Raw genomic sequence first — 72,089 nt, forward strand, 5'->3', positions numbered from 1 at the left:
GGAGGAGAGGCCGCCGTCGGCTGGCATGGAGTTCTCCCATTCACACTTGGCTCTCTAGGTTGCTATTGTTCAGTTAAGGTAGGGAGGAGGGTTTTGTTCTTGTGATCTGCCTTGTGTTCTTGTGTTCGTAGATAGGAAAGATGGGGTTGCATCTCCTTCTCCTCTTGTTGCGTGTGGTTGGTTGCAGCCTGATTGTAATTTTCTTGTATCAAGGCCAATAAATCTTTGGCTGTTTCTCATCTCTTTTGGCCACTTTGTGTGTTTCTTTTCCTATGTGATTTGTTCGGGTGACCTCCGGAAATGCATGTGTTTCTGGATGCGACGATGATTGTACTGGCGGTGTCTGAACTTGAAGCCACATCGATGCAGACGTTCTAAATGCTGATCCAGTACATTATTGTGGCGTGATCCACAGCGTTGTCGTTGACATTCAGGTCACCATGGCATGCTGAGGACCAACTCGTTTAACCATTCCACAACAAGGACGGCCAGCTCAAACCACAAGTTCTTTTAGGGAAGCTAGCTCAAACCAACACAAACTAATTTACATCTGGGGAGACAAAAAGAAACGAGTTCAAAACACCATGAGAAACTTCATTCCGAGGGTAGAGTGAAACATGTTTACCTAGCTAAGCTACTATAGTGTTCTTTTTTTTTCTAAACACAGTATAATCACTTCCACTGAACGAACGTCATAGGAAATACTAAGATAAATCCAGGAAAACACGGGCATCAATCCTAGGTCTAGAAATTGAACCCTAATAGGCTGGTTCCACAACAAGGAATCTAACCACCCGAGCACAAGCACCCGAAATGGAACATCGCAAAGTTGTGCTTGTTGACCAAATGAATTGTGCGTTATATGCCGAGGCCAATGGCCCGCTCTCCGTATGCTTCGATACCAAGTAATAATCCACACCCTCATGAAGGTGGGTGCTCTCAGTGCACGAAATAAATCATGCTCGAGCTCCTTGGTTTGGACAAATTTGAGATGAGAGGAATGCACGGGTTTTTCAACAGAAATCTACCCCACCGCCGGGGTCATCTTTGGCATGATCAAGAGATAAGTAAAACTTTGGGTTATTGTGGGAGCAACAAAAACTAGGTCATATCCGGAGATTGACTTTTGTAACTTGGGATGTGTGTGGGAGTAGCTATATTCTCCTCTCTTAATTAATCGATGAGACAAAGCTTACGCCTCTGTTTCGAGAAAAATATGTTTGTATATAGAGATAGTCTTCTATCACTTGTCCTCAAAGTTCTACTGGTTCTAAATGGTCACCATACCAAAACGTAGCTGTCGAGTTTATGACTCGATGATGGCATCATGTCCTTTGTTTTGTTAATCTCAAATCACACGACATAAATTGTCTAAAGATACAAATAATACATCCACTTGAAGTAAAGAAATTTCAAAAAAAAATTGTTTCAAATGTGGACACATGACGAATACTAAGGCATTAATTCAACGCAGCACTGTTTCTCTTCTCTACAATGTTTAACGACCCCAACGAGTTCCGAAGAATTACAACGAGTTAATAAAAACTAAAAAAGCAGCTCCTAAACGTGGACATGACGAATACTAAGCAGAATTCAACGCCTGTATATGCTTCTCTACTCAAAAGCCCACTGGTTCTCCCTGCGGATCTCTGCCTCCTCCTCCGGTGTAAAGTCATTCTTGATGTTGAAGGTCTTGCGGATCTCCTCGGGAGTCTTGCCCTTGATCATGTCGGCAACAGTCTGGCAAGTAAGGTCCAGCAATCCCTTGATGTCAAGGTAATTTGCAGCCAGGATGAGGTCGAAGAGGATGGCCTGGTCGACCTTGATGAACTCAGCGTCCCAGCTCTTCATGTCCTCGGTGGGGGCTGGCGCCGCGGCTGCCGCAGAAGCGGAGGAGCTGGCGTCTGCGGCTGCGCCGGAGTCGGCCGGCTTGGGGCTGGCTTGGACATGCTTATTGCAGTACTCAATGACCATGGAGAGGGTCTTCGAGTTGACGTTGGGGAGCGGGATGGCGTTGTCGGCGCACTCGTCCTCGATCATGTGGCGGATGGTCTGGGACTCCATGGCGACCGCCTCGTCGACCTCGAACTCCTCGCCCTCCAAGCTCTTGAGCGTGATCTTCTTCTCTCCCTCCGCGGCCGCCATCGATCCGAGGATTGGGAGGCGAACGCGATACGATCGAAACCCTAGCGAAACCTAGCGAGAAACGCTGCGGCGTAAGACAGAACGAAAGATGGGAGCTCGGTTGCGTCTTGGGCTGGGGCTGGGAACCGGCCGGGGCTATTTATATCGTAAACTCGGGCCGTATTCATCAAGGAGTCGGACTCGGGCCGTATTCATATTCATCTTCATCAAGGAGTCCCTCGTCATTGCGTCAGGTCTCGTCAACGTGTCTGCTAGTGAATTTGTTTGGAGATTCTATATAGGCGAACGTTACGTAGCGTCTAGTACTCGTAGGTGGTGATGGAGAATATTCCGGTTTAGAACGGCCCAGTTCATAAGGTTAACCGGGCCAAAAACCGCGCACAAGGAATGAACCCTTGTTGACCACATGATCAGTGGCGGAGGTAGGAACAAATTTTATGTGTGGGAAAATTTGTGAGGAAAAAATATTTTTATTTTTAGAAAATGTAGGTAATATTATATGCACATGTAATAGGAAAGATGTGGTATACGTACTAGTTACTACTGTAGTATACATATGCCTAGTATATGCGGCAAACTTTAGGTATGGCGGACACCAAAGTAGCATATCAGCAATGGAGTCGCGTCAAGCTCGGGTGAGGAGGTGATTCGTCATTCTTTTATTCGGTGGCTGTTGTGATGGTGCCGGAGGCAGATGACGAGCGTTGGTGTAAACCTCAGATATGTTCTACCATCTTTTCAGTTTTGTCATGTCGGTCTTTATATAACTTGTACTTTGTTCTTTATGATATAAATGAAACACGTATTGCCACGCAAAAAAAAGCTATGTCGGACACCAAAGCTTGCCAAATAACTGACTCCGCCACTTCGAAATAAGGATGCCATATGGTATTTGATCTTGCCCCTGCTCCCTTTTTCATGGAGAAGGAAAGATGAATTTCTCCATCCATTGAAACTAGTTCGCGATTGACCAGGCTCGAATGTGCATCCACGAAACAAGGCTACAATCACACAAAAACACACACCTTGATCCGGGCTTGGCACTCCGACATCTCCATTCGCATACGTGCGACAACATTTGGTGCCTCCGCTCCATTTCAACTGGAACTTTCGATCCATTACTTGGATTTTTTTTTTGAAAATTCTCATTCTAAGAAGTGCTCTGTTTAATTACAGCGATAATACCGAGCGGTTGGTACTTGATACTTCCGGGTTATTCGATCCTCGTAGAAAAGGTTCTACATTGTTGCGTTCAGGACCACTCTTCTTGCCTTCGTCCGCACTTCCGAGTGTTGAATATTGCCCTGGCCACTCAGACTTCTTTGTACCATATGGATAGTTACTCTAGTTTTCTATCCATGCTTCTGAGCCTTGGTTACTTTTTCCATAACAGATAGATATTGAACTCTCTTTTTTTTTGCAGGGGTAAAGGAGTTTTGTATTACTCAAGAGCCGAGAAAGTCTTCCCTACCCAGTCTAGGGATATTACATGGACCGGAGCCAATCCAAACCACAGTGCGGTCCTCCGTCCAACCAAAGTTTGCTAAGACATGACTAACATTATTTTGCTCTCTACTAATATGAGTAATACTACACTCTCTTTCACCCAGAAGTCTCTTGATCTCCGTGACCACCATCGAGTACTGCGAACGATCTTGGTCCTGTGACGAAATCATCTGGACTGCTTGCTTGCTATCACACTCCAGAATAATTGGTAGATTAGTCCACTGATGTGCAAGAGCCAAGCCCTCCATACAGCCCGCCAGCTCTGCGTGAAGTGCATCAGGGCAGGACCAAAGTGATCTGCTGCAGGCAGAGATAATGATTGAGCCGTCATGCCTGCGAAGGACCATACCTGAACCTGCTCGGCCATCCTTGCTAGAAAATGACCCATAGATGTTCAGTTTCGTCCAATGATCTGGGGGTGGCTTCCACTTGGCTGGTTCTATCCTTGCTGGTCGCACATGCGATAAGGAACAAACAGTACTATCGTCCTACAGCCATCTTTCCTTTAGCCCAATCACCGCTTGGAAATTGCTGGATGCCTAGCCAGGAAGTGGCGTAGTTTTGCAAGAACCTTCTGGACACTTCCATGGGCGGTGGCTGCTTATCACGTGTAATTTCATTACGCACATACCAGCAACGCCACATGACCAACAACATCCTCATGCGGTCAGCGTCGTCCAGATTAGCAATGAGATCCAGTAGCCACTCTGGCCCAGTATTTCGCACCGTCCTGACATCAGGGATCTGCCAAACTTGCGACATGGTTCGCCACAACTCGACCGCACGTGGACACCTGCAAAACACATGGAATGTGTCCTCTCGCTCGAGACCACACAGTGGGCATATGTCAGTTTTTTCAATATGACGCTCTAGCTTATTCGCCCATGTAGCAAGAGAATTTGTTGCCACACGCCAGCCAAATACACGCACATTAGGAGGAGCAGGGCATCTCCATAATAATGCCCAGACGGCACGTCCCCCGTTCGATGTCCTGCTCGCCGCGACTGAAGAAGGACGAAGTTTGTCCTCAAGCGCCAGCCGGTACGTGCTCCGCACGGTGAAGATACCAGTGCGTTGGGATCCCCAAGCAAGCACGTCCTCCCCCAGACTTGGTGAAGCCTTGATCTTCAGGATTTCTTGGACATCTACCGATAGGAAGTACTGCTGCAGTAGGTCACCACGCCATGCACTGTGAGGCAATTATATCTTTCGTTGTATCAAGGCAATTAAGTCTTTGTTTTGTAACTTTTGTTCGGGTGACCTCCGGAACTGCATTGTGTTTCTGAACTTGAGGGTATCTTGATGCAGATGCTCCAAATGCAGGAACAGTTGCTGATCCAGTACATTATTGTAGCGTCATCTACGGCGTTGTCCGTGACATTCAGGTTACGGTGGCTTGCTCAGCACCAACTCATCTATCCTCTATCCATTCCACAGCATACACGGCCATCTCAAACCAAAACAAGCTACTAGTTCACATCTCGCTTAATTCATAAAAAGTTCATCATCTATACCTCGCTTAATCCATAAAAAATCATTATGTATAAAAAGATGTTCATACCCCCCGAAGGGCCGGACGGCCAGACGGCCACGTCGCCCACATAATACGTATTGGGTTGAGCCCACAAAGCAACTGGTTTTCTCCCAGGAATCGCTAGCATACCCCCAAGCCAACGTGCACGTTCTAGAAAAACTAACGTGTGATGCGCTAGTTTGCATTAAAAAAACCGTGTGATACCGCTAGTTTGGTGCAGGTGAGGTACCATATTTCAGTTTTTTATTTTCTCATTTCCTCCTTTTTATGAAAATTTCAAAATGTTTAAATATATAGATATATAGAAAAAAGTGTTTTACTAATTCTTCTAAAATGTTCACAGTGTATGTATCTAAGGTTATCATGTATTAAAATTTTTCATCCTTCATTTTCAAAAAATATTAATCATGTACTAAAAATGGTCATCATGTATTAAGAATTATTCATCATGAATTTCAAATTTTTTCATCATGTATCTAAACAAATGCTCATGGGGTGTTTCAAAGCCATTCACCGTGCATTAAAAAACTATTTGTCATATATTTCTGAAAATATTGTGTATTTCAAAAGAAAATCTTCATAGTGTATTATAAAAATGATAATCATATATTCCATAGAAAATAATCATGTATTATCAGCATGTTAATCTTGTATAAAACTATGTTCATCATGTATTAAAAATTGTCATCTTGTATTTTAAAAATACACCCAGGAAAGAAAAAGAAAAATAAAACTAAACTAAAAATATTATTAAATAATAAAATGAAAAGAGAAAAATGAAAAAAGGCAAAATCAAAAAATACGATGAACATTTTTCATACACAGTGGCGGTTTTGAAAACACATGATGTATATTTTTTTAAATATGCCAAGAACATTTTATTAAATGCATGACGGAGATTTTTTTAAAAACACTAGCAAACAATTTTTTATGCACAATGAACATTCTTTTAAGCAAGTGATGAAAATATATAGAATACACTATTTAAAAAAACTTCGAATAATTATTTTGTGCACGATGAACATTTTTTAATACATGATGGCAGTTAAAAAATACATAATGAACATATTTTAAAAAGCGTTGAATACTTTTTTAAATACATGATTAACAATTTTTAAAAATATAGTGATATTTGTTAATATACAAGAAAAACACTAAGAAGCAAACAAAACTGGGGTAGAAAAAGAAAACAACAAAGCAAAAAAGAAACAAATGAAATGGCCCACGTGTGTACGATAGTGCTTCATATATGTCGCAGTAAGCGAGATATAGCACTGGCTCACGCATGATGGGATTAAGCAACTACCTAGGCGATGGGCTTCATAGGTCCATGCTTGTAACTGATAGGGGCCAAAGGCTATGTGGAATTTTGTTTTCTTTTGCAACCCGCATTTGAAAGATGCCCACAAAGGCAAACTACAATGTGCGTGCTACATTGGTCGAGAACAGAGAGGAAGAAGACAACATGCCTCTACAGGCGATGGAGCCCAAGCGTGGAGATGGAACAACCGGCTGCGTGCGTAAGAGGGTGCTCACTGCTTAGGAACGACGGTGCACATCAACCGGCTTACAATGCCTTCCTCCCCCGATCGATTGACCATTTTCTACTTCATTGATTTGCAGCCCCATCTCTCCTCGCACTGATCATTCATCCTCTCACTCTCGTCACCATCATCATATTGCTTCAATAAGGTCCCAACTGCTAGGGATATGGATGCACGAAGAACAATACTTCTCAGAGAGAGAGAGAGAGAGAGAGGAGCACGCGCGCACAGTAACTCTACTCCACAGAATGTTGTCAGGGCCCTTAGTCCGCTTCTATATGAACACCAACAGAGAGAACAATACCCATGTGTTGTTGTAGGTGTATCACAGGTTCCTCTGATGCTAAAAGGGCCAGACTGTATCCCACGTATGGCCAGGATAGTGAGATCCCTACGCGTGACAAAATGGACATAACTGACCTCAAGCGCAACTATTTCACAAACTAAACCATAGGCTAAACAAATTCACCCAACTAACCCTTTTGTGTAGCGCCCGACAGGTCGGCACTGCACTACACTGAGTAGCGCCTGACTGACATACGCTGCAATCTTGGCCAATGTGGCACCTCGAGGCTAGACCGGGCCCGACTCCTGGTTGTGCAACGCCTAGGTGAAAGGAGCTACACTACCCTGTGCAGCACCTAGGTGAAAGGAGTTGCACTACCTTATATTAAAACTGTTCTAACTTTTAATCCGTGCATCCGATGAAAACATGTCTTATATGATTGTTGTGCATTTTTTCGTGTTCTACGCAAAGGTGGTATTTTCATCTATGTTAGAATCAATTTGCTTGATGAAAACTCGATTGCAAAAGTGCATCATAATATAACTGACAAAATCTATTAAAACTTACAAACTTGGCATGATAATAGCCATTGACCTATAGCTCTTATGCATTTGCATTCTACATGAGTTATGCCATGCCTATGCTTTCCATGTTAATCATCTTTAACATGTTCATTTGTTGCATCTAAGTGACTAACATGATATAAATGAACTTCTGTTCTAGAAAGTTGCATTTTGTAAGATCCATCGTAATTAATCTTGACATCCTATGAATATGATCTAATTATGTAAGCTGGAAAATTTTATGTCTACTTTAAGTCCATGTCATTTTCATACCCACTAAATATTTGCATCACTATGTTTTGAAATACTGAAGTACCTAAGGCAATGTTCTGCTAGATTGACACTTGTTAATTTCACCAAGTCACTCGATGTCAACAGAACTTTGCATTTTGTAAAATACATAGTAAATCAACCATGCTTCATATAGAATAACTTTATATATGAATTTTGAGCATCTCCATGTCTAACTTCAGTATATCCAACATGTGGAAATGTTAAAAACATTTAACCTGATGTTATGTTGCACTAAAGTAGGCATTAATGTTGTTGACATATTTGTCGCATATCTTACATAATCATATCTTGAGTTTTACAAAACCCTTTGGCATGAACTTGATATGTTTTTTATTCAGAATTTTTTGAAGACTGGCTTAGTTTTCTTGATAACTAAACTCTGTTTTTCATTAGGCTTGTAAGATAAGCCTGCTGACTTCCAGCTAGTAGCACTGACATCTAGTTTTCTTGTCAACTATATTTTGTCATCCTGGTTAGCACGAGGCCGTCCTGGGCTATCAAGTTCAAATCGACTCACTTTGTACCGACCTTATATATATAGCATGGAGATGTTATATCCAACATGTGGAAATGTTAAAAACATTTAACCTGATGTTATGTTGCACTAAAGTAGGCATTAATGTTGTTGACATATTTGTCGCATATCTTACATAATCATATCTTGAGTTTTACAAAACCCTTTGGCATGAACTTGATATGTTTTTTATTCAGAATTTTTTGAAGACCGGCTTAGTTTTCTTGATAACTAAACTCTGTTTTTCATTAGGCTTGTAAGATAAGCCTGCTGACTTCCAGCTAGTAGCACTGACATCTAGTTTTCTTGTCAACTATATTTTGTCATCCTGCTTAGCACGAGGCCGTCCTGGGCTATAAAGTAGACATGGAGATGCTCAAAATTCATATATAAAGTTATTTTATATGAAGCATGGTTGACTTACTATGCATTTTACAAAACGCAAAGTTCCGTTGACATCCAAGGACTTGGTGAAATTAACAAAAATGTCAATCTGGCAGAACATTGCCTTAGGTACTTTAGTGTCTCAAAACATAGTGAGGCAAATATTTGGTGGGTATGAAAATGACATGGACTTAAAGTAGATAGAAAATTTTCCAACTTACATAATTAGATCATGCATATTCATATGATGTCAGGATTAATTACTATGGATCCTACAAAATGCAACTTTTTGTAATAGAAGTTCATTTATATCATGTTAGTCACTTAGATGCAAGAAATGAACATGTTAAAGATGATTAACATGGAAAGCATAGGCATGGCATTAAAGTACACATTATGTAGTACAAAACTCATGTTGGATGCAAATGCATAAGAGCTATAGGTCAATGACTATCATCATGCCAAGTTTGTAGGTTTTAACAGATTCTGTCAGTTATATTATGATGCACTCATGCAAATTGACCCTAACATAGATGAAAATGCCACCATTGCATAGAACACATAATAATGCACAACATTCATATAAGGAAGTTTACATCGGATATATGGATTAAAAGTTACAACAATTTTAATAAGGTAGTGCATCTCCTTTCACCTTGGCGCTGCACAACCAAGAGTGGGGCCCAGGGTGGCATGCTGACCAGGAGTGTAGCGCCTGTCAGTCAGGTGCTACTCAGTGTAGTGTAGCGCCAACATGTCGGGCGCTACACAAAAGGGTTAGCTGGGTGAATTCATTTCGCCTACGGTTCAGTTTGTGAAATAGTTGCGCTTCGAGGTCAATTTTGTCCATCTTACCCCTACGCTTACACTGTCTTACAACTTTTTGTAGATCCCCATGGTTGTCCTGGACGAGAAACTTCACCTAATTCCTAGCTATGCAAACACCATCGTCACAATGGGTCTTGTGTAGCTACTACATGTGTCCATAACCATAGATAATCGGATGCACCAATTTGGTCCTCTAGTGCAGGTCATGGGATGTGGGTGAGTATGATACCTATAAAGCCTCGGTTGGCGGACGGACACCTAGTAGGCGAAGCGTGAGGCCCAGACCTTTGATCCTCAACTATGGGTGATGACGGTTGGATTTCAGCATGGCCGGTGTATCACATGAGAAGATGGGATCGCCATGGCTAATGTGTTGGTGTTACCCTGACACGATTCCCATCGAGGTGTGCCATCTTACAAGGCGGGGGGGCGGGGGGGCACAATGGGCATTGGTGATCAGCTTTCCCCCCACTTGAGCATTGGAGATAATAGGATGGACTCTTGAACACGTGGGTGGGTTGATCTCCTTGGTTTGACCACGGTAACTGATGAGTATATTATTTACACTCGTTCAACCATTATTTAAACCTCATAACCCCGGATATTCCAGGAAAATCACTCTGATCTTATTACTCGTGACTAATAAATGCAAAAGATTGCAAACCCCTATATTTATTTTTTCCCACCACAAATGCACCATTTGAGGGAAGGAAATGAAGTTATATAGAGAAATATGAAGTGTGGAGATCAAGCCAAATCAACTAGATGCGTAAGAGAGGAAACAAAGGAGAAGACGAGTTCTGGTACAAGCAGCGCTTGTACCAGAGCTCAAACTTAGAGCCGCGAAACAAGGCTACATCCACAAAAAAAACATCCACCATGATTCGGGGTTGCCGCCCCGATGTCCCTCGTTCGCATATGAGCCACAACATTCAGTGCCTATGACCCTTTTCAACCGAAACTTTTGATCCATGACTTAGCTCTTTTTTTCTACAAATTCCCGTTCTAAGAAAAGCTCTGTTTACAATGATAAAACTGAGCTATTGATACTCGGAACTTTCGAGTCATTCTATTCTCGTATAAAAGGTTCTACAGTGTTGTGTTTAGAACCACACCTCTTTCTTTCGTCAGTACTTTCAAGTGTTTGACATTGCCCTAGCCGTTCAAATGTATTTGTATTGTCTTGATAGTTTTGCTAGTTTTCTATCCATGCTTCCAAGACTTAGTTGCTTTTTCAATAACAATTAGATTTTGAACTCTCTCCATTTATTTTCTACCAGTAAACCTTTGTGGTTGCAATCATTTCATACCACCACAAGTCATTCTATCCACTCATTTCAGCTCTTGCAAGTCATCCGAGCGCCGCCATTTTCACGCCTTCACATTGATCCCATGGATGCAAACGATATTTATGTCGACATCAGCTATATGATCTCATACTTTCCCACACATATCTAGCTATTCCACTCTCCAACATAAAACTACCACCTCGGCCTTCTAACCTATCGTTCAAAACTTCTTCAAATACCTCACAGACTGGGCCACCCGCTTGATGCCTATAGGTGCAAGGTTAACATCATTCTTCTCCGTCCTCTGATTAACTCACCACCTAATTCATGTTGCGCTTTCGCCTACAAACAAAACCTCAAAGCCTGCAATTCGAAGAGCTTTTTTTTGGAATATCAGGGAAACTTGCATTGGGACCCAGTGTCTTACAATATGGAAAATGTTTGCAAACCCCAAACTTTTGATGGTCTAAGTATTAAAACTTGCAGCCATAGACCCACCCACACGTACATTCCATCTGTTTCAGAAACCAAAGGTTGTGCGGCCCAGAGGGGCATTGTATCTGCAACAGAGAGAATATATGTGTTGGTGGGTCTCCAGCTTTGGGGGCATGCCATCCTCCTTGCCTTGACCATCTCTCCTGTTGGCAGACTCAGTCTACTTGTTACACATGTTGGGCTCCCAAGCGTGGGAGTTGTTGCAAGCAGTAAGCTTTTTGTTAGTGGGGAACCAAGGTATTAATCCGTGAAGGTAGAAAGAACATGCAATAGTTGTGTGTCCTGCAATACAAATAAAACTATGCTTGTGTTCCCAACAATTCTAACAAGGGCATCAATCCCTACTACTCTTGCTAATTGAAGAAGACTATTGAAAGACAAAGTGTGATAAATATTTTTGGTATTTTCGGAATAAAACAAAACTGAAAATAAAGTAGCATGTAAATGTTATTGAAAGATGATTCTTATGGTAGAAATTGGATCCGAGTTCATAGGTTCACCAGGTGTAACTCTCCAATGCATCAAAAGTGTGGTAGGTGACTTTTTCATGGGTATAAGTGCGAGATGGAATACTCATGTTCATGAAATATAAGTAAATATTATGAGAATGTATATAGGCAGTACGTCCATAATACTAAAGACCGAGACCTTGACATGCATATTTAGCTAAATAGTCCGAGATACTTTGCACCATCTAGACATTAAGTATAAACGCAGACAATTACATTTAGAACGATGACATACTGTTATGATTAGGGGATTATTCATCCTCCACTAACCATTAACCCTTAATGGCCAAAATTCAAACAAGTCTTTTATATTTTACTATCACTATGGTAGATTACTTGCAAGACTTGAACTAAACTAAAGCACACCTCTTTAACTACCGGCGACCGCTCTAAATTAACTGGCCAAGGGAATACAAGCAACCAGAAAGAATCATGCATCTATATATCAAACATGAATCATAAAAAACTGAACATATAGAGTCCACATGATCTACATCTCCATCATAAACTCATTGGATAAACTACAATCATGTAGTGAAGCTCATGTAGCTATTTTATTGAACATAAAAAATACATCTACGAGGAGAGATTAGAACATTGGTTGCCGCCATGAACCCGTAGTCCAAGGGGTGAACTAGTCACAACTCATCTTGGAGGATGAAGATCAAGGTTTATGATTATGTTGATGAAATCCCCCTCCGAAAAAGTTCCGGATCAGGGCTCAAAACGAAATTCGCCTGAAAAGCGTGATGTGACGGCGACAAAAAAACTTGATAATTCAGACGTGAGTTTTGGGGTATATATAAGCCAGGTTAACGGAGGCCAGCTGGGGACCCATAGGAAGTAGGCGCCCCTATGCCCTCTAACCCTAAGGGAACCTAGGGCTTGTGGGCCTACTAAGTGTGGGTCTAGGTCCCTTGGGGTCCTTCTGTTCATCAAACTCCCGCAACTATTTTTTGTTGATGTTTTGACACTTTTCTAGGTATTTTCCTGAAAATACAGAAAAACAACACAAAATAGGAACTCGCACTAGGAACTAGATTAATATGTTAGTCAATAAAAACTATGCTCAAAGTGTTTATAATTGAAAGGATTATATCATGAAACATACAAAAATTATCGATACGTTTGAGACATATCAGTTGTCACACATAATTAATGTGGGGACAGGTATCGCAGGCACATGTAGCCACCCCGTGTATGCTCCACAACCGTCATGGCCGATCAAGTAGTGTACTACTATGGTCCAATTCTTTTGGCCAATTCTCCCAGAATCTCAAGAATTGGACCTTCCCCTAGATTCTCCAAGAATCTTTAACCAAATTTTTTTTAAATCTTGCTACATCAAAGCCTGAATACCGAGGCATGCACGCCATTGCACGGAAAGCCTGGCCATTGTGGTCAAGCGGGCTCAGAATCAATCTGAAGAGTCGAGACGTACGATGCAGCAGCACGACGAGTGGTAGCTAGTACACCCCGCATTTCTGCTGGTTTTGTCGTGGAATTGTCACGGCAGATGTCCTCTTGCAAGGACTTGATCGTGGAGCCATCGCAAGTAGGAAGCTTAAAGGGGTTAATCGGGACAAAGGACACGTGAGGTTTATACTAGTTCAGCCCCTTACGGTGAAGGAAGGCCTACGTCTAGTTAGGTTTGTTATTGCTTGAGGTTTTGATGGCCAGGGAGCGAGATACGCTACGCCCGGTTCTCGATTGGTTGTTTCGTGTCCTTAAGCCGCCGGCGGATCGTCCCCTTATATACACGGGTTGACGCCCTGCGGCCTACAGAGTCCCGGCCGGCTCATAAACAGTGTCCGGCTCGGTGACTAGTTACCTTTACCTTATGTTACAAGTCATGCCATCATGGCGGTTTGTCACTACGGGCCTTAAGCCCTATGAACCGTCATCCTTATGCTAGGTCTTGGGCTTCTTTCATGATGAGTCTTCTTTACATAGCCCGGCCCCTCACAGCCTGTTTACTCAAATAGTTATATCCCCAACATTAGGCCCCAGATTGATTTGGATCGGTTCATGTCAATCTTAAAAATACCTTAAACATACATCTTCCTGTCTTCTGCCAGCGCAAAGGTCATAGCCCGCAGTGACGTCATCTTCTAGATTCATGATAACCCGCCGTGACATCATCTTGCACTGACTTCGTATTTTATTCCGCCATATCCTCAACGGATCCCTGCCTTTACTGACCGTCCCGAAAACCGAGGCGTCGGGGCCGCTGGATAATAATGTTCAATCTCCTCGTTTCTCGCGCCATCTTAATCGGCCCTTCCTTATAAATAGGCACGACCTAGGTCCTTTCCCATTCTCCTTCTTCAGTCGTCTTCCTCCTCACACCTCCTTTCTTCCCTGCTCAAGCTCTGCCGCCGCCGCCGTCGAACCCCTCGTCTTCATCGACTCAGGCCGCTGCATCACCCTGATTCGGACCAGAAAACGACGGCGACCCTCCGCAGCTCGTCCGCATCTGTGAGTTCTTTTTATCCCCTTTCTCATATCTACATTGGCACTGTTTTTTAGATCGTCGACGTTCACTGCCGCCCGATGTAAACCTCCTTTAGCTCTCACCTCTAATCCCTTGCTCAGATCGTAAAAATAACATAGAACTGCCGCGGAGGATGTTTTGTACTTATTCTATATGAAAACAGATCTCATTTCCTTGTTTTTGGAAGCCCTCCTCGAGTATATGAACTTCCTGTACTACTTTAGGTCTAGAATTTTTTCCTTTCCAGGGCATCGTTTGATCCAAAAAAATGATTGCAACTTGTGAAACCTGTTTGTTCCACACTTAACCAAAAACTGCGTCTGTTGACTCTTTTTCAGCCATAGTAGTCCATGTGTCCGGTTTAAGATAATACTAGCTGTCAGCACTGCCTGCTTTTGGCGACTTAAGACAATTTTAATCATCTTTAATACCTGCAGCTGTTTAAACATTATCACATAATTACCTGTATGTCATTGGGCCCCTACTTAAGCCGCCATCTCAGACAACCCAATAATGCTTATTCTCCGGGTTATAATAAACCGAAAAATTTCCTTTATCTTGTTGTAGGCTTCATTTTACCCAATGGCACCCAAAGCTGTTAAACCTCCGATTACCTGCAACTGGGTCCCATCCATTGTTACAGAGAGCAAACTGTCAGAGTTTGTAAAATCTGGCCATCTGCCCAAGAAGGACATCATGTCTTATCGTACTCCTGACCCGTCTGAAGAGAAACCTCAACCCAAGGAAGGGGAGGTGATCATTTTTACCGATCACATGAGCCGGGGATTTGCTCCTCCCGGTTCAAAATTCTTTAGAGACGTTTTGCACTTCTTTGACTTAAGACCCCAAGACATCGGGCCCAACTCCATGTCAAATATCTGCAACTTTCAAGTTTTTTGTGAGGTCTACCTTAGAGAAGAACCCAGCCTACTTCTGTTCAGGGAATTGTTCTATTTGAACCGGCAGAATGAACGGGCCAACGGGCCCAGTCTGGAGCTTGGTGGCATATCAATTCAAAGGCAGAGAGACTGTCTGTTCCCTTATGCTGAGTTGCCGAGTCATCCCAAGGACTGGAACCAGACATGGTTCTACTTCCAAGATACCTCTCCGGCTGGCGAAAATCCACTGCCCGGCTTCCGCACATTGCGCCTTGAGCCTACTCACCCGCTGCCGGATAAGTTGTCAGCTATTGAACGCCTGTCACTCACCCCCAAAATCAAGAAGATTAAAGCTCTTTTAGGGAACGGCTTAGAAGGCATTGACCTGGTCCGAGTCTGGGTCGCTTGGAGGATAATTCCGTTAAGCCGCCGCCCCGGCTTAATGTGTAATTATTCAGGCGAGAAGGATGACCCTCAGCGTCATAGCTCTGATGACTTACCAGATGACGTAATGGAAGCTACAACTCAATCCTTGTTGAAGGAGGGCACAGTGAATAGTAATGCCTTCGGCTTACTCCCTTTTTGCCAGAAGAACCCGGCCCCTGCAGTAAGTTTCCGGCCGTCGGGTTATGTTTTATCATGTTAGGCTGTATTCTTACGTATAACCAGTTATAACCTTTTACAGGCAAATGATAACTTCTGGAACATGCCATATGATCATGAAGCGGCCAAGAAAGCCAGGGCGGCCAAGAGAGCCAAAAAGAGAACCACCAAGCCCACCACCTCAAGGAAAAGGATGCCAAGCGCCTCTGAACTTTTTCAGCTTGATGATACTGATGATAACGAGGAAGAGGTAACCTTTGAATTTTCCTTTCTCCTTTATTTCTACCTTACTGATGCTAACCTTCTTTCAGGAAGACACAGGAAACAGCCAACCCGTCGAAGAAGAGGTAATTGTAATCTCCTCCGACTCCGAGCTTCAGCCGCGTCAGAAAATTCGAAGAGTAACCCGAAAAGTAAGATTTTCACATCCTTTGGCTTACCAAGATCCTGACTTTCTTTTGAAGCGGCAGATTTATGAGAGCCGGAGGCAGACCCGGACCAGCAAAGACGCGGAACTCTCCTCCGGCTTACCTGATGTGACTAGGAAACGCCAGGCTGAGGTTATCTCCGATTTACACCTTCTTTTTCCTTTAGCGGGTTTCATTTGTTAACCTCTCAATTATTCTGACTCCAACTATCAGGATATTTCACTTTCCTCCAGTGAGTCTATGCAGTCCAACATGCCAGCCTTCAAAACTGCTCCCGGGTAATATAAACTTGTTATACCTTATGCCTTATTTTACTCATATTTGTTGTATTTAACATGTCTACCTTTTCCACAGTGTGCAAGTAAAGCCCAGCAAAAGAGCAAAAAAGAATAAGCCGCCCCAAGAGCCGGTTGTGACTGAACCAGAGCTGGGCACAGCTGCTCCTGATGCCTCTGCTCATGAGCCGCCGCCTCAACCATCTCATGATGTTCCTATATCTTCCTCTGACCCGCCTGCTGAGCAAACCTTCAACAATTCTGGTAACCCGGAGGCTCCTAGCCCCGCCAAGGCAAATGATCAGGAAGTTGAGATTCTCAAGACTCAGTTTGTTGAGCCGGCACAGCCATCTATACTTGCCAAGTGTTCTAAAGAGGAATTGGTAGAACGCCGAAAGGCCAAGCTGGACGTCACTGACTATACTCATTTGAGTATTGGAGAGATCGTCTCCGGCTATATCAATCAAGTACAAAGCAGCCGTGACCTGGAAATTGACATGGTGAAGCAGATACAGCAAAAATCTGAGGTATGACTTATGCTAGCTTACTTTCAATCATACTTACTGTACCAGCCCCCAAGTCTATTGCTTATGAATAAATATGCTGTAGACTTAGAAAAATTGTTAGAGCTGCCTACCCGGCTTAAAGAAAAATATTTGAACCGGATGTAACACAATACCTTTAACTTGCGATATACATTAGCCCCCAAGTGCCAAAAGTCTTTGCTTGGAAGGTATTTGGGACTTAATATCCAGGACCGGCTTAATAATTTAGAAAACTTCGGTATACATTAGCCCCCAAGTGTCAAGTATCTTTGCTTGCAAAGCGCTTGGGACTTAATATTACTTACCATAATTTTGACTGCTATCCGGCGCAATGCAGACCACCATAAGTAAATTTGAATCGGAGATTGCTGACTTGAAGAATCGCCTGGCAGCCCAAGAAAGTGAAATTGAAAAAGCCAACTCCAAAGTTGAATTCAGCGTCTCCGAACAAGAGAAGCTGAAGAAAAATTTTGAATCGGAGAAGAAAATTTGGGCTGATGAAAAGGCCGCACTGGCGACCCGGGCCAAGACAGCAGAGGCATCACTTGCGGAAGCTACGGCCGAACTGTCCGACTTAAAGCGCCAGATATCTCGAATGGTCTCAGCAATCTTTGGTGAGTGACTTACTCAAACCTTAAACACTGCAAAACTCCTTGAATGACCATTTCAGTTGTCTCCTCTGTCTCACCTTATGCTTAATAACGCAGGCCCCAGGAGCACAAATCTCAAGCAGAACATGGTGATCAAGCTGAAGGCGGTTTATACTCTGGTGGAACAACTCTACACCGGGTCACAACGTGCTCTGGCCATTGTGGCTTTATCAAATGATGTTCCCTATCTCCTGCAAGATGTGCTGAAGCGGCTTGCTGTGCTACTTCAACGAATCCAAGAGTTAAGACGAGCATTTGCAAGAGCCGGGGCTATAGACGCATTGAGCCGGGCCAAGGCGTGGCTTCCAGAACTAGACCCCGCTGATATTGCTCTTGGGTATCCAAGTTTAAAGGAAGACAGCACCGCGTTTAATGATAAGGACTTCACCGCCTGCGTGAAGGATATACGTCCGGTGGCTACGCTTATTGGGAACAATACTGACCTCACCAAGTGTCAGCCGGGTTATGACAAGGAGAATCGGAGAATCCCCACGCCGCATTATGACGATGTCAGCTTGATCCCTCCAACCCGTAAGCACACCTTTACTCCTGAAGTCGACCCAACCGGTTTAATAGATGATGAAGCTGAGTTTGAAGCCTTGAGTGGCATTGACTGGGCCTCATCATCCTTCCAGGACAACACAGCCGGCGAAGAGACGGAGAAGGATAACCCGGAGGCTTGAGTTTTGCTATGCCTTTGTGCATGCTTATGGCCCTTGATAGTTGCATAAGCCGCCGCCACTATTCTCTTTGTAGCTTGTATGAATCTGTTATGTCTTTTGCAAAAATACCTTGCATTGCCCTGTGATGATTACAGCTGCCTTTCCGGCTTATATAAACCAACCCCCGAGGGTAAGTTTAACTCCTGAAAATTGGCACATACAAGTTCACCTAGTACTTAACAACCTGATGTACCCAATATTAACCCTGGAAGATTATAATGTATTGTATTTTCAAGAAGGTCACAAGATATGCAATGTTGACACTTGTAGAATATGATGAACAAAATTCAAGGGTCTCTGATTCGAATACGATCAGTGAACCGTTCCAAAGGGGTTGAGCTAAGATTCGGATACGATCTGTTAGCCCCCAGTGGCTGTGGTGATGCCGATCAAGTGGGTATCGACAGCTATGTTCTCTTTGGTTCGAATACGACCTATGTTTGAACAGGAAGCCCCCAAGTGACCATAAGAGTTGTTTAATGACGCTGATTCGAATATGATCCACGTCAGACCCAAAAGGGGTTAAGCTATGATTCAAATATGATCAAGAAGCCCCCGAGTGGGTTTGGCAGTATGCCGATCAAGTGGGTACCGACAGCTATGTTCTCTTTGGTTTGAATACGACCTATGTTTGAACAGGAAGCCCCCAAGTGATCACGGCTAGATTCAGATATGATCATAAACCGGACCAAAGGAAAGCCGGATTCAGATATGATCCGCTTCTCCTTGGTTATCTCCACCACCTAACAAAGAAAACACATAAACCTTTTTAGGAGTGGTAAAAAAGGACAGAGGTCCTGCTTTATTGATTTATGTAATATACATAGTATAAGTGTATACACATTAGAGCCGATGGCTCAAGTATAATAAGGCCGAAGATGAGCGATATTCCACGGCCGACGGGTCTCCTCCTCCGACTTACGTGAGTCTTTGTGTTCCCGAATGTCGATAAGGTAGTATGACCCGTTGTTGAGATTCTTGCTGACCACAAAAGGTCCTTCCCAAGGAGGGGATAGCTTATGCATGTCAGATTGATCCTGGATGAGTCGGAGCACTAAGTCGCCTTCCTGAAAGGTTCTGGACTTAACCCGGCGGCTGTGGTAACGGCGCAGGTCTTGCTGGTAAATCGCTGAGCGGGCTATTGCCAAGTCTCGCTCTTCATCCAACAGGTCAAGTGCTGAAGGAAATATGCCCTAGAGGCAATAATATTGTTATTATTTTATTTCCTTATATCATGATAAATGTTTATTATTCATGCTAGAATTGTATTATCCGGAAACATAATACTTGTGTGAATACATAGACAAACCAAACGTCACTAGTATGCCTCTACTTGACTAGCTCGTTAATCGAAGATGGTTATGTTTCCTAACCATAGACATGTGTTGTCATTTGATTAATGGGATCACATCATTAGGAGAATGATGTGATTGACATGACCCATTCCATTAGCTTAGCACCCGATCGTTTAGTATGTTGCTATTGCTTTCTTCATGACTTATACATGTTCCTATGACTATGAGATTATGCAACTCCCGTTTACCGGAGGAACACTTTGTGTGCTACCAAACGTCACAACATAACTGGGTGATTATAAAGGAGCTCTACAGGTGTCTCCAAAGGTACATGTTGGGTTGGCATATTTCGAGATTAGGATTTGTCACTCCAATTGTCGGAGAGGTATCTCTGGGCCCTCTCGGTAATGCACATCACATAAGCCTTGCAAGCATTGCAACTAATGAGTTAGTTGTGAGATGATGTATTACGAAACGAGTAAAGAGACTTGCCGGTAACGAGATTGAACTAGGTATTGAGATACCGACGATCGAATCTCGGGCAAGTAACATACCGATGACAAAGGGAACAACGTATGTTGTGATGCGGTCTGACCGATAAAGATCTTCGTAGAATATGTAGGAGCCAATATGAGCATCCAGGTTCCGCTATTGGTTATTGACCGGAGACGTGTCTCAGTCATGTCTACATTGTTCACGAACCCGTAGGGTCCGCACGCTTAAGGTTTCGATGACAGTTATATTATGAGTTTATGCATTTTGATGTACCGAAGTTTGTTCGGAGACCCGGATGTGATCACGGACATGAAGAGGAGTCTCGAAATGGTCGATACATAAAGATTGATATATTGGAAGCCTATATTTGGATATCGGAAGTGTTCCGGGTGAAATCGGGATTTTACCGGAGTACCGGGAGGCTACCGGAACCCCCCGGGAGGTATATGGGCCTTAGTGGGCTTTAGTGGAAGAGAGGAGAGGTGGCCAGGGCTGGGCCGCGCGCCCCTCCCCCCTAGTCCGAATAGGACAAGGAGAGGGGGGCGGAGCCCCCCCTTCCTTCTCTCTCTCCTCTTTCCCCTTCCCGAATCCTATTCCAACTAGGAAAGGGGGGGGGGAATCCTACTCCCGGTGGGAGTAGGACTCCTCCTGGCGCGCCCTCCTCCTGGCCGGCTGCACCCCCCCCTTGATCCTTTATATACGGGGCCAGGGGGCACCTCTAGAGACACAAGTTGATCCACGTGATCATATTCTTAGCCGTGAGCGGTGCCCCCTTCCACCATAATCCTCGATAATATTGTAGCGGTGCTTAGGCGAAGCCCTGCGACGGTAGTACATCAAGATCGTCACCACGCCTTCGTGCTGACGGAACTCTTCCCCGACACTTTGCTGGATCGGAGTTCGGGGATCGTCATCGAGCTGAACGTGTGCTAGAACTCGGAGGTGCCGTAGTTTCGGTGCTTGATCGGTCGGGCCATGAAGACGTACGACTACATCAACCGCGTTGTGCTAACGCTTCCGCTGTCGGTCTACAAGGGTACGTAGATCACACTCTCCCCTTGCGTGTGCGTAGGAATTTTTTTGAAATTACTACGTTCCCCAACAAGTGCATCTTGCCGAGCTTTTTCATTGTCTTCCTCAACATAAGCCGCCACACGGGGTGAATCATGACGGATGTCACTTGGCAGGACCGCCTCTGCTCCATACACCATAAAGAAAGGCGTGTAACCTATAGATCTGTTAGGTGTAGTATTGACGCTCCAAAGTACAGAAGGTAACTCCTCCACCCAACAACCCGGTGTCCGCTGTAAGGGGACCAAAAGCCGGGGCTTGATACCTTTCAAGATTTCTTGATTAGCTCGTTCTGCTGCACAGACAGACTCGGCGTAAGCCGCATCGCCTTCTTCACACTCCAGGGCACAGTGATGGTACCCTTGTAGCCCGGCATCTTGAGTTGTAGATAAACATAGCACGGCCGTGCCATGAACTTGGCATAGGCTGGCCGCCCGAACAAAGCGTGATATGGACTCTTGATTTTGACCACTTCAAAAGTTAATTTTTCCGCCCTAGAATCATGCTCGTCTCCGAAGGCCACCTCTAGCTCAATCTTACCCACAGGATACACCGACTTACCGGGCACCACTCCATGGAAGACGGTGTTGGAAGTCTTTAAATTCTTGTCAGTTAAGCCCTTGCGCCGAAAGGTCTCGTAATAGAGGATGTTGATGCTGCTACCTCCATCCATGAGCACCTTAGTAAATTTATAACCACCAACCTGCGGTGCCACCACTAGGGCCAGTTGACCCGGATTATCAACCCGGGGAGGGTGATCCTCCCTGCTCCAGACAATAGGCTGTTCCGACCACCTCAAGTAACGCGGGACTGCCGGTTCAACAGAATTCACAGCCCTCTTATGAACTTTCTGATCACGTTTACACAAACTTGTGGTGAACACGTGATACTGCCCGCTGTTTAACTGTTTTGGATGGCTCTGATAACCCGACTGCTGCTGCTGACCTCCCTGACCAGACTGCTATTGATTATAACCACCCTGGTTTCCCTGAAAACCGGATCCTGAACCACCGCCCGGGCCATGAAAGCCGCCGGCTCCTGAGCCGCCGCCTGGGCCTTGATTGCCATCAAACGTATTAGAATTCTTAAAAGCTTTCATGATTGTACAATCCTTCCACAAATGAGTCGCTGGTCGTTCCCGGGTGCCGTGTTTCGGGAGGGCTCATTGAGAAGTTGCTCAAGAGACGGACCTGACCCACCAAAACGGGGTGGCTTCCCTTCGCGCTTCTGGTTATTACCCTGTGCATTGGCCACAAATTCCGGGTTACCATCCGCCTTACGCTTATTTCCTCCTTGACTCGCTGGGTTATGCTGCTGACCCTTTCCATTACCGTTCTTCTTTCCCTTCCCTGTCGCGGGATCCTTGGTACTATCAAAATCGGCATACTTGACTAAAGCCACCATCAGCGTCCCCATATCGTTGCAATCACGCTTAAGGTGCCCCAGCTTCTGTCTCAGAGGCTCAAAGCGGCAATTCTTCTCCAGCATGAGAACTGCTGAGCTGGCATCCATCTTGTCAGATGAATGTATTATATCCTTGACCCGGCGCACCCAATGAGTCGTAGATTCACCTTCTTCCTGTTTATAATTTGTCAGATCCACAATTGACATGGACTGCTTGCAAGTATCCTTGAAGTTCTGGATGAAACGGGCCTTTAACTCTACCCATGAGCTAATGGAATTGGGTGGCAAACCCTTTAACCAAGAACGGGTCGTTCCGTCCAACATCATGGTGAAATATTTAGCCATCGCTTCATCACTCACCTCCAGCAGCTCCATAGCCATCTCGTAACTTTCAATCCACGCCCCAGGCTGTAAATCGGCCATATAATTCGGCACCTTCCGAGGTCCCTTGAAATCCTTGGGCAGACGTACATTGCGTAGAGCCGGTACCAGACAAGGAACTCCTTCGGTTCTAGTAGCCACTCCCGCCTCAACGGAAGCCGTCGGGTAAGCCGGTGAGTTCTGTTGAGCTACTAGCTGGGCCGCTAGCTGAGCCGCCCGTTCGTCCTCCTGACGTATCCGATCCTGAACCGGGTTATACTCGCCGGGCTGGTTCCGGCGCTGAGCGTTACTTGACAAGGCCTCTGACTCCATGTGTCTACTGTAACTCGGGCTCTGATTTTGACGAGGCGGAGCTAACCAGGGCGGAGGAGTCGAGTGAATCCTATCCCGGCTGTAGGAGTAGGTTTCTTGCTGGGCCAGGGCTGTTTGGACAAGTTCTCTGATCTTCCGGGTTTCCACCGCTGTCGGATCATCCCCATCTACTGGGAGAGCCGCCAAACGTGCTGACGCTGCGATTAAATTCTCCATGGGGTTGGAGAAGTGACCCTGTGGTATTGGTACATAACTGGGTGGTGCCATATTGCTGTGAGGAGGTGCCATCCCCTGAGGCTGGACTGGACCTCCCGCTCTGGATGTAATGAGCTGATTCGCACCTGGCGGGTTACTTGGGCCGGCCCCGGGTGTAGCAAAGAGATTCCGAGGATCATAATTCTGAGGTAAACGGGACTGAGTTTTCTGATGTCTCCTCCTCATTACCTCATTAGACGCGTTTAAACTCAATGTGAGCTGCAAGGCCTCTGCCTGGAGTTGCTGCGCCCGTACGTCCAAAGCCGCCCGCTCTGTTGCTAATCTAGTGTCTTCAGCTGCTAAGGTTTCCTTGGCCCGGGCGATCTCATCACGAACCTGTGCCACCTCTGCCTCATGCTCAGATTGGTTCGCAGGGATGACTGTAACAGTTAACAAAGCCGTAAGCTTATCCATGAGATCCATCAGCACCTGAGCCGGTGAGCGCACGGGGCCTCCTGCCCCGGCTGCTCCTTGTTGGGGAACGTTGCAGAAAACAAATTTTTCCTACGGTTTCACCAAGATCCATCTATGAGTTCATCTAGCAACGAGTGATCGGATGCATCTACATACCTTTGTAGATCGCGAGCGGAAGCGTTCAAAGAACGGGGATAAGGGAGTCGTACTCGACGTGATCCAAATCACCGATGACCGAGCGCCGAACGGACGGCACCTCCGCGTTCAACACACGTACGGAGTGGATGACGTCTCCTCCTTCTTGATCCAGCAAGGGGGAAGGAGAGGTTGATGATGATCCAGCAGCACGACGGCGTGGTGGTGGATGCAGCAAAACTTCGGCAGGGCTTCGCCAAGCAACCATGGGAGGAGGAAGAGGTGTAGCAGGGGGAGGGAGGCGCCAAAGCTCAGGGGTGTGGCTGCCCTCTCCCTCCCCCCTTTATATAGGCCCCCTGGGGGGGCGCCGGCCCTTGGGAGATCCAATCTCCAAGGGGGGCGGCGGCCAAGGGGGGTGGAGTGCCCCCCAAGGCAAGTGGGGCGCCCCCCCCACCCTAGGGTTCCAACCCTAGGCGCAGGGGGTGGGCCTAGGGGGGCGCACCAGACCACTAAGGGCTGGTTCCCCTCCCCACTTCAGCCCATGGGGCCCTCCGGGATGGGTGGCCCCACCCGTTGGACCCCCGGGACACTTCCGGTGGTCCCGGTACAATACCGGGTGACCTCGAAACTTTCCCGATGGCCGAAACAGCACTTCCTATATATAATTCTTTACCTCCGGACCATTCCGAAACTCCTCGTGACGTCCGGGATCTCATCCGGGACTCCGAACAACATTCGGTTTGCTGCATACTCATGTTCATACAACCCTAGCGTCACCGAACCTTAAGTGTGTAGACCCTACGGGTTCGGGAGACATGCAGACATGACCGAGACGGCTCTCCGGTCAATAACCAACAGCGGGATCTGGATACCCATGTTGGCTCCCACATACTCCTCGATGATCTCATCGGATGAACCACGATGTCGAGGATTCAAGCAACCCCGTATACAATTCCCTTTGTCAATCGGTACGTTACTTGTCCGAGACTCGATCGTCGGTATCCCAATACCTCGTTCAGTCTCGTTACCGGCAAGTCACTTTACTCATACCGTAATGCATGATCCCGTGACCAAAAACTTGGTCACTTTGAGCTCATTATGATGATGCATTACCAAGTGGGCCCAGAGATACCTCTCCGTCATACGGAGTAACAAATCCCAGTCTTGATCCATGTCAACCCAACAGACACTTTCGGAGATACCCGTAGTATACCTTTATAGTCACCCAGTTACGTTGTGACGTTTGGTACACCCAAAGCACTCCTACGGCATTCGGGAGTTACACGATCTCATGGTCTAAGGAAAGGATACTTGACATTGGAAAAACTAGCAAACGAACTATACGATCTTGTGCTATGTTTAGGATTGGGTCTTGTCCATCACATCATTCTCCTAATGATGTGATCTCGTTATCAATGACATCCAATGTCCATAGTCAGGAAACCATGACTATCTGTTGATCAACGAGCTAGTCAACTAGAGGCTCACTAGGGACATGTTGGTGTCTATTATTCACACATGTATTATGATTTCCGGATAACACAATTATAGCATGAATAAAGACAATTATCATGAACAAGGAAATATAATAATAATGCTTTTATTATTGCCTCTAGGGCATATTTCCAACACTCCTAACCCGGACGTTATCGCTGCTGAAGCCGTAGAATTTTGGCCGGGTTGAGTACCAGCCATGAAGACTCCTGCCCAGTTTGGCGACTCTGAGGGGTCCGGAATAGTGCTGCCGTCGGAACAGCCCCCCAGCACACCATCTTGAACCTGATACAGCGAATCTCTTGAGCCGACGGACGAATCGCCGTCAGAGAGGACGGCCGGCTCACCATCACCTTCAGATCCTTCAGGAAGTTCACCTCCGTGGATGCAACCCACAAAGGCACGCTTCACGACGGGTTGAGCTCGGGCGGGTTTCGCACGCCGAGCCGTCTCGACGAGGTCGTTGCAGCTGTCCGACTCAGGGCCCGGCTCATCGATCCGGCCGATGAAGACGTGAATTCCGCCGAAGGGGACCCGGTACCCGTACTCAATTGAGCCGGCATCGAGGCCCCAGCCTTCGTTGTCGATGTAGATCTTGCCGCGACGACTCTTGGTCATCCGGCCAACTGCATATCCCTTGAGCCCTTCGAAGCTGCCCTTCAAGAACTCAAATCCACCGTGCGCTGGCCCCACGGTGGGCGCCAACTGTCGTGGAATTGTCACGGAAGATGTCCTCTTGCAAGGACTTGATCGTGGAGCCATCGCAAGTAGGAAGCTTAAAGGGGTTAATCGGGACAAAGGACACGCGAGGTTTATACTAGTTCAGCCCCTTATGGTGAAGGAAGGCCTACGTCTAGTTAGGTTTGGTATTGCCTGAGATTTCGATGGCTAGGGAGCGAGATACGCTACGCCCGGTTCTCGATTGGTTGTTTCGTGTCCTTAAGCCGCCGGCGGGTCGTCCCCTTATATACACGGGTTGACGCCCTGCGGCCTACAGAGTCCCGGCCGGCTCATAAACACTGTCTGGCTCGGTGACTAGTTACCTTTAACTTATGTTACAAGTCATGCCATCATGGCGGTTTGTCACTACGGGCCTTAAGCCCTATGAACCATCATCCTTATGCTGGGTCTTGGGCTTCTTTCATGATGAGTCTTCTTTACATAGCCCGGCCCCTCACAGCCGGTTTACTCAAATAGTTATATCCCCAACAGGTTTAGTCATATACAGGCCATGCGGTCTTCAGAGCAACATCGGCTGGAAGCATCAGAGCACAGTGAAACAGAAAATATGTTGGAAGCATCAGAGCACACCTCACCACGTTACCCGTGGTTACTTGAACGCCTTAAAAACATGGACACTTCAAATATGTTGCATGGAACCTTGAGTTCACCTCAAACATTTGACATTGGACCTAAAAATCATCAAGGGGGGCATTTTGATGGTGCGACGTTAAGTGGTTGAAATGAACTCATAACAATACTAGACCACTCTTGGCCTGCATGGATTGCCGTGAAGGTCCACATGTATATTGGACAGTTCTCAAGCCTCTCCTTCATTTGGGCCTGAAATATGTGAGTGACAAAGAAGAAGAAAAAAATCAAAAAAATAAGCCCACCCACTCACCAACGCATTTCAACCAGGAGGATAAAAAATGATCTCTCCCCAACCCACTCCCATAGTTGACAAAAGCCACTTCGCATTACACCTAAAAATTATTGAGAGCGGCATTTTGATGATGCGTTGCAAAGCGTTGAAAGGAGGTTGCCTAAACACTCGATTGAAAATCTCGTTGGATCATCTCGAACAACGTCCACCAATTGTTTTGTGATACTGGGAGCACCCCCCCCCCCCCCCCCCCCCCCCGCAAAACATTTCGTAGTGGTCATTGAAATCATACCTTGTGAAGTGCTTGCTGGGAACCCATGGTAAGACCAAACTTGCTTCATGTTGATCATATCTCCTGGTTCTTGGCCAGCATTTAGTAAAGCTTGATGCCACCAAGAGTTTCCCCAAACACTTCACATTGGCATTTCAATGCCTCGTGAAGTGCTTGTAGGGAACCCATGGTAAGACCAAACATACTTCATGTTGATCATCTCTTCTAATTCTTTCCTGGCCCTTGAGTAAAGCTTGGCATCACCAAGAGTTCCCCCAAGCACTTCACAGTGGCATTTGGAACAACGCCTCATGAAGTGCTTGCAGGGAACCCATGGCAATACCAAACATGTCTTGTATTGATCAACTCTTTGGGTTCTCGGGCAACATTGAGTAAAGCTTGGTGGCACCAAGAGTTCCCCCAACCACTTCACAATGGTGCATTTTGAAATAATTCCTCGTGAAGTGCTTGCAAGGAACCCACAGTAAGACCAAACATGGTTCACCACTAGCGCAACTCTTGTGGTTTGCGCTGGTATCTAGTAAATTCTTGATTGCACCGAGAGTTCCCCCAAACACTTCACATAAGCTCTCAGAAAGGTGCTTCGTAAAGTGTTTCAAGGGAACTCCTGGTAATACCAAACGTGATTTGGAGTACATCTCTTGTGGTTTATGACCTGCAATATCTGCTAAGTGCTTGGTTGCACCAAGAGTTCCTCCAAATACTTCACATGAAACCTTAAAAAGGTGCTTTGTAAAGTGCTTGAAGAGAACTCCCAGTAATACCAAACGTGGTTTTCAGCTCATTGGTGCATCTCTCTTATGGTATGTGGTCAAATGCTTAGTAACACCGAGAGTTCCCCCAAACACTTCAGGGAAGTTCTTGCAAAAGACGCATCCTGAAGTGCTTGAAGAGAACTCCTGACGAGGCCAAGCTCGATTAATCCCCACACACCCATCATAACGTATATGAACCTACCACTATAATTTCTAAAGCACAAACACTCTCAAATCCTATCGATGTTGTTGGTTGCCACCCAGAGTTCCCCTAAACACTTCAGTATACAATGCTCTATATCCCGGCATTGCGCACTAATAAAACAGTGCCAATACAAGCTGTAGTTAGCTAGCAACTGAAGTGATTTGAGGAGAACTCCAGGTGACAACCAACCAAAGTAGCTAGCTAGAACTCTTGTTCATCTGCCATGGACCAGACTTCATTGATTTGTTTAATCCGCACCTGCTGATGAGCGTGTAGGCGGCTGCTATTTATAAGTCTAGACCAAAAACTGAAGAGCTAGTAGCAAGTCCGTTGCTTCCTGTAGACTGCGGCGCGCAATGGAGAAAATACATGGTCTTGATGCTGGATCGATGAACCTGGCAATGCACCTAGCCGCGATGCAGCCTAGGTTAGAACGAACTAGCTGCTAGAGCCAAGGGAATCTGGTGAGATGTGCCTTTTCTGCATCGGGCAATAGCTCATGGAGTAAAGATGCGTGTCCAGCCTGCAAATTCCTTATCTCCTGCAGCTAGCTAATCTAGAGATCAGCGTCGTCGGCGACATCTCGCTTGGTTTTCTGTCCACGGACATTTTTGTCAGCACATCAATGCAAAGGGGGTGCAGTGCAGGGATCACGTTATAATTATGATTATCATCCCATGCAACTGGTGCAAAGCTTGAGCCAACCAGTTGCACGGACAGTGACCACTGGCCAAACACGCGACCTAGGATCCCCGGGAATCTTTGCTAATAGAGGCTAATAATTTGGTGCAGGAAAATGCTCCATACATCTCATGGGTAGATGGTTTCGTTGCATTAGTGCTGTTGTGCAGTATCTTGAATCTTGATAAAATCAGCAGCTCATAACGAAGTTAGGTAGAAGAAAATCATAGAGGAGTGATCAGTAACGACTTAGGTGGAAGAAGAGAAAATGTAGTATTTTTTTCGTGTGAATATTTCATACTGCTATGCAGCTGAGGCCAAGGGTAATATACGCCACTAATTAATTGGAAATCACAGTGGTTACTTACAGTTTATTAAACAGTGGGTTCAGTACCTTGATGACCTACTAATGTACTGCACTAGTTTTTTTTTGGCGGGGAATGTACTGCACGAGTTGAAAAACATTTCACAGACAGTTTACTACTCCCTCCGTCCCAAAATATGAGCGTTTTTGACACTAGTAGTGTAGTGTAGGGACGAAGGGAGTAGTACTTTTCACAGACATTGGCTTTGAAATGTGCCATAAATCAATCTGTTTAAACAAAGTAGAGAGCGTGGAGATGATCTTGTATTGGTGACTTGTGAACTGATCGTGGGATCATCTCTTGCACATAAACGAAGTAGTATTTCGCTTACCTTTTGAGTGTCGGTAGCCGGTGGAACGTGTATGTTCGTCAGTGTTTATTGAACTAAAAGCCAGCTAGTTGTTGATCTTGTTAGTACGCAAATAATAATAGCAGGACACATTTGGTAACCCTGATGCCGGAGCACATGGACCTAATCTGGTATTTTCCATCAGAAAACCTGTCTGCTCTAGTCCAATGGGCTAGCCAGTTGTCTCATTGTGCATGCGTGACTGTATAACCGGTGGTGGAGTATATGGGCAGGCGGCATAAAGAGAGGAGAAAGAAAAGGCAACACACTATGTGAGGTGCCACCACAGGATCGATTACTGATATTCCCAAATCCGAAAGGCCATACAACAGAGCGAAAAGCTAGCTACAAGAAGGTGTCCAGGTTCAATGCACTCGATCAATCCGCATCGTTCAAAGTTCAGAGACCCAGATGATGGCTAGTTTCAAAGCTGGTGAGACGATTAGAGCTCCTGAGCCTCTCAAAAAGGGCATGGAGATGGTGATCTTTGGAGAGGCGAGATGATGACGACTCGGCGGGAGCTTTTCTTCTTCTTCCTCAAGCGGTATTAATTAGGAAGAGGAGAGGCCGTCGGCGTCTGGCATGGAGTTCCCCCATTCACACTTCTTGACTCTCTAGTTCGTCCTCGTTCGTTCAGGTATGGAGGGTTTTGTTCCTGCAATTCCCTTGTATTGTTCCTCGTGGAGATGGGGTTGCTCTTCTTTCTGCGCGTGTTGTTGCTGCAGCTTGATTGTATGTTTGTTGTATCAGGGCATCTCGTCTCGTTTGGACACTTCGTGTGTTTCTTTCGCCATGTGTTTTGTTTGGATGACCTCTGGAAATGCATGCATGCGTGTGTTTTTCTCGATGCGATGATGATTGTAGTTGCGGTGTCTGAACTTCAGAGCATCACAGGAATGTACTCTTATCCACAACGTTGTCGGTGATATTCAAGCTGCAATGGCAAATGCTGAAGGGCAGCGGCGTGCGGGAACAACCCGATCCGATCTGGATCAGGGCAGGGGAGTGATTCGTTTTTGGAAGGAGGGGTGTTTTGAGAAAAAGACCAATCTAACGTCGTTTACTGTGAATCGTTACGCCACATCATCAAATAAGGACCCACATGTCATAATTGTCATCAAAATGCTCTAAGCCATGAATTAGTGTTTTTATGCAAAAAAAAATAGGCCAAGAATCAGTGTTTTTTGTCTCAAATTCGTAAACCGGTGTTTACTGCAAATCTAAGTGTCAATGTGGTGGTTTTCTACAATTTACTCTGATTCACATGACATGGTTAGCTCAGCACCAACTCGATAACCCATTCCACAGCAAACACGACCAGCTCAAACCAACAAGGCATGTCATAAGCTAATTCCGTTTATTCCAGGAGGGGCAGAGTGAAACAGGTTCAGCTAACCAAGCTACTACAGTGTTTCAACAGAATTTCTTCTCATGCCCGAGGCAGATGCCCACGGCATAACATATTCTGCATCGCACGACCAGCTTCTCTCCATAGGAACACGCCCGTCCAAGCTACGCAAACGACATCGTCACAACGAGTTTCACATTGCAAAAGAAAAATAGCTACGCAAAGTACTACATGTCCACAACCACATATAAGGGCATGTACAATGCATAGCTTCAAGGTAATGTCTCGCATGTCATGTAGGATCGGATATGACGTAAAGTAAGTTCGGATAGGAAAGCGGGATCCTCTCCAGGAGGCGGGTGCTTGAAGAGAAAAAGTGTGGTCCAGTGACAAAAACTGAAAATGTTGGAATGAAAAGTAGAAATGCATGTGTACTAAAGCCTTTATTTTCTATTTTTTAATGAGGCCCACTAGTGGTAGCTTGCATTGAGAAGAAAAAATAAATATAGATATCTCAAATTACTTTTTGTTATGGAGCATATGTATCCATATGCCATTGTGCATGCCCTAATAACCTTAATCAACATGTCCATAAGTAACCACTGCATAGACAGATAGATAACCTATACACACACCACGAGCCAACGACGGATCTCAGTCTAGCAGACCTCCGTCTGGAACTTGAGGTAGATGCCCAGTCTTAACAACTCCGGGTAGAGCAGCTTGCGCCGTACGAGACGGCGATCCTGAAGATGTTCTCCGATCCGATGAGCCAGCACCAGCAGAACCTGCAGTAGGGGCCCCGGATCTTCCGCCCGCCCGCGACGGGCGCATGATGATGCTCAGCGTGAAGGGCCGCTCGTGGAGGTTGGCGGCCGTGCCGTGGGCCAGCAGGCAGTCGTGCTCCATCTCCCTCTTGCTGTCCGCAACCGGCTGCCTCGAGCGGGTGCACCGGCCCGACCTTGTCCTCTGACATATGGATCAGCCTCTGGTAGAAGGCGGGGCCCGTGAAGATTGTTCCGCAACTCCGCCGGCGAGTCCGGTCCGAGGTTGCGGAGCAAGGGCGAGCGTCGTAGACGAAGTAGTCGAAATAGTCGAACACGTGAAAGTAAATGACACATAGAGATATGGAGCAGACCAGCTTTATTAATCAATGATCAGGGATTAGAATGATAGCTCCTCGTTGCTTTATATAGGGACTAGGGGGTCAAGGGATAAGTACCCACTTAACGTAAAGTGGGGGAAACGGGAGGGGCTAGCCCGTGCGATACGCACGAGGTCGCCGCCACGCCCTCGGTGGCCCCGGTTTCCCAACACTCCCCCTTGGGTAATTATCCGTATATCCATGCCTCAAAACTCCGAAAAACCCAGTGGGAAAAAAATATGGAGAAAGAGCACATAGTATACGTTATTGTATTGCACGAATTGCCTCGTCAAAAACCTCGTGTGAGAAACATCAGGAAAACTCACTCAAGGGAAAAAGAGTACAATCCACTCAACCATCAAGTTGAGTACTCGATCATCAGGATTGAGATTTTAGCGACGAGTTTGTGAAGTTTCTCCCCCTGAGCCTTGCATCTCTCTAAGTCTCATCATACCGATTCCACGCACACACCTCTCTAAGGTTGATGCCGGTAATGATTTAGTGAACATATCAGCAAGATTGTCACAGGACTTAATATGCAAAACTCTCACCTTGTTCAGCTGTTGCAGCTCATGTGCATAGAAGAACTTGGGACTAATATGCTTTGTGAGGTTACTTTTCACATAACCCATCTGGACTTGTGCAACACAAGCAGCATTATCTTCATAGATAATGGTAGGGGTTTGTACGGTGTTCAGCCCACATGTCTGCTGAATGTGGCCGATCATCCGCCGAAGCGAAACACACTCTTTTGACGCTTCGAATAGTGCCATGATTTCTGAGTGGTTCGTGGAAGTCGACACAAGTGTTTGCTTGGACGATTTCCAGGAAAACGCAGTTCCACCACAAAGGAAAACATATCCAGTCTGCGATTTGCAATCATACGGGTCCGATAGGTACCCAGCATCGGCATAGCCTATAATAGATAGGTCTTGATTCCTCTTATAAAACAGGCCAAGATCTTTGGTCCCTTGCAGGTAACGGAAGATGTCCTTGACACCTTTCCAATGCCTCTTGGTAGGTTCAGAACTGTACCTCGCAAGCAAACTGACGGCGAACGCAATGTTTGGCTGTGTACAGTTTGCGAGATACATGAGTGCTCCAACTGCACTCAGGTAAGGAAATTCTGGTCCCAGAGTTTCCTCCCCCTCTTCCTTTGGCCTGAACGGGTCCTTGTCTGGCTGTAAAGATCTTTCGACCATCGGGGTCTTAGAAGGATATGCCTTATCAAATCCAAATCTTTCCAACACCTTCTGGGTGTAGGCCGACTGGTGCACTAGAATCCCATCAGGGGAATGTTCAAGTTGCAGACCTAGACAGAACTTGGTTTTACCCAAATCCTTCATCTCGAATTCCGACATCAGGTAGGAACTCGCTTCCTCAATATCCTCAGGCGTACCGATTATGTTTAAATCGTCCACGTACACCGAGATTATAGAGAATCCATCTTGGGATCGCCGTATAAAAACACATGGGCAATCTTTATTGCTCGTGTAGCCCTTCTCATGAAGGAAATCGCTTAAGCGATTGTACCACATTCTACCAGACTGTCTGAGTCCGTACAGTGCCTTTTGAAGTTGAACACTGTATAGACCCCTGTTTGCTCTATCATGGTTCGGAACAGGGATACCTTCTGGAACCTTCATGTATATGTTCGAATCCAAGTTACCATACAGGTAAGCAGTGACAACATCCATTAGTTTCATTTTCAAGCCCATGTTTACTGCCATCGAGATCAAGTATCTAAAGGTAACTCCATCCATGACCGGGGAATAAGTCTCCTCAAAATCGACACCTGGTCGTTGGGTGAACCCTTGAGCGACGAGCCTTGCTTTGTACCGCACTACCTTATTATTTTCATCTCTCTTACGAACAAAAACCCACCTATGGCCAACAGGGCGAATGTGGGGAGGGGTTCGACAAACTGGTCCGAACACCTTCCTTTTGTTGAGAGATAATAATTCGGCAGTAATTGCCTGCCGCCAATCTTTCCAATCCGACCTTTTCTTGCAATCAGCGAGCATGTTAGGCTCAGGGTCAAGATCTATGATTGAGGCAATTTTCGTAGAAAAGTTAATGTCGACAACCACCGTTGCTCGGCTCAGGGACTCCCCCGTATAAATATAATTTATGGCCATTTCGTCATGGAGTGCATCCGGCACAAGCACTTGCTCTACCAAATTTCCCATTATGGGAGCAAGGTCCTTTAGATTTCCCGCGCCGATGTGTGCGCTCACATCTCCGCTGGGTGTTTCCCCTATGGGAAAGTTTAAGTCCGGAATTTCGTGCACTGAATTTTCTGTACTTGTGCCAGGTCTCGATTGGCTCCCCGTTTCAATTTGGGGTACTTTGGCGACAGGCTGCGATAAATCTCTCTTATCCTTTTTCGTCAGGCGTCCCCGAGTACTTGGGATTTGAGAAGCCGGATTTCTCGTCCTTTTAGGCCTTTGGACGGGAGCTGGTATACCATCATTTTTCTTCGGTATTTCAACCCTTTCCGGTGCATTGCGCACATGCACATGCAATTTTGTTACAGTCTTTAAGTCACTAAAGTGGTCAGGCAGTTGATTTGCTAATGACTGCAAATCTATTATCTTTTGGACTTCTCTCTCAGTCTCAGCAGTGCGCGGGTCATGAGCATGGATCCCCGTGGCTTGCCACGTGATTTCTCGACTTTTAGCATCAAGAGGTTGATTCTCTCCCCCTAAAGTCGGGAAAAAATCCTTGTCAAAAATGCAATCAGCAAAACGGGCCGTGTGACAGTCACCTGTCATGGGGTCCAGATACCTGATTATGGACACAGTCTGATAACCAACGTATATCCCCGACTTATGGAGCGGGCCCATCGCCGATCGCTGAGGGGGTGGTATTGGTACATATACCTGGCAACCGAACCTACGAAGGTGGGAAATTTTCAGTGCCGACCCTTGCGCAAGCTGAACATGAGAGTGGACGTTGTAGGCCGACGGTCTAAAGTTGATGAGATTGGCCGCGTGTAACACTGCGTGGCCCCAACATGAAGTTGGTAAATTACAACCCTGAAGGAGCGGTCGGGCAATGAATTTAATTCTTTTAATCAATGCCTCGGCAAGTCCATTTTGTGTATGAACATGCGGTACCGAGTGCTCAACTTTGATTCCCATTGCCATGCAATAATCATCGAACACCTTTGAAGTAAATTCTCCGGCGTTGTCCATTCGAATAGACTTTATACGATAATCCGGGAAATTATTCCTCATTTGTATGATCTGTGAGATCAATTTTGCAAAGGCATGGTTCCGTGTTGACAGCAGGCGAACATTGGACCATTTAGAGGAAGCATCAATGAGCACCATGAAGTACCGAAATGGCCCCGTGAGGGGCTGAATTGGACCGCATATGTCCCCTTGGATACGTTCCAAGAACGCGGGGATTTCATCCCTCACCTTGAGGGGCGATGGCCTAATGACTAACTTCCCCTTAGCGCATGCGGAGCACATGAAATCATCGGGATTCGGGAAGTTCTTCACGTTAACATTATGACCATGCGAGTTGTTTATTATATTTCTCATCATCCTAAGTCCGGGGTGGCCTAACCTATCGTGCCAGAGGCAGAAGAGTTCAGAGCTTCTAAATACGGTCTTGAGGGTAGTGTACACGGGCGGTGCTACTATCTTAGTGTAGTATAGCCCTGTGTCAAACGAAGGAAGCCTTTCGATAACATGTTTACCACCTGCATCCCGCTTTGTGCTGAGTAGGCTGTTGGAAATATGCCCTAGAGGCAATAATAAATTAGTTATTATTATATTTCCTTGTTCATGATAATCGTTTATTATCCATGCTATAATTGTATTGATAGGAAACTCAGATACATGTGTGGATACATAGACAACACCATGTCCCTGGTGAGCCTCTAGTTGACTAGCTCGTTGATTAATAGATGGTTACGGTTTCCTGACCATGGACATTGGATGTTGTTGATAACGGGATCACATCATTAGGAGAATGATGTGATGGACAAGACCTAATCCTAAGCCTAGCACAAAGATCGTGTAGTTCGTATGCTAAAGCTTTTCTAATGTCAAGTATAATTTCCTTAGACCATGAGATTGTGCAACTCCCGGATACCGTAGGAATGCTTTGGGTGTATCAAACGTCACAATGTAACTGGGTGACTATAAAGGTGCACTACAGGTATCTCCGAAAGTGTCTGTTGGGTTGGCACGAATCGAGACTGGGATTTGTCACTCCGTGTAAACGGAGAGGTATCTCTGGGCCCACTCGGTAGGACATCATCATATGCGCAATGTGACCAAAGAGTTGATCACGGGATGATGTGTTACGGAATGAGTAAAGAAACTTACAGGTAACGAGATTGAACTAGGTATTGGATACCGACGATCGAATCTCGGGCAAGTAACATACCGCTAGACAAAGGGAATTGTATACGGGATTGATTAAGTCCTTGACATCGTGGTTCATCCGATGAGAACATCGTGGAACATGTGGGAGCCATCATGGGTATCCAGATCCCGCTGTTGGTTATTGACCGGAGAACGTCTCGGTCATGTCTGCATGTCTCCCGAACCCGTAGGGTCTACACACTTAAGGTTCGGTGACGCTAGGGTTGTAGAGATATTAGTATGCGGTAACCCGAATGTTGTTCGGAGTCCCGGATGAGATCCCGGACGTCACGAGGAGTTCCGGAATGGTCCGTAGGTAAAGAATTATATATAGGAAGTGCTATTTCGGCCATCGGGACAAGTTTCGGGGTCATCGGTATTGTACCGGGACCACCGGAAGGGTCCCGGGGGCCCACCGGGTGGGGCCACCTGCCCCGGGGGGCCACATGGGCTGTAGGGGGTGTGCCTTGGCCTATATGGGCCAAGGGCACCAGCCCCAAGAGGCCCATGCGCCAAGAGATGGGAAAAAGAGGAGAGTCCTAAAAGGGGAAGGCACCTCCGAGGTGCCTTGGGGAGGATGGACTCCTCCCCACCCTTGGCCGCACCCTTCCTTGGAGGAAGGGGCAAGGGCTGCGCCTCCCCCTCTCCCTTGGCCCTATATATAGTGGGGAAAAGGAGGAGCAAACCAATCTAAGGCCTGGCGCCTCCCTCTCCCTGCCGTGACACATCTTCTTCCTCCCGCAGCGCTTAGCGAAGCCCTGTTGGAATCCCGCTACTTCCACCACGCCGTCGTGCTGCTGGATCTCCATCAACCTCTCCCTCTCTCCTTGCTGGATCAAGGCATGGGAGACGTCACCGGGCTGTACGTGTGTTGAACGCGGAGGTGCCGTCCGTTCTGCACTTGATCATCGGTGATTTGAATCATGATGAGTACGACTCCATCAACCCCGTTCACTTGAACGCTTCCGCTTAGCGATCTACAAGGGTATGTAGATGCACTCTCCTTCCCCTCGTTGCTAGTCTCTCCATAGATAGATCTTGGTGATACGTAGGAAAATTTTGAATTTCTGCTACGTTCCCCAACATAGGCACTCCTTGCCGTTTTCATCATCGGTCTCAGCATGGAAACCATTAGCGCGGATGTCTCTAAAGCTTAAAAGAGTACGAGTCGACTCCGGGTACAACAACTCATCATTAATGATCAAAGTTGTTCCCATAGGGAGTATAATAGTGGCTCGTCCGGAGCCAACTATGTGAGAACCGCAGCCGGCGATTGTCATAATACTTCCCAGAGATTTTTTAATAGACTCAAAGTACTTAGTTTCTCGTAAAATGGTATGAGTGGTGGCGCTATCGGCAAGGCACATTTCCTCCATTTGGGCGCCACACGCGTTCTAAAATATGACATCTAATTAATGTAATGAGGAAGAAAATACATTAAAAATAAATGCACACATCTCAGAACATAACATGCTATCATGTATAAATAATGGAATACATGAATGAAATAAATGTCATCCAATCGCCAAAGTAAAGAATAAGTTTATGCTCTTATAGAGCTTACAACCAAATCGAATTTATTCAATTTTATTGTATCAAATCACGGAATCATGATAACCAAAGAGGTATGCTAAGTGGACTCGGTGAAGAAGCCATTCACTTCAGCCGCAATCTCCATACTAGTGAGCTGATCCTCCTTAGAAATCATCTTGGAGGCAGCATCAATGTCTAGTGGCGGCGCCGCCGCTGAGGCGACCATGTGGTCAACCTCCATGGCGACGTGGGCGTCGGTAGAGACCGCCAAAGCTGCCGCGATGGGCACCACGGGGGTCGTCTCTATGGGTGCAGCAGGGGGTGTAGCGATCATCACGGGTGCCGCCATGGGCGCCGGTGGTGCTGCCTCCTGAACCAAGGCGGGGTGCGTCTCACGCGCCTTCCGAGCCTTGTATGCTTCGACGACCTCCGGTGGTGCGCGGCACTGGCGGGAGAAATGCTCCACCGAGCCACAACGGAAGCAGTCCTGAGGCCTCTGCCCCCCCTTGCCCGGCTTTTGCTGCTTAGCCGGGGCGGAGGGCTGAGGGCCCTTCTTCTTGCCCTTGCGGCCCCTCTTCTTCTGTTGAGGCTTGCGGACTTTGAGAGCATTCACCTCCTGGCGAGAACTCCCCCCAAGTGGTTGCGTGGCAAAGTTCTTTTTCAGAACCTCGTCCCGCGCCTCTGCCACCTGGAGGACGTCAATCAACTCTGAATACCTCGTGTAGTTGCCCTGGCGGTAGTTCCGTGCGGACAGGACCGCGTCAGGGTGGAAAGTGGATAGGGTTTTCTCAATCTTCTGAGTGTCGGTAATCTGAGTACCACACATCTGAAGAGTCGTACAAATCCGGTGCAGAGCCGAATTGTACTCCCCAACCGTCTTGAAGTCCGCAAACCTCAGACGGATCCACTCTGCCTCTGCACGTGGCTTCACAGTGTACTTCAGTCGCTCAAACCGCTGCTTAAGAGCGGTCCAAAGGCCAGAAGCACTGCGCTCAGCCATATACTCATCTTTCAGAGTAGGTGACGGGTGATGACGGAGAAAGTGCAGAGCCTGCGCATTCTCAGTTTCGAACTTGGGATCAGTGGCGGCCAGCTGGGCCCCCTTACCGATCGCCCTCAGGAGGGTTTTGCCCTGGAGAAAAATCTCACAGTCCGAAGCCCATGACAGGTAGTTCATCCCCGTCTGGGCCAACTCAGCAAACTCCTTGTGGACAATTCCGGCCATCTGCGATTTATGCAAAAATCATGAGATTACAGCTAGTAATCTTTTGCACAAAGCGATGTTGATAAACTTATTCAATAAAAGGACGTTCCAATATTTAAAACATGCTATTATATGACTTACTAAATGATTAAGAGTGCTAAACAATTAATCTACAGTAGTAAAATCATACAATAATATCATGTTACAATGGATAGCATGTTAAGCGCATCTAGTATGTGAAAACTAGCCCCAAAAAAATGAATTCCCGAGGCATTTTAAAGCCCAAATACGCATATTTCAGCGAAAACAGACAGTTCCAGGGGCTTCTACGCGAAATATTACAGCAGGAATAAAACTTGCGTAAAATCTGGAAACTACGGGGGCTAAATCGCAAAAATCGCGCGCTGCAGCCGTCGTGCCCCCCTTTTTTTATATGGAGGAATCCACGGCCGCGGCCCATCCGGCCCAACAGCCAGCGGGCCGGCCCAGCCGCCAGCGGCCTGACGCATAGCGACGCTACGGTTTCCCCTAGCGCCCGCATCGGGGTGCGACGGCGGCGCGCACGCGGGCGCGGCCGGGGCTGGCCAGGCACGTGCGGCTCGCCGGAGCGGCGACCAGGGCCGGGCACGGCCGGGGCTGGCTAGGGGCGCGCGGCTCGCCGGAGCGGCGACCAGGGCCGGGGGCGGCCGGGGCTGGCCAGGCGCGCGCGGCTCACCGGAGCGGCGACCAGTGGCCATGGCGCGGTGCGGCTGGCGCGGCCACGGCGCGGTGCGGCTGGCGCGGTCACGGCGCGGCGGTGGCGGCTGCCAGGCCGGCCAGCGGGGCGGGCGGCAGCACGCTGCAGGGGCGGCGACGAGCCGGCCAGCGGGACAGCTGCGGCGGCGGTGTCAGCAGGACACGACGTGGCGCGTGCGACCAGCAGGGTCGCGGCCAGCGCGGCGTCATCCGGACGCCAGCCTCGGGATGCGATCTTCGTCGCGTTCATCCGGAACTCTGACGGCGCATGGCACATCTGGTGCTTTTGCGGCGGTACCGCGACCATCTGGATCGCGATGCGTACCGACTCCCTATAGTGCAGTCAACAAGTTCCTCTTGATCCAAGAACATCGACATTGGTCGGCGACGTATTCGTCCGCTCGGTTCTTGGGAGGAAAATCCACACCATAGGTAGATTAAATCCAAAAAATAAACTAATCGCAAAAACAGAATTGCAGTAACGAGAGGAATCCATTTTTGCAAAAAGGGGGATTGGATCTTATACCTCCGCGGGATCGACGAAAGCCTGCGTGATGCAGGCTTGACGGAGAGTTGATGGAGCGAAGCGTGCTGATAACGTGTTCCGCAACTCCGCCGGCGAGTCCGGTCCGAGGTTGCGGAGCGAGGGCGAGCGTCGTAGACGAAGTAGTCGAAGTAGTCGAACACGCGAAAGTAAATGACACAGAGAGATATGGAGGAGACCAGCTTTATTAATCAATGATCAGGGATTACAATGATAGCTCCTCGTTGCTTTATATAGGGACTAGGGGGTCAAGGGATAAGTATCCACTTAATGTAAAGTGGGGGAAACGGGAGGGGCTAGCCCGTGCGATACGCACGACGCCGCCGCCACGCCCTCGGTGGCCCCGGTTTCCCAACAAAGATCAGTGATTGCATCCTTTTGCCGGTTCGGCCGTTGAGAACACTTTCACCGAGAACTAGGTGGTACCCTAGTGGCAAGGGTTGGTGCACCCTGCGACCAGGGTTCGACTCCTGTCGGGAGCGTATTTCTGACGCTTCAACGCGGGCTTCTTCTATTAAAAAAAGGATTTTTATTTCTGTTGGGTCAATGCCTTTGACCGTTAGCTGACGAGTGGGGCCGCGTATACGTGGACGCATGCAAGACCACGGTAGTGGGGTAGCACGTGTCAATGGACATGCCCCGAAACATTCCATCATATAAAGAGGGCAACCACCTCCATTGCCCCTACCATTTTTCTCCAAATCCCCTCCCTGCCGCATCGTATTCCTCTCCCCCACCGGCGTCGTCTCGCTCTCCTCCACTGCTTCCACCGCACCGTCTCGCTCTCCCCCACCGCATCCTCTTCCTCACCTTCATCACCTTCATCTGTCAGATGGCCGACGCTCGTGGCGACGTCGGCACAGCGGCCGGAGATGTGGTGGAGCTGCAGGGTCAGGGTGCGGTGATCGCGGATGTCGGCGGTGTCCACGGCGGTGCGGGGAAACTCGCAACCGCTGCGGATGTGGCGGGCTCCGCCTCATCGCTGCTGAAGGTGACGGCGTCGAGTGACGCAGTCCATCCCGATGCCCCCATTGCGCCGCCTGCCGTGGAGGAGCAGGTATTTGCACTTGCTTAGCTTGTAGAGTTAGTTCGATTGTGATTCATACAATAGTTCAGATGGCTAGAGTAGTTGGTTTGACGGATGGGCCGGATTTTTTGTATGGGTTGGGGGGTGGGGGGTTTTTGGACTAGGGTTTGTTGGATAAATTCGTTGCAAAAATGCTAGCTAGATGTTGTGAACTATGATTTTAGGTGCTGCAATGATTGGGGTTTTTAGATTTTTTTAGATTTGGATAAATTCATTGCAAAATGCTAGATGTTGTGAATAGATTGGATTTTTTAATGCTATGATGCTTATTAGATTTGTTTTTAGTGCTCACAAATTGGGGTTTTTAATGCTACTCAAGTTATTTGATTCAAGTTATATTAGCTCTGTTGTTCACAATATGTCCATAATATGTAGTTATATTAGCTCTAATGTTCAATGTGTTTGCATGACAATGGAAAATGCAAATAGGATCATAGTATATTAGCCCTATGATCAAGTGTGCATATCTAAATTTCAATATGTAGTTATATTAGCTCTGTTGTTCAATGTGTGTGCATGATAATGGAAAATGCAAATATGATCATAGTATATTAGCCCTATGATCAATGTGTCATCTGTGCATATCTAAATTTTCAATTGGCTTATGTATTTACTAGTGATGGATGTAATTGTATATTCAGGAGGACGATGGTTGGGGGAAGAGGAGGAAGATAGACTATACTTTCGACGACCCGTACGATCCAGCGTATGGTGACGACGAAGAGTATGAGGTAAGCCTACTTGAAATTTAGATTGTTCATTTAGTTCGTTTGACATAGTGTATTCCCATGAATATGTAATATACTAATGTAATTCATTCATGTGTGCAGTATGTCTCTGGGGAAGATGTGGATGTGGACCATGGCAACTTCGCCTCCTTCAAAGAGAAGGAAGAGGAGAAGATCAGGGTCAAGGGCCTGGATTACTACTACAAGAGCAAAACCAAAACTTGGCGCTGCCCCTACTGCACCACCAAGCCAAAGCCAAAGTCCGGCCGCTTTGTTCACCTTCTAGCTCATGTAGAAGATGCGGCCATCCATGGCGAGGACTACAAGATCATGGGGCAGCATGCTACCCTAGCCAAAGTCATGTCTCCCCTTCCCTAATGTTATGATGTGTTTTAAGTACTTTAGGTTGTTTGCTGAACTATGTGGGTGAACTATGTTTGTGAACAGGATGTGGGTTACCTTTTGGTGGTTGGATGAATTTTATATGCATGTGGCTATCCATGTTGAGTATTTTTGTGTTTTTAAATTTATCTGTTATGATTTGTTTCAGTGTTTTGAAAGTTCAAGTGCTGCAATGATCACACATATGATGTAATCCATCATTTTATCAAGGGTTCCCTTTTATCAAATATTCCAATAACAGAGCAAAAAACAACATCTTAATGAAGATGTATTATCAACTATCTATGTTTGTGTAGGAGATCATGTGTGCAAAATTTGAGGTGATTTAGAGGAGGTCAAAGAAATTTGAATTTGAGAAATGTGCTCCAAATAAGCTCCCAAGCTAGGGTAAACAGCCCATTTGTAATCAAGTTTTTTTGGACCTACTCTAAATGAGTCAAATGTTTTTATTAACACATATTCAATCTATATAGTGTAGACTCGAAGTCTCACTATTTTTTGAATTAATCTTCATATTTTTTGAAATAAAGGTTTGGTGATTTTTTTTTCAAAAACAGAAGGTAACCCTACCTCATCTCCTTGAACTCTATGAAATCTTGTAGGTCATAGCTCATATGTGTGAAGGTTTTCTCATGAAAATGACCATAGGACAAGTTTATGATTTTTGGTTGGTAGCATGTCACATAAGACAACATTAAGATAAAAACTATAGGCCAAGTTTATTATTTTTGAATTAATCTTCATACTTTTACATTTTCTTTTGAAAACATATGCTTTAATATAAAAACTATTAAGAACACGCTTTGAAATATGAAAATGGAAAACTAACTTCGGATCCTTCTTATTCACTTTGAAATAAAGGTTTAGTGATTTTTTTGATTTTTTTTATTTTTCAAAATCAGAAGGTAACACTACCTCCTCTCCTTGAACTCTATGAAATCATGTAGGTGATAACTCATATGTGTGAAGGTTTTCTCATGAAAATGATCATAGAGCAATTTTATGATTTTTGGGTGCTAACATGTCACATAAGACAACATTGTGCGTAGGTTTTATATTTCTTTTGTTTTTTTTAAATTAATGGTGCTCATTTGACCTCGATCATGCCAGCTAGGTTTCTTTCATGAAAATGACCATAGACCAAGTTTAGTATTTTTCCTGATTAGCGTGTCTTATAAAACGACGAACGGTGAAAGTTTCATATTTTTTCGATTTTTTAAAAATTAGTTATGCTCAGTCAAAGCCTTCAAAACCCCGTTGACCAGCTCAAAACCCCTCTAAACCCCGAGGGGTTTCACCTAACCCTAGCTCCCAACGTCAGCCGTCCGATCATACCCTCGCGCCAAGCGACAGCCCTCAGATCTGGCCTTCTAGAAGGAACTAGGTGGGTTGGCTGTGTACAGGCTCCGCGCCGTTGGATCACAAGGACGGCTCCGCATCGTTGGATCATGGGGCGATCCGCGAGAGGCGATCCTATTCGTTGTGCTCGGCTGCTCGCCCACCACTGACTCCGTGAAAAAAAACTTTATTGGGCCCAAAAGGAAACCAAGCTCTGGTTGGGCCGTCGAATTGACGTTTTTTTGCATCGTTTGCTCTGTTTATTGTGAACGTGCTGGCTATGTATTTTTGCATCGTTTTTTGCATCTTTTTCCCTGTTTTTGTGAACGTGCTGGCTTTGTATTTTTGCATCATTTGAAATCAATTGACATTGCGTAGCAAATGACCAATTTTCAAGGGTCAAGGTCAAATTTATTTTTATCATGCAAAATGGCCACAAACTATTAAAAAATTGTTTCCTTTTGTTCCTTTTGAAAACGGGTTACTTCACATTTGACCCCGTTATTGCCACGACCAAATAACACGTAGCACTACGGCTATTTAAGCCACCCCTGCCTCTGCCATCCCACATCCATCTGCCCTTCTTGCTCTTCGACCCCTTCTCCGTCTTCTACACATCCCTCAGCCATGCAGTACACCGGACCAACCTACCGCTTCCCACCCACCGTGCTGGAGAGGCTCTACCTTACCGGCGTGTACGTTGATCGCACACTACGTGTGTGGGCGATATCAAGGCTGAGGGCGGCAAGGAAATTCACCAAGTTCTTCCTCGCGTCCGGCTACCACCACCTCCCGAGGGGATCTCCAACGATGTTCCGCGTCGAGGAGGTCATCCAAAACCGGGTGGTGGTTGCTCTCCTTTCCCACTTCACCAACACATTCGACGCCTTCTACCTCCTCGGCTGGGTGTTTTGGTGTGGCTCCGAGTTCATCGCTTTCACCACCCACAACAGGTTCACGGAGTACAACAACATCTTCCCCACCGCGACGCGCATGCACACTCTTCCGTACCCCATCGACAATGCCCCGGAGGAGTAGTGAAAAGGGCGCCCGAAGGAGGAGTGAGGTGGAGAAGGCGGCGGCTAGGGTTCTAAACCCTCTATCTTTTTTAGTCTATGTTATGTTAAGTTGTAATTGAACTATGTTGGAGTTGCTATGGGCTTGTTGGCCCTTTTCTTAAATTCTATTATTAAGTTTTCTATCTATTCTTTTATTAAGTTCTTCCTAGTTTGAGCTATGTGATCGTGCTATGGACTTGTTGGCCCTATCTACATATTGGGACTACATATTTGTTGATTATTTTCTTAGAGAGCTCGGCTTGTTAGTAGGGTTCCCTTGTTAGTAACCACCTAGTGCATGCAAGCAAGCTTTGTTAGTAGGCATGAATGAGTACAACTAAGCAAGGTAGTGGCTCTTTTTTTACACAAGCCACAAATATGTAGCCACCTAGCTAGAAGAGAGGAACCAGCGGCAGTGACCGTCGCTGCATCTGTGGCGGCTGGCGTGCAAGAAAGCTACTCGGTCAGTGCATCGTGGCGGACGCATCGGTGCATGCAGGCTCGGTCGGCGCATCGTGGGATCGTGGCATCGGCGCATCGTGGGATCGTGGTATCGGCGCATGCAGGCTCGATCGACGCATGCAGGCAGGGTTTGCTGGGTGCATGCATAGCAGGCTTCTGTCCTGGCGGCGCGCGCAGACGTTTAATGCAAGGGACAGCCCAACGAAACCATGGCCCAACGGTCGAACACCGACACCACCCAACACGGCCCACTTGTCAGGTCGAACGGACGACACAGTCCAGCATGGCCCCACTAGTCAGAGTTAACGGTCAAGCCTTTGACCCGACAGCAACGTCCGTTGTGCCCAATTATTAGTGTTTCTGGAAGGGACTGGGGAAATTTGAGCAAAAGTTAAGAGCGCGGGGATGAATGAGTAGAGCTAAGGAACCAGGGACACAGATGTAAAAATCCCTTAAAAAATGGTCTGGGTGCTAGTACCATGTCTCTCCTTTTTTAGAACACTTTTACCTCCCCATCTTGCAAACCCGAATCCCGCAATACAACAAGATGCGTCAGTTTTGAACACTTAATAAAGCAATAACATGTTATAGGAATGTAGCATGAACTGAACTGGTAAACTGAACTCAAAACGTATGTCCAGCATAACTATGCAGTATCATGTTACATAGGCAGTGGAAGTACAAATGTCTCATTTTAATAGAACACTTACATAGTAGTACTAAAGAAAAAGTGATGTAGATATGAGAACACCTGGCGAGATTGAAGAAAATAATGGAGTATATCTGATTATTTTATCCTTAGAGCTAGAGTTGTTGATGTAATCAAACCATGTATTACATGGTAAGATCAAAAATGGCATTGATCGATAGTGGAATCCCCTTCCATCCCGTGTCGCTCCCGCGACCGACTCGAAGGGGAAACCCTAACCACCGGAATAGCTGACCCCGTCCCCTCCCTCTGCTTGCCACAACCGGCTCACACTGATGGGCAAAGACTAGTCAGCGTCGGGGCCTCTCTTCCCCTTCCTGATGGCGGGCGGGAAGGGCTGGTGAGATCAGGTGCCATTGTGCTAGTAGAGAGCATGGTGGCGCTGCTGCGGACAATGGCAACGGTCCATGGTTTTTGGGGTCTGTGTGTGGATCGCCCAAAGACGTTGTGGTGGCCACGGTCGGGTGGTATCTTCTACCCAACAGTGGGTGGTGAGCGCATATGTGGGGGTGCACACCGTTGGTCGCATGGGTGGCAGACCGGTGTCGCACGTTGAGCTTGCTCTCGGGGCCTCCTCATCGATCCTTGGAGTTGATCTGGAGAAGGTCGTATCCTCCGTCAGTCCTCTTCCTGCCCTGTTGGATCGCGAGGCGATATTCAGTTGGTCAGATCCGATGGCTGGGTGGAGTTGGTGGCGTTGGGGGCTATGGATTGGGGGAATCCCTTGGCCAGCTGCAGCAACAATGATACAAGTGACACTCCGGGTGTCATTCCCCTTCCCGTAGGCGGCATCGAAATCCCGCCCCTACCCTTCACCTCCGAGTCCCGGGTGAAACCCCAAAATCCCAAGATTGTGTGGAGACAAGGCATCGTTGCAATTCTGGAAGGTGCCACGTCCATCTTGGGACTATGGAGTATTGGTCGAGGCTTCATAGTTGGAGGTTGACTACCTAGATCTTCATAGGTGCTCCCGCTCGGCTGCTTGTTGTTGACGTTGATCCTTGCTAGATGTGGTGGCGATGTACAGGTTGTTGCTTAGAGAGGTGAGGTAGCTGTGTTGGCCATCGTCTCCCCAACAACCTATTGATCCTAGTCATATGAGCTTGGGGGTGAGCGGTTCTGCATGCCAATGGTGCGACATCGTCCGATCCAGAGTAAGAGTGCAGGGGGCATCCTTCAGAGGCAAATATAAATGGCGGACAACTATGGCTTGTCTCATGGGAGTAAACGGAGCATGGGTTTCCTCCGTCGGCGGGCTTCTACCTTGTCTTGGTCATGTCAACTGAAGGATCTTGGTTTGTCGAGGGCCTCAATGCCCGAACTTGTTCTTGGTGCACTCGAAGCTCGGTAGTGGCTCATTCCGTATCATGTATCTTTGCCCTTTTTTACTTTCTATTGTAATGGTTTTTGTATGTTCGGTTGTGGCTTTATCTATAAAGCGGGGCAAATGCCTTTTTTTGGAGAACAATTGTCATTATTATTTGAGTTATGCTTTAGAGACCGGGACTTCTACACTGAAAAGAGTGTCATCAAATCTGTTGAAATGACACCATGTGAGATAAGGTATGGCAAGACAAACGATTTTGTACTTTCTTACAATTTGGTAATGTAAGACATATGTAAAATGTTTACATGTCTATCCCAAATCAATTAAGTGCTACTTTGTAGGTTATTCTAGAATATTGGGTAGTGCACCATGGCAAAATGTTTTCCACTAAGAACAATGTGTTTTCGAAGAAAATGTTTCTTGCAAAAGAATAAGTGGGAAGATAGTGCAGCTTGACGATATTAGAGAATCTTCGTCATTGGATCAAATGAAAGAAATGTAGGAAGTGGTTCCAAAAGTTTCCCCCTACAACTGATATTAAAATCTCCTCAATAACAAAGGGGAGATCATTACAACCAAGCATCTCCACGAAATCAGTAAGGAAGTCATCCTTGTCTCTGGAGTGAGAAAATGCACAAACATTGTCTATGTTCCATTTGAACCATGTCCTCTTATCCATAAGAGTCATTCTAGTCATGTAGTTACTTGCTACACAGGTATCATCTTCAAACAAAGTGTCACTAACCCCATAATTAAGTAACCCAAAGCAACAACAGCTAGTTGCCAAAGCCATACAAGGGTAAAATGGCCACTAACCCCAGCCACTTCGGCGGCAGTTAAAGCATTTTATCTCTTGATTTGTATAAATTCCATGTTTTACTCATAGATAGTTTCTTTAAGAAATCTTCTCTTCTATTCCCCTAAATTCATAGTGTTAAAAAAACCAGCCATTTAAACTTTTTTGTAAGTAGCATTGCTGGTGCTACAATGTAATTTTGGTTAATAGTGAAATCACAAGTGGAAATCTTTTTTTGGCTTAGGTATAAATAAGGAAGATAATATCACTCTCTCATCTCTTGGATCATCACCCTATTCGGAATTAGAATCAGAAATTAAATTTGTAATAGCATTAGGGTGAAAGCTATTTAACTTTGCTCGGTATTACATTTTTTGCTCTGTTTCCCAATCTAGTAGTAAACAAATCACTTCTAGATTTTTAGGTCCTTAATAATAGAAATAGAGTACTATATTTATTAAGTAGCTAGGAACATTATTCATAACAACTTGTATAGACTTTTCTCTAGATTTTTCTTCATTGCTCTCTCAATAGCTTTATCCATATTTTTCCCTTCATCCGTTTTTTGTCCATACCACTCCTTCTTGATGCTTCATCCAGAGAAGCTATGTGCTTGGTATTTTTACTCTTGCAATAACATCACATAGATTCATTTTACTATCATCATTTCCCACCCTAATATCTTGTATAGGAGCTTGGAAAAAAACCTTAGTCACTTCGGCATTGGAGAGCTTTTTCTAACCAATATCTCTCCCTATGGTGTACCAAATATAATGGAATTGAGACACACATGAATTCCATTCTCTTTATTAGCGTCACTTCGTATTTATGAGATTCTGTAGCATACATTTTATTTATCAACTTCTTAATTGATTTCATTAATCCTTTGTGTACTAACACTCAACATATAGTTGGACTTTACATGACATGTTGAGATTGAAACTATCAACAAAAAGAAAGGGTTGTGGTTGATTGGATGCAAGCGCCATCATGCATGCATTGTCACGAAGGGCCCATATTTATATTGGCCAGTTCTCTAGACACTCCTTCATTTGGGTCTAAAACATGTGAGTGACAAAGAAAAATAAACAAACCAAAATAGGAGCGCATCCACTCACTAGCGCATTTCGTCAAAGAGGTATGCATAGATGCTTCCAAATGGTATCCTCCCACCCCTTACCTATTAGAAAAAAAAACTCTCACATTAAACCTAAAGATCATTGAGAGCATATTTTGATGATGCCATGTAAAGTTGATGAAAGGACATGTCAATACCTAAATGTGCTTTTGAAGCAAAATTGTGTTGGGTCAGCTGAAACAACATCCATCAATTGCTTTGTGATACCGAGAGTTGCCCCCAAACACTTCACAGTGGTCTTTCGAATAATGCCTCGTCAAGTGCTTACAGGGAGCCCATGATAAGACAACACTGGCTTTATATTGATCATATATCCTGGTTCTTTGTCGGCATTGAGTAAAGCTTCGCATCACCAAGAGTTCCCCCAAACACTTCACAGTGGCATTTCTAGTAGAAAAAAGTCCATTTTACTCCCCTGAAGAAAATGGGTTGTTCGCATAACCCCTTGAAAAAAAATTGGTTCACTTAACCCCCTGATCTATCCAATACCGTTCATAAATAGTCTTGGGCAGATTTTCTCGGGTGGTTTGCTGAGGTGGACATTGTCAAAGTGGTTTGTTGACCAACGGGGCCCTGTGGTTAGGTGAAGAGCGCAGCCGATTCATGCCGATGGTGCTGTCGTTCTTCGTCCGCGCGGCTAGCGCCCCGCCCTCATGCTGAAATCTTGTCCAAGAGGTTCGCCCCGCCCAGCTATACATTCCTGGAAAATGAATTTCTTCGGGTCACTGCAAATCACCGTCACCCATGTCTTCTTCCTTGCCTCAAGCATCGACCACTGCCACCTCGATCTCTTCGTCCGGTGACCCCCGATTCTCCTCCTATTCTTCTCGAGCACCATCATGCTCCCCTGAAGCTAATCATCCCGTCCATCTGGAGCAGCGCGTCCCCAAGGAACTCTTCCTGCATGGCCAAGCTCTGGCGGCCACTGTAGTTATTTGTCCGCGCGGCCAGCGCCTCCTCCTCGATGTGAAACCTTGTCCGAGAGATTCGCCTTGATCCACTAAACATTCCTGCCAAAGGAATTAGTTTGAATCGTTGTAAATCGCCCTTACCCATGTCTTCTTCCCCTCCCCCGACATCAAGCGCCACTTCCTTGATCTTATCCTCTAGTGACCCCTCCTTCTCCTCTTCTGGTTCCCAGGCACCATGGCGCTTGTGACGCCCCCGATTCAATCGTACACTAATCATACACGCAAACGTGTACGATCAAGATCAGGGACTCATGGGAAGATATCACAACACAACTCTACAAATAAAATAAGTCATACAAGCATCATAATACAAGCCAGGGGCCTCGAAGGCTCGAATACAAGAGCTTGATCATAGACGAGTCAGCGGAAGCAACAATATCTGAGTACAGACATAAGTTAAAAAAGTTTGCCTTAAGAAGGCTAGCACAAACTGGGATACAGATCGAAAGAGGCGCATGCCTCCTGCCTGGGATCCTCCTAAACTACTCCTGGTCGTCGTCAGTGGGCTGCACGTAGTAGTAGGCACCTCCCGAGTAGTAGTAGTCGTCGTCGACGGTGGCGGCTGGCTCCTGGGCTCCAACGTCTGGTTGCAGCAATCGGGTATAGGAAAGGGGAAAAGGGGGAGAAAAGAAACCGTGAGTACTCATCCAAAGTACTCGCAAGCAAGGAGCTACACTACATATGCATGTATGCATTGGTATCAACTGGAATAAGGCTATCATATGTGGACTGAACTGCAGAAAGCCGGAATAAGAGGGGGATAGCTAGTCCTTTTGAAGACTACGCTTCTGGTAACCTCCATATTGCAGCAGGAGAAGAGAGTAGATGGTAAGTTCACCAAGTAGCATCGCATAGCATAATCCTAACCGATGATCCTCCCCTCGTCGCCCTGTGAGAGAGCGATCAACGGTTGTATCTGGCACTTGGAAGGGTGTGTTTTATTAAGTATCCGGTTCTAGTTGTCATAAGGTCAAGGTACAATTCCGGGTCGTCCTTTTACCGAGGGACACGGCTATTCGAATCGATCAACTTCCCTGCAGGGGTGCACCACATAACCCAACACGCTCGATCCCATTTGGCCGGACACACTTTTTTGGATCATGCCCGGCCTCGGAAGATCAACACGTCGCAGCCCTACCTAGGCACAACAGAGAGGTCAGCACGCCGGTCTAAATCCTATGGCGCAGGGGTCTGGGCCCATCGCCCATTGCACACCTGCACGTTGCGTACGCGGCCGGTGAGCAGACCTAGCAACCTCCATTAGAAAGGAAGTTGCGTTACGCGGTCCAACCAGGCGCGCGCCACTCGGTCGCTGACGTCACGAAGGCTTCGGCTGATACCACGACGTCGAGTGCCCATAACTGTCCCCGCGTAGATGGTTAGTGCGTATAGGCCAGTAGCCAGACTCAGATCAAATACCAAGATCTCGTTATGTGTGTTATTTCGAAATAACCACGGACGCCGACCAGGGCCAGGCCCACCTCTCTCCTAGGTGGTCTCAACCTGCCCTATCGCTCCGCCACAAAGTAATCGTCGGGGGTCTTCGGGAACTCAGGCCCACCTCTACCGGGATGGAGCCACCTGCCCCTTCAGCCCCCAACATCGGAATCACTCGTGGGTACTCCTACGAGCCGACCCGACTTTAATCACCACAAGAATCATATATTATGTATAAGTATATACCCGTGACCACCTCCCAAGTCATCACTGCCCGATAGTATAGCATGGTAGACAGACAAGAATGTAGGGCCACTGATGGTAAACAAGCATCCTATACTAAGCATTTAGGATTGCAGGTAAGGTATCAACAGTTGTAGCAACAATGACAGGCTATGCATCAGGATAGGATTAACGGAAAGCAGTAACATGCTACACTACTCTAATGCAAGCAGTATAGAGAGTAGAGTAGGCGATATCTGGTGATCAAGGGGGGGGGCTTGCCTGGTTGCTCTGGCAAGAGAGAGGGGTCGTCAACACCGTAGTCGTACTGGGTAGCAGCGGCGTCGGTCTCGATGTCTAGCCAGAGAAGAGGGGGAAGAAACAATAAATATAATGCAAACAAATGCATGACGATGCATGACATGACAAAGCGCGATGCTAGGTGTGCCCTATCGCGGTACGAGGTGGTACCGGCGAAGGGGGAAAACATCCGGGAGAGTATTCCTGGTGTTTCGCGTTTTCGGACAGATGAACCGAAGGGGGAAAGTTGCGTGTTTGGTATGCTAGGGATACGTGGCGGATGAACGGGCTGCGTATCCGGGTTCGTCTCGTCGTTCTGAGCAACTTTCATGTTGAAAATAATTTAATCCGAGTTACGGATTAAAAGATATGATTTTCTAAAGATTTAACTAATTTATGGAATTTAATTAATTATTTAATTTAATTCGATATTTGGATTTATGACATCAACATGATGTCATGCTGACGTCAGCAGTCAACAGGGGTTGACTGGGTCAACTGACGCGTGGGTCCAGTGGGACCCACCTGTCATACTCTGTTAGGTTAATTAGGGTTTAGCTAATTGATTAGGCTAATCTAATCAGGATTAATTTGTTTAATTAGTTGATTAGTTTAATTAATCAAAATTAATTAAGTTAATTCATTCTTTAATTAATTATTATTATTTTTATTATTATTTTTTTGTAAACGTTCTGTGGGGCATGGGCCCCCCATGTCATAGGGCCAGGGGCCTTAACGGGTTCTGGCGCTCGGGTGCAGGGGCGGGCGCCAGGCGCGGTTCGGGCACGCCCGAGCGGGCGCTGCAGGCCGGCAAGATCAGTGGCCAGGACAGCCGCGGTGATGGCTGCGGGCGGTGCGTAGAGGAGGCGGGGATGGCCGGAGCGGCGCACGGAGAGGGAAGGCGAGGCCGGAGCGAGCGGCACGGCCAGGGCGAGGCTCAGGGCAGCGGCGGCAGCAGCATGCAGCAGCGGCAACAGTTGCATGGGAGGCGCGGGGAGAGGCAGAGCGGCGTGGGGAAGGGGGCGGCCGTGCGCGTGGCGGCGGCCAAGGACGGAGGAGGGCGGCGGCTGCGCGGTGGGGGGGCAGAGCCGCGCCGGAGTAGCAGCGAACGGGGGAGGGGGGGGGAGAGGCGCACGAGGCACGCGGCGGGGAGGCCAGCGGAGCGCGCGACAGGGGCGAGCGAGGCGCAGGAAGAGGCCACGAGCGGCTGGGCGAAGCGGGGCGACACGGTCGCGGCTGTGGGCGCGCGGGAGCGTGAATGGGAGCGGGGTGAGCGCGTGCGGGAGGACGCGTGGACACGACAGTGCAGACAGGGCGAACGGGGGCGGTGCGTGCGCGCGGCGATGGGAAGCGCGCGCTGCGGGTGAAGGCAGAGAAGGAGGAGGGCCTCACAGGGGGTGTAGGGCACGCGGCAATGGGGACGAGGAGGGTGACGGGGACGATTCGGCGAGGCGACGACGACGGGGAAGCGCCCTGGCGACGGCATCCAACGGTGACGGGGTGGCGACGGCGAGCGACGGAGCGCGGCAGGCGACGAGTGCCTCCTCCCTCGATCCCGATCCAGTTGGGGGAGAGTGGGAGATATTTTTGGGGAGTGGGGGAGTGTCGGTGGGTTGACTGGGGGGGGGGGGGGGGGTGGGGGGGGGTGGGGGGGGGGGGGGGGGGGGTTGGGGGGGGGGGGGATGGGCCGGCCAGGTGGGTGGCCCAATGGCGTGCTGGGCCGAAGCCCAGTGGGGGTGTGTTTCCTTTTTTTATTAGTTTTCTGTTTTTATATATTTTTTATTTCTCTTTTTCCTTTTCTGTTTGAATTCAATTTAAAACATTTATGCATCTTTTTTAAAAATGTGTTTACTTCACCATAATTACTAGTGCAATATTTGGCGCCCACCGAACATTTTTGGTTTCAACTTTTAAAAACTTTTGTTGTTTGCCATTTTCTGAATTGATTTTTGAATCGGTTTGAACTAACGAAAGTTTAGCAACAGTAATCACCGATGACATGGCATCGTTAGAAGAGTTTTACTGTAGCCTAATTATCCGGGCGTTACAAATCTCCTCCATTACAAGAAATCTCGTCCCGAGATTTAGGAGGTAGAAGGAAACAGTGCGGGGTATTCATCTCGCAGGCGGTCCTCGCGTTCCCAAGTGGCTTCGTCTTCAGAGTGATTCGACTACTGGACTTTGAGGAACTTGATCGCCTTCTGACGTGTGCGGCGTTCAGCTTGGTCGAGAATGCGGACCGGATGCTCTTTATAGGAGAGGTCCTGTTGCAATTCGAGTACTTCATGATCCATTGCTCGGATTGGATCCTTGAAGCATCGGCAGAGTTGTGACACATGGAACACATCGTGAACCTGAGAAAGGTTCGGCGGAAGCTCTAGTTGATATGCCACTTTTCCACGCCTTTCGAGAATGGTGAAGGGACCGATATAGCGAGGAGCTAGCTTGCCCTTGATCTCGAAGCGGTGAGCACCCTTCATTGGTGTAACTCAAAGATAAGCCTTTTCGCCAGGTTGATAGACCATGTCTTTGTGATGACGGTCATACTGACTTTTCTATCGTGACTGAGCAGTCTCGAGATTCTCGCGTATAATGCGAACTTGTTCTTCGGCCTGTTGGATAATATCCGGACCGAAGAGTGGACGTTCCCAGTTTCTGACCAGTTTAGAGGGGTCCGACACTTTCGTCCATATAGCACTTCGAAGGGGGACATCTTCAGACTAGCTTGATAGCTATTATTATAAGAGAACTCGGCATATGGAAGAGATTCCTCCCATTTCTTGCCGAATGAAATTACACAAGCTCGAAGCATGTCTTCGAGAACTTGGTTGACACGTTCAACCTGTCCTTGCGACTGAGGATGAAACGCAGTACTGAACGACAGATGAGTCCCCATAGCTTCTTGGAAACTTGCCCAAAATCTTGAAGTGAATAAACTGCCACGGTCTGAACTGATAACCAGTGGAATACCGTGAAGTGAAATAATTCTGGCCATGTAGAGAGTAGCAAGCTGACTAGCAGTGATTGTCTCTTTGACCGCCAGAAAATGGGCAACTTCGGAAAGCCGGTCAATGACGACAAGAATAGCATCATTACCTTTCTGCGATTTGGGAAATCCAGTGACGAAGTCCATTTCAACATGGTCCCATTTCCATTTAGGAATAGAGATAGGTTGCAGAGTTCCAGCAGGCCTTTGATGCTCTGCTTTGATACGGCGACAAACGTCACACTCAGCAACATAACGAGCAATGTCCTGCTTCATATTAGACCACCAGAATCTTTGACGAATATCCTGGTACATATTTGTACTACCAGGATGGATGGACAGAGGCATATCATGAGCTTCTTGCATAACCCTTTTAGTCTTATCCAGGTTTTTCTTCGAACATGGTACCACTAGGCGGCCTTTGAAGTACAAGGCGCCATCGTCGGTGATAGTGAAGAATGAGGGCTTTCCTTTTGCTAGATGGCGTTTAATCTTATGGAATTCAGAGTCATAACCTTGAATAGTCTTTATACCAGCTACGAGATCTGGTACGACAGCCAGGGTATTTAGAGAACCCTTAGTAACAACAAGAAGATTCATCTTGCGAAACTCAGGGGAGGGGGAGCGAGTGCTCCAGGAGGAACAATATGAAGGTTCAGCTTTCTAAATTCTTCGACAAGCGAGGGATGAACTTTGTGAACCTGGAGGTGGTTGCAGTAAGACTTGCGGCTCAAGGCATCAGCCATTACATTAGCCTTGCCGGGGGTATAGGATATACCCACGTCAAAGTCTGCAACAGTCTCCATCCATCTTTGATGACGGAGGTTCAGATCTGGCTCAGTAAACAGATACTTCATACTTTGGTGGTCGGTGAAGATTTCGCAACGATTACCGAGAAGGTAATGTCGCCACTGCTTCAGTGCATGAATGACAGCAGCAAACTCAAGGTCGTGAACTGGGTAGTTTTCTTCGTGAGGGCACAGTTGACGAGAGACATAAGCAATCACTCTGCATTCTTGAATTAGGACACAGCCTAATCCTTGACGGGAAGCGTCGCAGTAAATGACGAAGTCCTTCTTAGTATCAGGTGGAGCAAGCACTGGGGCAGAAGTTAACTTGTCTTTGAGCGCCTGGAAAATTTCCTGACACTTGTCTGTCCATTCGAATTTGACACCCTTATGCAACAGATTAGTCAGAGGTCTGGCAATCTTGGAGAAGTTCTCGACGAATCGACGATAATAGCTGGCGAGACCGAGAAAACTTTGGACTTGCTTGACATTCTTCGGAGGAGTCCAATCGAGAATAGCCTGAACTCGTTCAGGGTTGATGGCAATACCATCCTTGGAGATGACATGCCCAAGATAGGTTACTTCAGGGAGCCAGAATTCACACTTGGAATACTTAGCATACAGTTGATGCTCTCGAAGCTTTTCCAGCACAAGACGAAGATGTTCAGCATGCTTTTCCTTGTTCTTGGAAAATACAAGGATATCGTCCAAGTAAACCACGACGAACTTGTCGAGGTAATCCATGAATATATAGTTCATTAGACGGGAGAAGGTGGCAGGAGCATTCGTTAAGCCGAATGACATGACGACGGTGTACTCGTATGATCCATACCGAGTCACGAAGGTGGTTTTTGGGATGTCCTCTTCACGAACACGGATCTGGTGGTAACCCAACCTCAAGTCGAGTTTGGAGAACACTGATGAACCAGCCAGTTGATCATAAAGATCATTGATCCGAGGAAGAGGATATTTATTCTGAATGGTAGCTTGGTTTATAGGACGGTAGTCTTGGACTAATCGGTTTGTCCCATCCTTCTTCTTAACAAAGAGAGAAGGTGCTCCCCAAGGACAGCAACTTGGGCGAATGAAACCTTTGACAAGAGATTTGTCGATTTCCTCCTTAAGCTCATTGAGTTCATGCGGCGGCATCTTATAGGGTCGTTTAGCTATAGGGGTGGTGCTGGGTTTCAAGTCGATGATGAGTTCGACAGCTCTAGCAGGGGGAATCCCTGGAAGTGTTGGAAATATGCCCTAGAGGAAATAATAAAAGCATTATTATTATATTTCTTTGTTCATGATAATTGTCTTTATTCATGCTATAACTGTATTATCCGGAAATCGTAATACACGTGTGAATACATAGACCATAATATGTCCCTAGTAAGCCTCTAGTTGACTAGCTCGTTGATCAACAGATAGTCATGATTTCCTGGCTATGGACATTGGATGTCATTGATAACGGGATCACATCATTAGGAGAATGATGTGATGGACAAGACCCAATCCTAAGCATAGCACAAAGATCGTGTAGTTCGTTTGCTAGAGCTTTTCCAATGTCAAGTATCTTTTCCTTTGACCATGAGATCGTGTAACTCCCGGATACCGTAGGAGTGCTTTGGGTGTATCAAACGTCACAACATAACTGGGTGACTATAAAGGTGCATTACAGGTATCTCCGAAAGTGTCTGTTGGGTTGACACGGATCGAGACTGGGATTTGTCACTCCATATAACGGAGAGGTATCACTGGGCCCACTCGGTAATGCATCATCATTATGAGCTCAAGGTGACCAAGTGGTTGATCACGGGATCATGCATTACGGTACGAGTAAAGTGACTTGCCGGTAACGAGATTGAACAAGGTATTGGGATACCGACGATCGAGTCTCGGGCAAGTAACATACCGATTGACAAAGGGAATTGTATACGGGGTTGATTAATCCTCGACATCGTGGTTCATCCGATGAGATCATCGTGGAGCATGTGGGAGCCATCATGGGTATCCAGATCCCGCTGTTGGTTATTGACCGGAGAGTCGTCTCGGTCATGTCTGCTTGTCTCCCGAACCCGTAGGGTCTACACACTTAAGGTTCGGTGACGCTAGGGTTATGAAGATATGATATGCAGTAACCCGAATGTTGTTCGGAGTCCCGGATGAGATCCCGGACGTCACGAGGAGTTCCGGAATGGTCCGGAGGTAAAGAATTATATATAGGAAGTGCTGTTTCGGCCATCGGGACAAGTTTCGGGGTTATCGGTATTGTACCGGGACCACCGGAGGGGTCCCGGGGGCCCACCGGGTGGGGCCACCTGTCCCGGGGGGGCCACATGGGCTGTAGGGGGTGCGCCTCGGCCTATATGGGCCAAGGGCACCAGCCCTACTAGGCCCATGCGCCTAGGGTTTCCACCACGGAGGAGTCCAAGTGGTGGAAGGCACCCCGAGGTGCCTTGGGGGGGAGGGAAACCCTCCCCTGGCCGCCGCACCTAGGAGATTGGATCTCCTAGGCTGCGCACCACCCCCCTTGGCCCTCCTATATATAGTGGGGGAGAGGAGGGATTTCATACCTCAGCCTTTGGTGCTTCCTCTCTCCCCGTTACGTCTCTCTCTCGCAGTATAGGCGAAGCCCTGCTACTGTGACGCCCTGCATCCACCACCACGCCGTCGTGTTGCTGGATCTTCATCAACCTCTCTTCCCCCCTTGCTGGATCAAGAAAGGAGGAGACGTCATCCGTTCTGGTACGTGTGTTGAACGCGGAGGCACCGTCCGTTCGGTGCTTGATCATCAGTGATTTGAATCACGTCGTGTTCGACTACATCATCCCCGTTCTTTGAACGCTTCCGCTCGCGATCTACAAGGTACGTAGATGCATCTAATCACTCGTTGCTAGATGAACTCCTAGATGGATCTTGGTGAAACGAGTAGGAAAATTTTTGTTTTCTGCAACGTTCCCCAACAGTGGCATCATGAGCTAGGTCTATGCGTAGTTCTCTTGCACGAGTAGAACACAAAGTAGTTGTGGGCGTTGATTTTGTTCAATATGCTTGCCGTTACTAGTCTTATCTTGATTCGGCGGCATCGTGGGATGAAGCGGCCCGGACCGACCTTACACGTACTCTTACGTGAGACAGGTTCCACCGACTGACATGCACTAGTTGCATAAGGTGGCTAGCGGGTGTCTGTCTCTCCTACTTTAGTCGGATCGGATTCGATGAAAAGGGTCCTTATGAAGGGTAAATAGCAATTGGCATATCATGTTGTGGTCATTGCGTAGGTAAGAAACGTTCTTGCTAGAAACCCATAGCAGCCACGTAAAACATGCAAACAACAATTAGAGGACGTCTAACTTGTTTTTGCAGGGTATGCTATGTGATGTGATATGGCCAAAGTTGTGATGAATGATGAATGATCCATATGTGATGTATGAGATATTCATACTATTGTAAAAGGAATCACAACTTACATGTCGATGAGTATGACGGTGACAGGATGATCATGGAGCCCCAAGATGGAGATCAAAGGAGCTATGTGATATTGGCCATATCATGTCACTATTATTTGATTGCATGTGATGTTTATCATGTTTTGCATCTTGTTTACTTAAAACGACGGTAGTAAATAAGATGATCCCTTACAACAATTTCAAGAAGTGTTCTCCCCTAACTGTGCACCGTTGCTACAGTTCGTCGCTTCGAAGCACCACGTGTTAATCGGGTGTGATAGATCCTTTCGTTCACATACAATGGGTGTAAGAAGTTTTACACATGCAAAAACACTTAGGGTTAACTTGACGAGCCTAAGCATGTGAAGACATGGCCTCGGAACACAGAGACCGAAAGGTCGAACACGAGTCGTATGGAAGATACGATCAACATGGAGATGTTCACCGACGATGACTAGTCCGTCTCACGTGTTAATCGGACACGGATTAGTTGACTTGGATCGTGTAACACTTGGATGACTAGAGGGATGTCTAATCTGAGTGGGAGTTCATTAATAATTTCATTAGATGAACTTAATTATCATGAACTTAGTCTAAAATCTTTACAATATGTCCTGTAGATCAAATGGCCAACGTTGTATTCAATTTCAACGCGTTCCTAGAGAAAACCAAGCTGAAAGACGATGGCAGCAACTATACGGACTGGGTCCGGAACCTGAGGATCATCCTCATAGCTGCCAAGAAAGATTATGTCCTACAAGCACCGCTAGGTGATCCACCCATCCCACAGAACCAAGACGCTATGAATGCTTGGCAGACACGTACTGATGACTACTCCCTCGTTCAGTGCGGCATGCTTTACAGCTTAGAGCCGGGGCTCCAAAAGCGTTTTGAGAGACATGGAGCATATGAGATGTTCGAAGAGCTAAAAATGGTTTTTCAAGCTCATGCCCGGATCGAGAGATATGAAGTCTCCGATAAGTTCTTCAGCTGTAAGATGGAGGAAAATAGTTCTGTCAGTGAGCACATACTCACTATGTCTGGGTTACATAACCGCTTGACTCAGCTGGGAGTTAATCTCCCGGATGACGCGGTCATTGACAGAATCCTCCAGTCGCTTCCACCAAGCTACAAGAGCTTTGTGATGAACTTCAATATGCAGGGGATGGTAAAGACCATTCCTGAAGTATTTGCTATGCTGAAATCAGCAGAGGTAGAAGTCAAGAAGGAACATCAAGTGTTGATGATGAATAAAACCACTAAGTTCAAGAAGGGCAAGGGTAAAAAGAACTTCAAGAAGAACGGCAAGGAAGTTGCTGCGCCTGGCAAGCAAGCTGTCGGGAAGAAGTCAAAGAATGGACCCAAGCCTGAGACAGAGTGCTTTTATTGCAAAGGGAAGGGTCACTGGAAGCGGAACTGCCCCAAATACTTAGCGGATAAGAAGGCCGGCAACACCAAAGGTATATTTGATATACATGTGATTGATGTGTACCTTACCAGTACTCGTAGTAACTCCTGGGTATTTGATACCGGTGCCGTTACTCATATTTGTAACTCACCACAGGAGCTGCGGAATAAACGGAAACTGGAGAAGGACGAGGTGACGATGTGCGTCGGGAATGGTTCCAAGGTCGATGTGATCGCCGTCGGCACGCTACCTCTACATTTACCTACGGGATTAGTTATAAACCTCAATAATTGTTATTTAGTGCCATGTCTGAGCATGAACATTGTATCAGGATCTCGTTTAATACGAGATGGCTACTCATTTAAATCCGAGAATAATGGTTGTTCTATTTATTTGAGAGATATGTTTTATGGTCATGCTCCGATAGTCAATGGTTTATTCTTAATGAATCTCGTGCGTATTACTACACATGTTCATAGTGTGAGTACCAAAAGATGTAAGGTTGATAATGATAGTCCCACATACTTGTGGCACTGCCGCCTTGGTCACATAGGTGTCAAACGCAAGAAGAAGCTCCATGCAGATGGACTTTTAGAGTCTCTTGATTATGAATCATTTGACACGTGCGAACCATGCCTCATGGGAAAAATGACCAAGACTCCGTTCTCAGGAACGATGGAGCGAGCAACCAACTTATTGGAAATCATACATACTGATGTGTGCGGTCCAATGAGTGTTGAGGCTCGTGGTGGCTATCGTTATGTTCTCACCCTCACTGATGACTTGAGTAGATATGGGTATGTCTACTTAATGAAACACAAGTCTGAAACCTTTGAAAAGTTCAAGGAATTTCAGAGTGAGGTTGAAAATCAACGTGATAGGAAAATCAAGTTTCTACTATCAGATCGTGGAGGAGAATACTTGAGTCACGAATTTGGCACACACTTAAGAAAATGTGGAATAGTTTCACAACTCACGCCGCCTGGAACACCTCAGCGTAATGGTGTGTCCGAACGTCGTAATCGCACTCTATTAGATATGGTGCGATCTATGATGTCTCTTACCGATTTACCGCTATCTTTTTGGGGCTATGCTTTAGAGACTGCCGCATTCACTTTAAATAGGGCACCGTCGAAATCCGTTGAGACGACACCGTATGAATTATGGTTTGGGAAGAAACCTAAGCTGTCGTTTCTAAAAGTTTGGGGATGCGATGCTTATGTCAAGAAACTTCAACCTGAAAAGCTCGAACCCAAGTTGGAAAAATGCGTCTTCATAGGATACCCTAAAGAAACTTATGGGTATACCTTCTACCTCAGATCCGAAGGCAAGATCTTTGTTGCCAGGAATGGATTCTTTCTAGAGAAAGAGTTTCTCTCGAAAGAAGTAAGTGGGAGGAAAGTAGAGCTTGATGAAGTATTACCTCTTGAACCGGTAAATGGCGCAACTCAAGAAAATGTTCTTGAGGTGCCTGCACTGACTAGAGAGGAAGTTATTGATGATGATCAAGATACTTCTGATCAAGCTCCTACTGAAATTCGAAGGTCCACAAGGACACGTTCCGCACCAGAGTGGTACGGCAACCCTGTCTTGGAAATCATGTTGTTAGACAACAGTGAACCTTCGAACTATGAAGAAGCGATGGCGGGACCGGATTCCGACAAATGGCTAGAAGCCATGAAATCCGAGATAGGATCCATGTATGAAAACGAAGTATGGACTTTGACTGACTTGCCCGTTGAACGGCGAGCCATAGAAAATAAATGGATCTTTAAGAAGAAGATAGACGCGGATGGTAATGTGACCATCTATAAAGCTAGGCTTGTCGCTAAGGGTTATCGACAAGTTCAAGGGGTTGACTACGATGAGACTTTCTCACCGGTAGCGAAGCTAAAGTCCGTCCGAATCATGTTAGCAATTGCCGCATTCTACGATTATGAAATATGGCAAATGGACGTCAAAACGGCATTCCTTAATGGTTTCCTTAAGGAAGAATTGTATATGATGCAGCCGGAAGGTTTTGTCGATCCTAAGAATGCTGACAAGGTGTGCAAGCTCCAACGCTCGATTTATGGGCTGGTGCAAGCATCTCGCAGTTGGAACATTCGCTTTGATGAGATGATCAAAGCGTTTGGGTTTACGCAGACTTATGGAGAAGCCTGCGTTAGAAGAAAGTGAGTGGGAGCTCTGTAGCATTTCTCATATTATATGTAGATGACATACTTTTGATGGGAAATGATATAGAACTCTTGGACAGCATCAAGGCCTACTTGAATAAAAGTTTTTCAATGAAGGACCTTGGAGAAGCTGCTTATATATTAGGCATCAAGATCTACAGAGATAGATCAAGACGCCTCATAGGTCTTTCACAAAGCACATACCTTGATAAGATTTTGAAGAAGTTCAAAATGGATCAGTCCAAGAAAGGGTTCTTGCCTGTTTTGCAAGGTATAAAATTGAGCTCAGCTCAATGTCCGACCACGGCAGAAGAGATAGAAGAGATGAGTGTCATCCCCTATGCCTCAGCCATAGGTTCTATTATGTATGCCATGCTGTGTACCAGACCTGATGTAAACCTTGCCGTAAGTTTGGTAGGAAGGTACCAAAGTAATCCCGGCAAGGAACACTGGACAGCGGTTAAGAATATCCTGAAGTACCTGAAAAGGACTAGGGAAATGTTTCTCATTTATGAAGGTGACGAAGAGCTCATCGTAAAGGGTTACGTCGACGCTAGCTTCGACACAGATCTGGATGACTCTAAGTCACAAACCGGATACGTGTATATGTTGAATGGTGGAGCAGTGAGCTGGTGCAGCTGTAAACAGAGCGTCGTGGCGGGATCTACATGTGAAGCGGAGTACATGGCAGCCTCGGAGGCAGCACATGAAGCTATATGGGTGAAGGAGTTCATCACCGACCTAGGAGTCATACCCAATGCGTCGGGGCCAATCAAACTCTTTTGTGACAACACTGGAGCTATTGCACTTGCCAAGGAGCCCAGGTTTCACAAGAAGACAAGGCACATCAATCGTCGCTTCAACTCCATTCGTGAAAATGTTCAAGATGGAGACATAGAGATTTGTAAAGTACATACGGACCTGAATATAGCAGATCCGTTGACTAAACCTCTCCCTAGGGCAAAACATGATCAACACCAGAATTCCATGGGTGTTCGATTCATCACAATGTAACTAGATTATTGACTCTAGTGCAAGTGGGAGACTGTTGGAAATATGCCCTAGAGGCAATAATAAAAGCATTATTATTATATTTCTTTGTTCATGATAATTGTCTTTATTCATGCTATAACTGTATTATCCGGAAATCGTAATACACGTGTGAATACATAGACCATAATATGTCCCTAGTAAGCCTCTAGTTGACTAGCTCGTTGATCAACAGATAGTCATGGTTTCCTGGCTATGGACATTGGATGTCATTGATAACGGGATCACATCATTAGGAGAATGATGTGATGGACAAGACCCAATCCTAAGCATAGTACTAAGATCGTGTAGTTCGTTTGCTAGAGCTTTTCCAATGTCAAGTATCTTTTCCTTTGACCATGAGATCGTGTAACTCCCGGATACCGTAGGAGTGCTTTGGGTGTATCAAACGTCACAACGTAACTGGGTGACTATAAAGGTGCATTACAGGTATCTCCAAAAGTGTCTATTGGGTTGACACAGATCAAGACTGGGATTTGTCACTCCATATAACGGAGAGGTATCACTGGGCCCACTCGGTAATGCATCATCATTATGAGCTCAAGGTGACCAAGTGGTTGATCACGGGATCATGCATTACGGTACGAGTAAAGTGACTTGCCGGTAACGAGATTGAACGAGGTATTGGGATACCGACGATCGAATCTCGGGCAAGTAACATACCGATTGACAAAGGGAATTGTATACGGGGTTGATTAATCCTCGACATCGTGGTTCATCCGATGAGATCATCGTGGAGCATGTGGGAGCCATCATGGGTATCCAGATCCCGCTGTTGGTTATTGACCGGAGAGTCGTCTCGGTCATGTCTGCTTGTCTCCCGAACCCGTAGGGTCTACACACTTAAGGTTCGGTGACGCTAGGGTTATGAAGATATGAATATGCAGTAACCCGAATGTTGTTCGGAGTCCCGGATGAGATCCCGGACGTCACGAGGAGTTCCGGAATGGTCCGGAGGTAAAGAATTATATATAGGAAGTGCTGTTTCGGCCATTGGGACAAGTTTCGGGGTTATCGGTATTGTACCGGGACCACCGGAGGGGTCCCGGGGGCCCACCGGGTGGGGCCACCTGTCCCGGGGGGCCACATGGGCTGTAGGGGGTGCGCCTTGGCCTTCATGGGCCAAGGGCACCAGCCCTACTAGGCCCATGCGCCTAGGGTTTCCACCACAGAGGAGTCCAAGTGGTGGAAGGCACCCCGAGGTGCCTTGGGGGGGGAGGGAAACCCTCCCCTGGCCGCCGCACCTAGGAGATTGGATCTCCTAGGCTGTGCACCACCCCCCCTTGGCCCTCCTATATATAGTGGGGGAGAGGAGGGATTTCATACCTCAGCCTTTGGTGCTTCCTCTCTCCCCGTTACGTCTCTCTCTCGTAGTATAGGCGAAGCCCTGCTACTGTGACGCCCTGCATCCACCACCACGCCGTCGTGCTGCTGGATCTTCATCAACCTCTCTTCCCCCCTTGCTGGATCAAGAAAGGAGGAGACGTCATCCGTTCCGTACGTGTGTTGAACGCGGAGGCACCGTCCGTTCGGTGCTTGATCATCGGTGATTTGAATCACGTCGTGTTCGACTACATCATCCCCGTTCTTTGAACGCTTCCGCTCGCGATCTACAAGGTACGTAGATGCATCTAATCACTCGTTGCTAGATGAACTCCTAGATGGATCTTGGTGAAACGAGTAGGAAAAATTTTGTTTTCTGCAACGTTCCCCAACAGAAGTTCTTCTGGGGAGATGTCTTGGAATTCACGAACGATGGGAATGTTTTCAATGCCCTCGAGTGGTGCAGCGTTCAACGCATTAAAGGCATAAAGCCGTGCCTCGGCGTTCTGAACTAGATGAGCTTGGTAAGCTATTATTTCGTCAGAAGGGTGTAGTAGATGGACGACCTTAGTGGCGCAAACTATAGAAGCAGTATGCGCTTTCAACCAATCCATTCCCAGAATGAGGTCGATGTTAGATGACTTCAGGATAATGGGAGAGGCATAGAATTCTAGCCCTTTGATTTCCACGGGGACATCGATGCCAACCAGTGAGGTTTGACATAGTCCCACGGGTTTTTTTACCAATACCGAAGTGTTCATCTCCTCACATTTAACGTCATGCTTGTATGCAAAATCTTCTGACATGAATGAATGCGATGCTCCTGAATCGAATAAAATAGATGCAGGTACTGAGTTTACGAGGAGTGTACCCATCACGGTAGCAGGCTGGTCTAGAACTTCATTGAGATCAACATGGTTGGCATGAACACGACCATAAGACTTGGCATTGTTGTTGCGAGGCTGGTTGCTTCCACGGCCAGCTGTGGGAAGGGCCAGTTGATTCTGGTTCTGATTCTGATAGCAGTTCCTGGCAAGGTGACCAGGTTGGCCACACTTGTAGCACAGACCATTATTGGGAGTGGGAACATGAGCTTGGGGTGGTGGAGCTGGAAGCCTTGGCTGCCTAGTTGGTGGAGCAGGCAGACGAGGTGCAGCATAGGACTGCCTTGGGGCAGGTGCATTCGGCTGGTACATGCTATTGGGAATCCATATCTTGCGCTTCTACGAGGACGGGCCCGAAGATGAGCCCGTGTCACGGTTGCGCCTGTGAGAGCTCTGGTATTCCTGCAGACCAGTTTCGACATTGATGGCCTTGTTCACCAGAGTGGCGAAATCAGCAAAGTCATGCACTAGAAGTGCGAGCTTGATGTCAGCTTGAAGGCCATCACGGAACTTCTCCTGTCTGCGTGCATCAGTTGCAATGTCTTCTTCAGCATAGCGGGACAAGTGAACAAACTCCCGTTGACAAGCTTCAACAGTCTTGTTGCCTTGGGTGAGGTTGCGAAATTCGCGCTTCTTACGGTCCATGACTCCCTGAGGAATGAAGCGAGCACGGAAGGTAGCTTGGAAGTCTGGCCAGGTGATGATTGTTCCAGCTGGCAGAGTACGCCTGTGGCTGTCCCACCATTGAGCTGCGGGTCCTTTTAGGAAGAAAGAAGCAAAGGTGACATAGCTGGCAGGGGCTACATCAGCAGACTCCATCTCATAGGTGATGTCACGGAGCCAGTCATCAGCATCCAGAGGCTGAGTTGAGTTGCGGTACACGGTTGGGTTGAGGCGCATGAAATCCTGCAGAGTCACTTGGGTTGGCTGCTGGTTCATATTGGGGCGAGGAAACTGAGCCATAATATTCTCCATGAACTGACGATTCAGCTCAAACTGTTGCATCATCCCAGCCATGTACTCAGGCGATGGTGGGGCGTTGCCACCACGACCACGACCACCTGGTCTAACCATCCTGCTAATATATAACAGGGGTAGTTCAGCATTGAGAAATTTTCAAAGACAAGAATCATTCATGATGAAACATGCACAACGAAAGCAGCACGATAGATACTACATAGTAATTGGCATATCTTACAAAAGAGATCATGCATAGAGTTTGATACACAGAGTTCAGTACATAGACTAAGACATCATAGGCGGCACGCAGGCTCGCGGCGAATGCATCTAACACTAACAAGCAAGTCTACAACAGTCCCACACGGTACTGCGGAGGTAGGTGTAGCCTGACAGCTGGTAGTGACGCAAAGGGAAGACCTCCACGCGAGTAGCCTAGGGTCCGCGAATGCTCTGGTGCGGAACTCGATGCACAGGTGGCAGGAGAGGACCAAGTGCAGGAGAGTAGCCTCCCACATCTGGCCAGCCGATGCCCTGGGGCATCACGGTCCTGGCAGGGTAGATCGCAGAACGTGACAGATCACCAGATCGGACAGAGGGGTGCAACAGCGTCAGAGCACGATACAGGTGCTGACGGGTGGTGTACAACTCGTGGCAAAGAGCTCGGTTAGCTCTATCCAGCCCATCAGCATGCAGAACTAGGTTCTGATGGTAGAAGGGCTCTCGGGTAACAGTGGAGTAGGCCGCAGTGTAGTAACCCTCCGCACCAACATCGGATGCGATAGCAATGTGCCTGAAGGGGGAGGTGTCCAGCTCCTGATACTCTCCACGAAGACGTGTCAGAGCAGCATAAGAAGCATCGTGGACCGCCATATCGATAGTCACTCCAACACCATGAGCAGTGTGCAGCACGGTAGTGGAGTCATACTCCCGAGAGTAGAGGTGGACGATGGCACGGTACTGCTCCTGGTTAAAGTCCTGATACTCCTCATAGACGGTGTACTCAGGGTGCCAGCGATAACCCAGATAGGTCATCATCTCAACCAACACAGCAGGTGATCCTGAGGCACCAATGGCCGTCGTGTGGCGCACGACCTAACTCGTGGGTTCCATCTGAAAACAAAGATGTTTTCACAGGAGTCAAATGACAATGTGGATAATGTTCAAATACTACTCTAAAGAATAACTAGGGTGATCCTGAGTCAGGGTGAACATGGTCACGGGATCCTAATGTTAAAGTTAGTAAAATCATTTAACTCGAGTAGGAAAGAGTTCAGAGTCCCAGAGTAAGGATCGAGGAGTAAAAGATCCTAATACCACCCAGATGCCGACGTGGGCCCGTAAGGCACGCAGCCATGTTATTAAAAGATTTTGTAATGTCTAGACTCAACTTCGGCCAAGGAGTGTGGAAGGGGGATTCCTACAGGCAGTCGGCTCTGATACCAACTTGTCACGCCCCCGATTCAATCGTACACTAATCATACACGCAAACGTGTACGATCAAGATCAGGGACTCACGGGAAGATATCACAACACAACTCTACAAATAAAATAAGTCATACAACATCATAATACAAGCTAGGGGCCTCGAAGGCTCGAATACAAGAGCTCGATCATAGACGAGTCAGCAGAAGCAACAATATCTGAGTACAGACATAAGTTAAACAAGTTTGCCTTAAGAAGGCTAGCCTAAACTACTCCTGGTCGTCGTCAGCGGGCTACACGTAGTAGTAGGCACCTCCCGAGTAGTAGTAGTCGTCGTCGACGGTGGCGTCTGGCTCCTAGGCTCCAACGTCTGGTTGCAGCAATTGGGTATAGGAAAGGGGAAAAGGGAGAGAAAAGCAACCGTGAGTACTCATCCAAAGTACTCGCAAGCAAGGATCTACACTACATATGCATGTATGCATTGGTATCAACTGGAATAAGGCTATCATATGTGGACTGAACTGCAGAAAGCCGGAATAAGAGGGGGATAGCTAGTCCTTTGGAAGACTACGCTTCTGGTAACCTCCATCTTGCAGCAGGAGAAGAGAGTAGATGGTAAGTTCACCAAGTAGCATCGCATAGCATAATCCTAACCGATGATCCTCCCCTCATCGCCCTGTGAGAGAGCGATCAACGGTTGTATCTGGCACTTGGAAGGGTGTGTTTTATTAAGTATCCGGTTCTAGTTGTCATAAGGTCAAGGTACAACTCCGGGTCGTCCTTTTACCGAGTGACACGGCTATTCGAATAGATCAACTTCCCTGCAGGGGTGCACCACATAACCCAACACGCTCGATCCCATTTGGCCGGACACACTTTTTTGGATCATGCCCGGCCTCGGAAGATCAACACGTCGCAGCCCTACCTAGGCACAACAGAGAGGTCAGCACGCCGGTCTAAATCCTATGGCGCAGGGGTCTGGGCCCATCGCCCATTGCACACCTGCATGTTGCGTACGCGGCCGGTGAGCAGACCTAGCAACCTCCATTAGAAAGGAAGTTGCGTTACGCGGTCCAACCCGGCGCGCGCCGCTCGGTCGCTGACGTCACGAAGGCTTCGGCTGATACCACGACATCGAGTGCCCATAACTGTCCCCGCGTAGATGGTTAGTGCGTATAGGCCAGTAGCCAGACTCAGATCAAATACCAAGATCTCGTTATGTGTGTTATTTTGAAATAACCACGGACGCCGACCAGGGCCAGGCCCACCTCTCTCCTAGGTGGTCTCAACCTGCCCTATCGCTCCGCCACAAAGTAATCATCGGGGGTCTTCGGGAACTCAGGCCCACCTCTACCGGGATGGAGCCACCTGCCCCTTCAGCCCCCAACATCGGAATCACTCGCGGGTAGTCCTAGGAGCCAACCCGACTTTAATCACCACAAGAATCATATATTATGTATAAGCATATACCCGTGACCACCTCCCAAGTCATCACGGCCCGATAGTATAGCATGGCAGACAGACAAGAGTGTAGGGCCACTGATGGTAAACTAGCATCCTATACTAAGCATTTAAGATTGCAGGTAAGGTATCAACAGTTGTAGCAACAATGACAGGCTATGCATCAGGATAGGATTAATGGAAAGCAGTAACATGCTACACTACTCTAATGCAAGCAGTATAGAGAGTAGAGTAGGCGATATCTGGTGATCAAGGGGGGGGGCTTGCCTGGTTGCTCTGGCAAGAGAGAGGGGTCGTCAACACCGTAGTCGTACTGGGTAGCAGCGGCGTCGGTCTCGATGTTTAGCGAGAGAAGAGGGGGAAGAAACAATAAATATAATGCAAACAAATGCATGACGATGCATGACATGACAAAGCGCGATGCTAGGTGTGCCCTATCGCGGTACGAGGTGGTACCGGTGAAGGGGGAAAACATCCGGGAAAGTATTCCCGGTGTTTCGCATTTTTGGACAGATGAACCGGAGGGGGAAAGTTGCGTGTTCTGTATGCTAGGGATACGTGGCGGACGAACGGGCTGCGTATCCGGGTTCGTCTTGTCGTTTTGAGCAACTTTCATGTTGAAAATAATTTAATCCGAGTTACGGATTAAAAGATATGATTTTCTAAAGATTTAACTAATTTCTGGAATTTCATTAATTATTTAATTTAATTCAAAATTTGGATTTATGACATCAGCATGATGTCACGCTGACATCAGCAGTCAACAGCGGTTGACTGGGTCAACTGATGCGTGGGTCCAGTGGGACCCACCTGTCATACTCTGTTAGGTTAATTAGGGTTTAGCTAATTGATTAGGCTAATCTAATCAGGATTAATTTGTTTAATTAGTTGATTAGTTTAATTAATCAAAATTAATTAAGTTAATTAATTCTTTAATTAATTAATTAATTATTATTATTTTGTTATTTATTTATTTATTTTATTTTTTGTAAACGTTTTGTGGGGCGTGGGGCCCCCATGTCATAGGGCCAGGGGCCTTAACGGGTTCTGGCGCTCGGGTGCAGGGGCGGGCGCCGGGCGCGGTTCGGGCACGCCCGAGCGGGCGCTGCAGGCTGGCAAGGTCAGTGGCCAGGACAGCCGCTGTGGTGGCTGCGGGCGGTGTGCAGAGGAGGTGGGGATGGCCGGAGCGGCGCACGGAGAGGGAAGGCGAGGCCGGAGCGAGCGGCACGGCCAGGGCGAGGCTCAGGGCAGCGGCGGCAGCGGCAACAGATGCAGGGGAGGCGCGGGGAGAGGCAGAGCGGCGTGGGGAAGGGGGCGGCCGTGCGCGTGG

The 72,089-nt window shown here is 46.9% G+C and overlaps 1 protein-coding gene, 1 long non-coding RNA gene and 1 pseudogene across 4 annotated transcripts; 1 reads left to right on the forward strand and 2 right to left on the reverse strand.

Moving 5' to 3' along the window:
• Positions 1-1,614: 1,614 nt before the first annotated feature.
• On the reverse strand, positions 1,615-4,018 carry LOC125534362 (SKP1-like protein 1). 3 transcript variants are annotated; one of them, XM_048697614.1, is made up of 2 exons: positions 4,007-4,018; positions 1,615-2,124 (listed from the first exon to the last, which is right to left on the reverse strand). In XM_048697614.1, the coding sequence occupies exons 1-2, from the start codon at positions 4,016-4,018 to the stop codon at positions 1,615-1,617; spliced, it is 522 nt and encodes a 173-aa protein (XP_048553571.1). The 3 variants fall into 3 exon arrangements, with proteins under 3 accessions (XP_048553571.1, XP_048553573.1, XP_048553574.1); XM_048697616.1 differs by lacking the exon at positions 4,007-4,018 and adding an exon at positions 2,298-2,312 and having other exon boundaries at positions 1,615-2,121; XM_048697617.1 differs by lacking the exon at positions 4,007-4,018 and having other exon boundaries at positions 1,615-2,148.
• A 26,213-nt stretch (positions 4,019-30,231) lies between these two features.
• LOC125534364 lies at positions 30,232-30,842 on the forward strand. Its single transcript, XR_007294462.1, has 2 exons — positions 30,232-30,632; positions 30,746-30,842. It is a non-coding gene; the product is annotated as an uncharacterized LOC125534364 (long non-coding RNA).
• A 1,034-nt stretch (positions 30,843-31,876) lies between these two features.
• LOC125538197 lies at positions 31,877-32,690 on the reverse strand (annotated as a pseudogene).
• Between the last annotated feature and the right edge of the window lie 39,399 nt (positions 32,691-72,089).

Source organism: Triticum urartu, chromosome 2, assembly GCF_003073215.2.
Source record: "Triticum urartu cultivar G1812 chromosome 2, Tu2.1, whole genome shotgun sequence".
Taxonomy (NCBI): Eukaryota; Viridiplantae; Streptophyta; class Magnoliopsida; order Poales; family Poaceae; genus Triticum; species Triticum urartu.

Excerpts from the sequence above, each read along its gene's own strand:
- LOC125534362 (XM_048697617.1), bottom strand. The coding sequence starts at position 2,145 with ATGGCGGCCGCGGAGGGAGAGAAGAAGATCACGCTCAAGAGCTTGGAG.